General features: G+C 46.9%; 3 protein-coding genes across 7 annotated transcripts; 1 reads left to right on the forward strand and 2 right to left on the reverse strand.

Moving 5' to 3' along the window:
* The first annotated feature begins 10837 nt into the window (after positions 1-10837).
* CLDN18 (claudin 18) lies at positions 10838-23751 on the forward strand. 2 transcript variants are annotated; one of them, XM_042821023.1, is made up of 5 exons: positions 10838-11057; positions 21956-22120; positions 22369-22474; positions 22794-22904; positions 23574-23751. In XM_042821023.1, exons 1-5 carry the CDS (start codon positions 10838-10840, stop codon positions 23749-23751), a joined length of 780 nt encoding a protein of 259 aa, XP_042676957.1. The 2 variants fall into 2 exon arrangements, with proteins under 2 accessions (XP_042676957.1, XP_042676956.1); XM_042821022.1 differs by lacking the exon at positions 10838-11057 and adding an exon at positions 18045-18264.
* A 6263-nt stretch (positions 23752-30014) lies between these two features.
* On the reverse strand, positions 30015-37887 carry DZIP1L (DAZ interacting zinc finger protein 1 like). 4 transcript variants are annotated; one of them, XM_042820760.1, is made up of 10 exons: positions 37781-37887; positions 35504-35989; positions 34455-34637; positions 34086-34247; positions 33784-33876; positions 33210-33240; positions 32400-32450; positions 31895-32031; positions 31072-31264; positions 30015-30890 (listed from the first exon to the last, which is right to left on the reverse strand). In XM_042820760.1, the coding sequence occupies exons 2-10, from the start codon at positions 35975-35977 to the stop codon at positions 30742-30744; spliced, it is 1473 nt and encodes a 490-aa protein (XP_042676694.1). In that variant the 5' UTR covers positions 35978-35989; positions 37781-37887; the 3' UTR covers positions 30015-30741. The 4 variants fall into 4 exon arrangements, with proteins under 4 accessions (XP_042676694.1, XP_042676695.1, XP_042676692.1 ...); XM_042820761.1 differs by lacking the exon at positions 32400-32450; XM_042820758.1 differs by having other exon boundaries at positions 33210-33876.
* A 1788-nt stretch (positions 37888-39675) lies between these two features.
* A4GNT (alpha-1,4-N-acetylglucosaminyltransferase) lies at positions 39676-42733 on the reverse strand. Its single transcript, XM_042821132.1, has 3 exons — positions 42629-42733; positions 41235-41684; positions 39676-40287 (listed from the first exon to the last, which is right to left on the reverse strand). The coding sequence occupies exons 1-3, from the start codon at positions 42731-42733 to the stop codon at positions 39676-39678; spliced, it is 1167 nt and encodes a 388-aa protein (XP_042677066.1).
* Positions 42734-69822: the final 27089 nt, after the last annotated feature.

Here is a 69822-nt window from a genome sequence, read left to right on the forward strand (position 1 = left end):
TGAAGGGGAAAATATATCTTCCCTAAAGCCTGGATAAAATGACTTCTATTTTCCTATGAGCCAGCAATTTAGCACATCTTTTGATGGGATTTCTCAGGGCTGAATCAAAGGGATCACAACAGGACTACTTTTCTCAGTGGCATAGTTAGTTGAATCTCTGCATCCTTTCAGTGCCAGGCCTTACTGTTGATGATAATGTTGGTTGAAGGGAGATATGGACGCTGGTTCAATAGAAACAAGACTTCAACTAGATTTGCATGGGGGTGGACTTATGTGATGATGAGCTGAACAAAATCCCAGTTCACAGTGGTGTAGAAGCAGCTCTGATGGATGATAAGTATTGACTGACGATGGATGTGAGTGTGGGCAGACTTCTCTCCACCAGCTTTGTGCCACTGGGGTGTTGTAGACTCACCAGAGGGGTCTTGAAATGGCGGGGGATGTGGCCACAGTGTCTTATTCTTCCCCCTGGTATCAAATATTGAGGAATTTCTTCTTGCAGAGGGTGAAGGAGAGTTCTACTGCATCCCAGTTACCTTCATCATTGCTCCTTCAGCTCAATGGCTATTCAACACCTTTGGAAAAGGTATGCCTATGGCTATGATACACACCCTCATTCATCCCTATGTGTAGGAAGCAGCCTGATTTGCTGCAGGAGGCTTTCTCAGAGGAGCTTTGCTCACAGATGCGTAATACTAAATGGGAGGAAGGGGGCTATCAGATCCCTTGTGCTAAAGGAATGAAGATGAAGCATGATACACAGATGTGAATTAGCATTGGAAGATGTTAGCTACCTGCCCCTCAGCCTGCACTGAGCTCTGGAGGCCAGCAAGTGATAAACCCACCGTTGAACGATGTTGAAAAGTCCCATGGGCATCTTTTGTAGATAAGCTCTGCAAGGAGCCATTCAAATTCCCATAATCCTTGGGACGTTGAAGTTGTAAGATGGTCCCAGAGCCATGCAAAAGGGGAAGTTTTCTTGGTTTCTTTACATTACCTGCAGTGAACTATTTAAAATGAAAGGTGCTACTTAAGCTGTGGCTTTTGCAGGGACATCTACGAGCTGCTGGGATATCATCTTCTTCAACTTGCTGCACCTTCCTTTGCTCCTTCACACCTCCTTTGGGGACTTTTTTCATGCCACCCCATTCTAATCATGGTTCTCCCAGCTGCTCTCAGGCACTGGATTCACCCAGTGCTGTCTCCAGGTTTGTCTACCTTGCTAAAAAGTGGAAGACAGTGTGACATCTGGGTCCTGCTGCCCATGTAAGTGGAGAGTAGGGTTTGAAAATAAGCCGTGTGGGTTAAAATAGCACTGGCAAGGTGAGACTGGAAGCATTGCCAGCTCTGGATATAACATCTGAATTACCAGGATTTTGTGAGCAAACCCTGAGAACTAGGTGCCAAATGCTGGGGTCATACGTGCCAAAGTTAAGTTTGCTGACAGTTCTGGCTCACCAAACTCATGGGAATTTAACAGAACAAGTCTTACTGCTACTAAACTGTCTACTCACACGGACTTCTTGCATCAACTGTTATCTGCCTTTTAAAGCAGGAAATACAGCCATGTTATTGCAGGTAGAAGGATGTGGGTAGAGGCAGTAGCACTGATTCTCTGAGGTTTGCCAAGTCCCCTTCCCACTGCTCAGACACAGCCCTTTTTGAGATAAGAGCCCACGGAAAGCAGTGAATGTGGATCAGACATCAACAGAATGCTGTAGCCCAAAGATGGTCTGTCTCTTTCAGATGAGAGCTGGGGGAGAAAAACAGGTGAATGGACAGACAGGGGAGCAGGAGGATGCTCTGATGAGCAGGTTTGCAGAGGCCCAGTTGTGTGCTCGGGGCTGTCCTATTGACAGCACAGCCCAACATGTCAATAAAAGGGAGGGAAGATGAAAAGCAACACTGCATCTGAAATGGGCTAGAAAAGCAAGTCTGAGAATGTAAGTGTTGGCTAGTCTGTGTCGGAAGGGACGTAGTGAATAAAAGAGCCTACGTAGGGATGTGTGTATGCTATGGAACACGTGTGTGCCACCACCCTCCTTGAAACCTCAAAGCAGGTCTATGGAGGGAAAGTGCTGAAGATTCATGTAGACTGTGACACGATTCCACTTGCTGTCTATATCAGAGCAAGTCACTGCCGCAGGGTGAGGATCCGGGCCAACACTGTGGCTGGGGACCATCGGTGAGTTTCTGCTGCCATCCTGTGGCTATGATGCGCTCTGCTTTGCCTGAGCCTGGTGCAACCTTACCGATACAGACGTCAAAGCAGGAGGACGGCCCCAAGTTGTGCCGGGGGAGGTTCAGGCTGGGTATCAGGAAGCATTTCTTCCCAGAAAGAGCAGCGAGGCACTGCACAGCTGCACGGGGAGATGGGGAATCGCCATCCCTGGAGGTGTTCAGAGCTGTGGGGATGTGGCACTGAGGGATGTGGGCATGGTGGGGTGGGCTGGGGTTGGACTTGGGGATCTGAGGGGTCTTTTCCAACCCGAATGATTCTCTCAGAACCCAACAAAGCCACTCTGACAAATTATCAATTGCTGTGTATTCAGGTCCCAGCACAGAAGTTTGCTCTGTTGTTCAGTATCAACACGTTTAAAGCCAGTCTCATCCAAGCACTGCTTGCAGGGTGCACATGTTCTCAGGTTGATGCAAGGACAGGGAGGCTCAGAGTCTGCAGGGTTAAAAAAAACAAGCTATAGTTGTGAATGGGAAAAGCTGAGGGGTGGGGAAACCGGAATTTTGCTCTGGTTTGCCAAACGAAGAGGAGGAAGACAGAAGTGTTACCTTGAAGAGAGCATGATCTTTGCCCTGCCAGGACACTTCCAGCCTTCCCAAGGGCTTCACCACCTTTCCAAGCCCTCTGTAAGACTTCAGTCTTTGGCTCTATCACTTTCTTTGAGCTAGGATGCTGCTTTCATAGCAGGCAGCTGATGCAACACTTTAGCATCTGCTCTTAAAGCTTCTCTTGCATTTTAGCATCCTGTACTCATTAGGCACCCTGTAACTCTGAAATGGAGGAGCACTGCATAGGAGAACCTGTACTCTGCATCCCAGAACTATGCACCAGCCCCATTTCTGTTGCTTTTCAGGCAATGTTTACTAAAAATATTGGCTTGGAAAAAGTATTCAGATAGAAAACTGTACCTTTTCTTTATAAGGTGAGATAAGGGGAGAGAAAAGTAATAGACAGCAGCAAAGGGTGCTAGGAAGACAAAAGCAGACAAAGTGTTTTTCTGAGTGAAACTATGTTTCTCTGTGACTTTGTTATCCAGATACATGTAAGGCCAATGGATAGACCTGAATTTTGCTGGTGAGTTTAAAATACTGATGTACCCTGTGAAGGCTCTGCAGGCACATCCCCTAATAAGCTGGAGGATGCTTCTCCTCCCTTGCAAGAATCTCCTTGTGGCACATCCATCTCTCAAACCCCTGGGTGGTGAAGAAATTTGCTGTGAAGGTGGAAAACAATTTGTGAGTCCCAATGGCAGGAGAGTTTGCTTCCAGTGCTGGGTAGACTTTCCTGGAGCCGTGCAGGGACAACAACCCTCATTCCTCACACGTTGTTTTCTTTCTTTCATTCCTCCCAAAATCAGTGAAAACCTCTTTTTTTCTTTTTTCTTTTTCTCCCCTATCCAAGGCAATGCAATACAGGGCTGAAAGGCACCTTGAGAGAGGTCTTCCAATCTGGCTAGTGAAGGCTTTCTTGGAATTAAGAAATAAGTGTTAGAAAAAACAAATTAAAAAGAGGACGATTTAGAAGAGTGTCCTAGATGCTTTCTGCCCACCAATGCAGAGGAACACTGCCAAAGCAAATTCTGCCTATCCAAAGAAAAAGGAGGCAGACACAATTGTTCTCTTCAGTGCCAGGCTTTAGGTCTTGAGAAAGCTGAGGCTGTATCAATTGCAAGCACAATTCCTGCATTTCTGGAGGGAATCTGTTGGTGTCGAAGCAATAAGAAGAAAACAAAGGTTTGGAGAAGAAAGCCTTGAAATGGTGTTTGTGAAAGATGCATCTGAGCCTTTAGTTTCTGGCCACAAAAACTGAAGCAGAAATTTACCATCTGTTTGGGCTTTAGATGTTAGAAATCAGCCTCTTCCTGCTGGTGGAGTAGGTGTCCTTGTCTGTAAGGATGATGGGGTTGGCAAATGCACAGATTGTATCCCAGTAATTCATCCACTTGCACCAGGGGACCTCCTCACGTGCTGGTGAGAACTGATGTCTCAAAATGGGAAGAAACTATAGAACCATATATAGAACCAGGGCTGCAGAATCGCTGAGGTTGGAAAGTCTTTTAGCAATAAATCATCATGGATTTGCCAGGGATTATTTTTGGTGCAGAAATAAAAGCAGGCAGCGGGCTTTAGTATGCTGTATTGCCTTGGATTGTTTGGGCAGGGGCATGCATCATCACTTCTGAAGTCCTTATGCACATCAAACACAGTGACCTCCTAAAGGAGCACTCTTCAGTTGAAGATTGTAGGGTCTGAGTGGGTGCCACAGTGTGCATATGTGATATCACAGCTTTCTCCTACTTTTAACCTCAGTTTCTTCATTTCCTTGCTTTTAAGTAGAAGAATATGCAACCTGATCGTGTCAGCGCAAGGTCAAGGCTTCATGTTGAGTTACAAAGATAAATGCATTGGAGGAGGTTGGAGTTGTGCAACAAATATGATATGAGATTAGAGAGTGTGATTCATGCAGTGAGAGGAAAGGCTAATTCCTGTGCCGTGGAGAAGATAACAAAAGTGGTATGTGTTGTATTTGTATACAAATCTGTTCAACAAATTATTTAAGGTGGGAAAAGGTGTATTGACCCAAACATGGGAAAGAAAGGAAATGCAGGCTGGCTGTCAGCTGGAGCATCGATTTATGGCCAAGTGCAGTATGAAAAGGCACTATGTGCTTGTAGAAGCTCATCTCTGGGGATGCTCCCACCTGTATTCCAGAATACCTGCACAGCTTGGCTCACATCACTTCACAGTGACAAGTTTCTGTTGTAACTCAAAGATATGAAAGGTAACCAGGTCTGTTTCTGGCAGCACCCAGATCCTCCCTGCAATGCTCTGTGCTCAAGAGAATCTCACTGTTTAAGAATGTACTTATCTGCACACTTGGTTGCATCTGTGCTTAGCATTTGTTGGTGTCAGTGAGACAAGATGCTGTACCTCTAGCCTGTTTCTTGTCTTTTCTTGCCTGCAGAGGCCTCTGTCTGGGGTCCCAAACAGATCTCATCTTCCTCCAGGGGACTGAGTTAAGTCTAACTCCAAACGCATAGAGAAGAAGCATCAGCAGTGGACTGGACAGCTTTGTTCCTAAGGGTCTGTCATGCCTCTCCTCCTCCTCTTGTGGGCAGGCTGAAGCATTATTTCTCTGTTGTGGGAATAGGGAATGGGATATGGCATGATGTTCACTCTTCTTGAGAGCTGATCTTGGCTGGCCCTGCACCAGAAGACGTGATGGTGGAGCTGGTGAGCCTGCAAGGGATTTGTTCCCTGTTGTTCTCGGCCTGGAGACCTTGAGAGTGTGAAGCAGTTGCTGCTGCTCTGACTGTTGGGAAAAGCAAAAATCATAGACTCACAGAATCACTGGAGTTGAAAAAGACCCCTGAGGTCGCTAAGTCTAACCCTGACTCATCTCACCGCATCCCTCAGTGCCACAACTCCACGGTTCTTGAACATCACCAGGGAAGGTGACTGCCCCACCTTTCTGGGCAGCCTGTGCTGGTGCCTCACTGCTCTTTATAAGAACAAATGCTTTCTGATACCCAACCTTAACCTCCTCATGTGAGACCATCACCTCTTATCCCATTGCTGTCACGTGGCAGAAGAGTCCAACCCCCACCTTGCCACAGTCTCCTTCCTGAGAGTTGCAGTGAGCAATGAGGTCTTGCCTGAGATGTACCTCTGTCCTCCTGGGCTACAAACTCTTTCTTATCCTGTTTCTCTGAGTCACGACCCCTCCACCCATCCCTCCCTGTCTTCTTGCAAAATGCAGTCCAAATCAAATTTCCTTGTGTGCCTGGTGCTTTGGGGTGAAGGTTGCTGTGGTGTTCCCAGTTGGAGGTGGCACAAGGAGTGATGTTTTGGTGTGGCATGGCTCTTCTGCTGGGGGCTGCCTTTCTCTCCTGCTAACACTTAGCCATAGAAGTCATGGGTAAGTAACACCAGTAGAGTGTTTATATAGGTAACGAAATGGAAAAGTCAAGTTTTGGAGGTGTGTAACTAAAAAATAATAGAGAGATATGTTTGGCTGGACCAATGCATTTCACCTCAACTTCTTTCTTCCATCCTTTCCTTTGTCTTTTCTTTTCTCCTTTAAATCTATTTAAGTTCCTGTAAGTAAAGTTAGAAAGATTAATGCCATCTTGAAAAGAAAAGCAGAAATCTTTTACTTAGCAAAATGCAAATGTGAAAGTTTGCCTTCCATCTCCCCAGATTACTTTTTAAAACCAGGCTTTCAAGAAACCCATCCCAAGCTCACCTTCAGTGGCAGCTCCAATTCTGCTTTTCTAAGCTCATTTCTTGCAAAAATATGGACGGATGGAGTCCCCCCTTAGTCCCCAAACTCAAACCCAAGCCCTTTCCGAATAATAGTTATACTATTGTGTGCAAAGCCCTGAAAATGGTTCGCTTAAGTTCTATTTGGCCATACCTTGTTTCATAGAAGCATCTGAGGCCCATACCTCTTTGCCAGCTCATTTGTTGACTTCTTGCAGGTACTGCAAGTGGTGTCTCTGGTAGTTAATCTCATTTGCCATGTAGTTCAGCAGGGCCAGAAAGGAGGGATGCACACAAAAGCATTATTAGCATCTTATTTGGCTCTTAGTGGATAGAAACGATGCAAGGTTCTTTTGGCACAGTGGTACTTTTTTTCTCCAAAAAAAAAAAAAAAAAGAGGAAAAAGGACTTTAATTGAAGCCTGCAATGTTGTATAAATGGAAGATCTAAGTTTTAATTGAAAAATAATTATAACCACTTAATCATTTTAAATGAGGGCTGTAATTGCAGTCAGTTCATAATAGCCAAATACAGACACTTAGATTCCTGCAATAAAGCAGGGATGGTACAGCTTGATTTGCTAATAGCTCTTCCACTTCTCTCCTCTTTTGTCTCAAAGATTAATTCAGGCAAGGGCTATTAGTGCCGTTAATTGGTTCTGCAATTTAGACCTTGTGCTTGTGAATGAGTGACTGATGCAGACCTATCAGCCAATAATGTGAACACTTTGTCAATGTGTTTCTCATTGTCCGGCTGAACATCGCTCCCCAGCAGCTCCTCTGCCACCCAGCCTCAGCTCCCCAGGGGGATCAAGAAGAGTGAGTCTCCTCCGGGGTGAGGGATTCACTTAGCTTTAGATAGGTCACCGAGATGTCTTTGAAGCTATGGCTGACTTATGAATAAAATAATTAAGCAGACAAGGCATCCTCCTTGGCGGGGACGAATCCTGTATTCAGGAGAAATCTTGACTGCCGTGCTGGAGGAAGGAGATTCAATGGGACTGTGAAGTTGAAAGATGGAGAGCAGATGCTGGTGGTGAGAGAGGGCCATTAGCTCTGGGCAGGATCCAGGATCCTCCTTCTTCAGGGCAATAGTGATGGCTGTAGCCAGACTAACTTACCGTGGGCACAGTCAGAAGAACAAATACTGCTCTATAATGGGTGTTATTTTTCACCTGGACATTGAGGGTGGTGAGGACACTTGGGCTAACTGGAGAGGCAGTGCCAGCATAAGCTCTTGGAAGAACACCTTCTTTGAGCTCAGCATATCCGTTCTATGGGAGACAACAGACTGAGAAGGGAATGTGCCACTTAGTCTGCACCAGAATTAGATGCAGCTTTAGGCCCAGAACAATTTTAATCATGGGTAACCTTCTGGTCCCACCAGTTCTCCAGTGTGCAGGAAGATTGCGTCTATTTGGAGATGTAAGGTGAGGGGAAAATCAAACAGCCACTTAATTTTGGTGGTGCAAACAAATGGTGCAACAAGCACATGAATATTCCCAGGCATATCTTTGTGCTTTCGTATCTTTTGTAGCATCAAAAGACGTTTACAAGTGGTGTGCTTCTGCAGAGTTCAGCTCTAGAGCTGAACTTTTTATCTGGAGAGGAGATGCTGGGAGATCTTTGACCTTATGGAGGTGTTTTTATCTCTTGCAATTTTTCTTACTGGAGGTGACAACTATTGTGAAGTGGTTTAGACTGTCATCCTTCTATTTTTCAGAAATAAACTTGGTGATTTTATAGCTGAAATCTGAACAGACCCAGGGAAAAGACTGGGGCAAGCTTGGTTTTTCTGTTTCTTCTGTTAAGAGAAGTACAAAAAGTGGAGAAAATCCACCCTTCATCCTTCCTTTTGTTTTTCTTTTTCTTCTGGTATTTTGATTCTGCTCCCTTAAAGTGATGGAAAGTGCCTGCCTTTCATACCAAGCCTCCTCCTCCCTCTGTTTGCTGGAAAATGGCTCAGCCCTCACTAGGGGAAAAAAATGCCTTCTAGAAATAGGATTTTATGGGAAACCCAAGTAAGGCAGGATGTACTGGGAATTCAAGGAGGAAGGGCTCGGATGAGAGGTGCAGGGAAAGGTGGGCAGGGGTGGGGAAGCGGCAGCAGCAAGAGCCCAGAATGGTGGTGGATTCTGCTGCTGATCTGGGAGAGAGTTGTGGATGGCACTTCAGAGCAAGAAACAGCTGTTAAAGGTGCTGGTGAGCTTCGAGCAGGAGAAGAAGTGGTACTCTCACATCAAGTCAGTAGGCTTAAGTTGGTTGAAGGAGTTCAGTCCTTCACTATTCTCACGGTGAAATAGATTTAATCACGGTCAGAAGATAAAACTGTCCTTCTCCTTGCAGTGTTGCTCATTCTATTTGTGAATGGTGCTACCCACACACCTGCAGCTGCCTAAAGTGGCAGAGGCATTGAAACAGATGGAAGGAGGCTCAGCTGACATCTACCCCTTTGCCTACATACAGGTTTTCTGTTAGTACACATTCTCCAGCCTCACAGGTAGGTCAGATGCAAGGCGAATCTAGCTTTTATCCAATTTATTCAAAGCAATCTCCATCTGCCATGGGCCTTTCCTGTCGCCAGGCAATGTGGTTGTGACAAACACACTGAGTGTATTTGCGCTCCAGTTTTAGGCTCTATATTTGGATATGTGATACCAGAAAAAGCTTTCTATGATTAACTCTGTTGACTGATACCAAGAGTAACTACAGCCGTGACACGCAGCAGTTGAGGTGTGTCACCAGGGCTGGGTATTGCTATGTCCAAAAAGGGTCTGGGAGAGGCAATTTTGAAAATGAATGTGAAAACAAGGAAAGTAGAGCAATAAAACGTTAAAACCAGTGGACTGTTGATGAGACAGACATCTTCTGTCTCTGTCTAGTTTGCAGTACTGCTTTTCATGCACAATGTGGAACAAAATCCAGGACTTAGGATAAAAGTGATGTTTGAAACTCTGGGATAAATTATCCTAGATGACATCTACTGTGTGGATGCTCTCCAAAGGCAGGACAGATCTTCATGGGAAGTAATGTTGTGTGGGGTGTGGGAATGGATTGGATGGCATTTCAAGGTCCCTTTTAGCTCCACTTCTTCTACCAGAGCCTGCAGGTGCCCTGTGTGAGCCTAGCACTGCCAAGGCAGGGCTTGTCCATCCACTCCTTTGCTGAGAGCAGCTCTCCTGGAAGATCCCCAGCTTGCAAGTCAGTGCCCATGGTAAGGTTTGGAAGGGAGTAGTGAAGGATATAGCAAAAGGTTCAAAAAAGACGCTGCCCAAAAAAGCATGTCTCTAGGACAGATCTTCAAGATGCTTTTGCCTTAAAGCAACACCTAGTGCCGTAGCTGCTTTATCCTGATTCTTCTTCCATCTAGACAGGTCCAAATTCAGGTTTGTATGAGAGGGAGAAAGCACTGAAGAACCAAAGGTGTGCCCTAATTCTATCTTTTTGTTCCTTTAGACTGGTTGTCAGGCATGGTCAAGCAGTAGAGTGAACCCTTTCTGTTCCTCTTACAGCAGCATGCAAGTTCATGCCATTCACTCTTTGCTAGCTACTGCCCTTCCCTGGGACCCAGCCTGGCCTCACGACTCACTGAGCTCCGTGTGAACATCTGCCTTTTGTGATACACTACCCTCTTTTACAAACTACCATTTGCTTAAAGCTTTCGGTGGAGCAGGAGGTCGTAGTCAGGCCCATGGCCATGCTGGGCAATGCTACAGGGGGTACAGGTACCTGGGAGCAGGTCTGATTTGTGTAGTGAGGTGTCACATCTCCAGCCATGCTGAGCATGGTCCTGGCCACGGTGCTCCTCAGCTCCTCACCAGTTGAGAGCTTTGTCTGACATGTATTTGCAAACATCCCCCAGATAAAGGCATGCTAATAAATGCTTCCCTACTTGATTTGGAAGCATCATCCCTGCCAGAAGAGGATTAGGGTTTTGTATCTATAGCATCTAACTGAAGTGTCTTTGCCCCTGGCCTTCTGGGGCATGCAGGTGTTTCTGCAGAAGGTCCTCTCTGCCTGTTTCAAAGGGACCTGCTGGTCCTCATCTGCCCATGCTGTCTGCACCTCTGTTTCGATGTAGAAGGTAAACAGAGAGCGAGGCATTCACACCGTGTGCAACCAGCAGCCCTTGGTACCGGGTGAGGGAAGTTATCTCACCGAAACAGATAAAGGGAAAGGGTAGGTTTGTATGGTGCAGGCCAGGCCTCTACTGACTCCCATCCGTGACGTAGGCTGTGCCTCCAGCTAAAAGTCCCTTCTGCCCTGGCTGCCTGCCCCAGAGCCAGCTTGTGGAGGCTTGCGCGCACTGAGGACCTGCCTAGCGAGCAACCAGCACCATGTCTGTCACCATATGCCAGTCCATGGGCTTCGTGGTATCAGCCTTAGGAGTAGGAGGAATCATTGCATCGACATGCATGGATCAGTGGAGCACCCAGGACCTGTACAACAACCCGGTGACGGCGGTGTTCAACTACCAGGGCCTGTGGCGCACGTGTGTCCGCGAGAGCTCCGGCTTCACTGAGTGCCGCGGTTACTTCACCATCCTGGGGCTGCCAGGTAGGACTTGTTTGTGCAGAGAACATCTGCCTCGCATCGTGGTTGCCTGTTGCTGTGGTTGAGTGGTGGGTGATATTCAGAGCAGAGAGGGGATCCCAGGTTTCAGCCTAAAGGGACTTGGGTTGATGGCTCTGTTTGGAAGACAGGTCCTTTGGAGGCACCTCAATTCCCGTGGCCAGGCTGGGTTTTAGGAAGGCTTTTTACAGCTCACTGCAGTTTAGGTGTTGGGGCAATGCACTGGGGCTGACTTGGATAGCACTCACATCCAGATGAACAGTGCACAAGGCTTCCCACCAGAAACACTAATGTCCTTGGGACTGGAGAATGCCCTTCTGAAAGAGCTGTATCACAATTTAACTCACTGTCTTCCTGTGTGGGCTAACACCACCAGGTTGGATTTCTCACTAATTCTTCTTCAGTTACAGTTAACTGTATTCCTTCCGTGGGTATCATTCTCATCCCATTTGTGCCCAGAGAATCCAGGACCATGAGCAGTTAGGTTATGACAGGACTGTCAGGATTTCCTTCTCACCCCAATATACCAAAGAAAGGGGCACTTGGGCTGTTCTATCCACCTGCTCTGTGCTTTGACATGTTAAGAATGAAGGAAAGAAGCCAGTGATGTCAGCAGATACTGCAGAAGATCTACAAAATTGTATTTCCAAAGTAGGAACAAGCACTGTGCACAAAAATAGCTTTGTTCATATGATGTCTAACCAGACATCACCACATAATCCATCTCTGGATCCTTCTTCCCAACCAATTCCTGCCTGGAATCACCTGCATGGATGCTCAGGACCTTCAGGTGCCAAGGGCTCTGCCCCTCCCAAATATTTTCCTAAATGTTGGGATTTCCATTGAACTGTTTGCTTGTAGAGTCCACAGAGCTACTGGGTAAATCGCTGCATGGAATTTGCTGGGTTTGTTGTAGTCACTGACGGGAAGGAATTTTAAAAGCTCAGTGAATAAAGAACAAATTTCAAATACAATGGTGGGTGAGATCCTGAAGTTGCAGTAAAAACCTTCAGTGCTGTTGGGGAATTATTCTTGCTTTCCTCACCAGTGTGTAGTATGTAAATATTTATGGGCTTTTGTCCCAATGAACTGGTTTCTGCAACCACTGCTAGCTGCACTGCCCTACAAAATGAGGTGGTTTTTTCCTTTCTTTTTAATAAGCAGGGCTAGCTCTTTTTTCTGAAGTCCATGCTCTCCCCCCTTTCCCCTCCTGTTATATATCACCTGACACCGCCAGTCTCTGGAGAAGCTGGTGCAAAAATAAGCTCTATGCTGCTGGGCTCCATCCCCTGCATTCATCTGCTCTTATGGGCACCTCGTCCCTCTCTCCACCAGCAAAGGACAGCTGTATCCCAGCCAGACGGGGACAAAAAATGATGCTAAAGATCAAATTTGCTAAGAAATTATTTAAGAGGATTGTCAAGTTGTTTATTTTAACCATGCTGTACCTTGATCTCCATTAAACGCCCCTTGCTAACCTCACCGTAGTTAATGGTTTGTCAGCATTTCCATTATAAACCCCTATTTATTATTCTGACAATGGCAATTTATATTGGGAACAATAGTGCTGGAGTGAATAAAAATAATAGGACTCCAGCAGAGCAACGAGGTGACCTGAGTACATCGATGAAGTTTTGGTTTCTGAAGAATTCTTTTTTTCAATCCCTCCCTCCCATAGCAAAGATTAAACTTGCCTTGCCCGTCATCCATCTTCAATTTAGTTGGGGAATTTTAATTTCAAATAGATTGAGGAAAAATCAAGATAATAGATGAAAATGAGAAATAACACGGGTACATGATGGCTCTTTGCCTTTGCTGCTTGGCTATAAAGAGTCAGTCTCTGGTGAAATATGTCGCTTGAGATCTAAGCCTGTTTGTTCTGATTTTGCTTTATTTATTTATTTATTCATTTTTGCTGCCTGCTTTGGTGTGTGGGCAGTCCTTACTGTGGTTGTCTGGAGGACATGATGTGAATTAGAACATGAAGTCGTAGAGAAATAGTAGTAGCAGAGCGCTGGTGAAGCTGATTATTTCACCTATTGCAGAAGTCACATTTTCTGCAAAAAGAAGAGTTTTTTTTCAGTTACAGGTCTATTAAGACTGTATATAATAGACAATAATAGACTTACAGGTCTATTAAGCAACAGTAATCCGGTCAGTAATATCCCTCTCGTCTGCCCCGCTCTCTTTTTTCCAGACCTGTTCAGCTAGAGCTGTTTGGCCATTTCTGAAAGGGCGTTTTGTTCTTGAGGCAAAGCCCCTTCTGACATCCCAGGATATCTCTTGACTCTGGAACAAATGGCCGTTGACTTAAAAAATAAGACTATTTTAGTTTTTCCAAAAGCAAACTTTGAGTTCGAGAGCACCCCATTAAACTTCTGTAGCTGGTAACTCTCTGTGACCACGTATGCTTTCATGTTGGGATTTCTGCATCCTTTCAAAGTTCATTTGGACTTGTTATAAACTCTATGCTATCAAGGGGCTTTTTGTGTCTTGGATTTGTTTCCAATTAATGACGTTTTGATAAGGTTTTCTTTTAGGATGTACGCAATCAACACACATTTTTTGACATAGCCCTTGCAAAAACCTTGCTCTATGTCTTTTTTAATTCTTTGGAGATTGCTTTCTGCTGGACAGTCGTTTGGATGGGGACTGCTAAGTGCTGTGTCACAGTTCTCCACTGTCAACGGCCATGGCAAAGTCCCTCCAAAGCTCTACTTGCTGCTTTAAATTCTTCAGCCCAATTGGCTTATCTCCACTTTTTGAAATATCTGCCAGCAACCATCCTAACCAGCTTCACACACAGAGAAGTTTAGGTGTCCCCTTTCCTCGTTGATTTTCAGGAAGGCCAGTCAGCCCTTCTGCCATAGACAGGTGGGTCACGTACTTTTGGAGGCTGTGGTCACCAGAAAAGTGGCAGGACAGAAAGAAAAGGGTGGGTTTTCTTTGTTTCATTCTGAACAAGCTGGAACTGACCGGCAGGGTGTGAGCTATATTTGCAAATTTTAAAGTAAATATGAGCTGTAGGTGATTTTTAGGGGAGAGGCAGTGATAACATTCAGGAGTTGCAATGGGCCCAGTGGACGCTTTTGAGATAATCCAGGGCTGACGCCTGGGTAGATAAAGCAAGAATGAGCTGAAGAGGGGAGTGGTCAAAAAGTAGCCTTCCTTTTCCTAGTTTGGTATCCTTCTGTGAGCGCCCCCACATTCCGAGTGGGGGGAAAAAACACGTTTCTAATTTCTTGATGGGAAGCTTGGTCTTTGCAAGAGAAGTTCTCTCCATTGTGTCCCTTCCTCAGACACTGCTCATCATCACTACACAGCCAGCCCTCTGACCCAAGCATTAAGCCAACTTGCTGGAAACTGAAAAATAGCTCATACTCTCAGAAATATGGCCTGGATTTTGGGTGGTGCTGTGTGGAGCCAGGAGTTGGATTCCATGATCCTTGTGAGTCCCTTCCAAATTAGGATATTCTGTGCTTCTATGACCTTAAGGAGGTCCATGCTCTGAGTCTTTCACCTTTCAACCACTGGCTATAGACATCTATTGAGAGTGGCTGGAGGTGTATATCAGGTTGTGGTAAAGACACTGAGACATGCTCTACAGCTTCCTGTCACCTAACCATTCCTCAGGCTGTGCACTGAGCCAACAGTTCAGATAAAACCACCAGCTTATAGAATTACAGAACGGCTTAGGTTTGAAGGAAAACTTAAAGCCCCTTGAATTCCAACCCCTGCTGTGGGCTGGCTGCCCTCCACCAGGTCAGGCTGTCCAGAGCCCCATCCAACCTGGCCTTGAGCACTTTCAGGGAGGGGACAACCATAACTTTTCTGAGCACCTTGTTCCAGTTCTCACCTGTCATTGGGCTGGGTGCTGGAAAATGGAAAATGGCACTATGAGTTTCTTGCAAAGGGAATTTTTCTCCTGTCACGAACGGCTCAGAAACAAGCACATTGCATTTGGGGAAAATAAGCCAGGAAAACAGGTTTATGGCTTTTTTGTCCATAATTTTGCTACAAATAACCACTAAGGAAAGTACTTGTGAGAGCATTGTGTCCCTGGTCTTTAGGAGCACAGTGTTAATCAGAGCATGAGAAATGGCAAGCAGCTAACATTGGGCTGGCTGGATAGCAACTTAGGCAATACACTTAGCAATGAGCAAATAGAAACCTCTCCAAAAAGCAAAAATCCTTCAAACACAGCAGTGTCTGGAGTGTTGAGCATGGCTGGGCATTCATTTGTTACTCAGATCAAGGCTGCAGCACAACCTTTGTTTCTGAAGATGCTTGTTCAGCTCCGTTTTCTGAAGGAGAACATGCAAGAATCTGAGAGAAAATGCATAATCCTGTTCTGGTTAGAACTCTTCAGAGCCACGATTCAATTTGGGCCCTCAAAATCGGAGGCACATGGGGTTCATCCGGGCATTTTTGCACAACTAGAGGCTATTGGGGATAGTCCTGTGGTGCTCCTCTGTTCCAAGTAATTTTGAAGGCCCTGAGTGGTGGTGATGATGATGATGATGAGAAATAGCATTCCCCCATCTGCTGGAGAAAACTGCATCCCCAAGGGAAGGTTAGTGAGCCAGCACTGTCTGGTGGCAGACCCCGAGGAGAGGACACAAATAGGGACAATCTGATGGACTGTGTGGAGTGGGAGATGGGGCCTGGGGATGTGTAACGGTGGGGAGAAGGAGAGAATTTTCTTGTTGGCTCAAAATGCCACTCCAGCTGCACGCAACTGAAACCAGCAGAAAGGGTCAGAGGAAGGAGTGGTTGCTCCCCTCCCGGCAAAGCAAACACAGGGACGTGGTGTGCAGGAAGGCCATTCCACCAAGGAACTGGAGCTTTCCTTGGGAAAAATGTCTTGGAAATATTACTGGTACCTTTGCATTTCCTCCACTTTTTTTCACCCCATCCAAAGGTTATCTTTAGCTGTGACCAGCCCTTCAGGCCTTTTTTTTTTTTTTTTCCTGAAGCCCTAAAAGCTGTTGTATACAAATGCTGCAGGTTGACAACAACCTTGAGGGCAGGAGTTATGCCCAAGAGGAATGTTAGTCCCTGGGACATGGTTTGAAGCATGGAAAAAGAGCAATGTGGGCTCGAGGTGGAAAGATGAAGGCATGTCCTGGGACACGAAGGAGAAGAGAAATCCTTCAGACCTGCTGGGGAGCAGAGGGAATGGGTTCACAGTCCCTTTAGATTGATGCTCAGGAATGGGGACAGCAGGATGAAAAGGCATCTCCTTCCCATCCCCACCTGCCACAAGCTGGGGTGGTGAGTTGGCTACGCTGCTTGTTTTAGCCCTCATCGTCCTTCTGGCTTCCAGCTGCTCCCAGCCTGATTTTTTGTAATGAGTTAATCCATACAAGGTGTGTCTTTGAATGTGCCCTCTCCTTTGATGAGAAAGAGCATCTCCTACCATCCCTGGTTCTTGAGTGCTCATTTCTACGTTTTTTCATTCCTGCTATCATTTTTGCTGGTAACTTCTGACCTTTAGGCATGATGGATAAAGCTCTTCCCCTGTTATAAATTTGCTGAATTCAGTAGAAATTACTAAATTCAAATAAGATTTCTGGGAGAAATGACATCTTTTTCCTGACCCAAGAGAGCTTTAGTGGCTGTGATTTAGAGCTCTGTGTGGGATGTGAATTGAGTTTTGGCTGCTACAGGAGGAGCTTCCAGAGAGAGCATCCCTGTCTGCTGTCCAGCCCTCTGCATGTTCCCGAAATCAAAAGAAGTCTTTTGGTCATCATTCTCCAGAAGGCAGAAGCAATAGCCAATGTGTAATTACTTTAGCATAGCTCAGCTATCCACAGAAATCAGCTTCTTCTCCCTTCCTTGAGGCTTTCATTCAGCTCCATACTCAAGCAGTTGTATTGATGGTGTCTATGGCATGGAGTGCTGTAGACCCGGATAAAGGAGAAATGTGTTTCTAGGCTGGGGCTGAAGTAAATCTCTCAGAGCAAAGTTTTGGATCAGAAGGGATGAATGTGAAGTTTGAAGGGTCTTTGTACCTCACTGCGCTCCGCTGATACCTCGGAGTCTGATGTCTCACTATTAGTATGGAGACGTTCTAGAGCCCTGAGCCCAGCACTTCTCCACTGTGTGAAAAGAGAGTCATTTTCTAATTCTTCCATCCCCTGCCCCATTTTCCAGGACTATTGCTCTAGGTTATGTAGACAAGCACCTTCCCTGTATTCTTCCTTCATCTTTTCCCCATATGGATTTCAATGGGGTTGAGTGATGAATGCTGAGGACATGGATGAGAGGAGATGAATGCAGGAGCTTTGCTGGGTCGCTCGGGGTTCTTGACTGGGTGTCGTGGGCAGCACTTGAGGTGACCCCAGTGATGCTCATAGAGGCTGCAAGGAGCAACGACATCTCTGTTCCCTGGGTTAAGCCAGTAGCCTCATGTCCTCCCACTGAGCTCACTGCCAATGTCCCTGTCTACCACTGTGCATGGATAATAAGCCATAGAGCAGTCCCTATCTCATCCCAATGGCAAATTTACCACTCTACTGCCAAAGCAAAGAGCCAAGAAGGAGGCAGCCAGGGCTATGGGCGCTGAGCTCTCCCAGCAGTGCTCTCCTTTCCTCTTCCCCTCTCAGTGTGCTCACACCATTCCAAGCACTCAGCAAGAGCCCAAGAGGCATTGGAGGGTTTTGGTGGGGCACAGCTCATGCTCCAAGTGCATTTCCCAACACTTGACCGAGTGTGGCTGCTTAGCCAGGGAAGGACAAGCACTTCTAAAGGACAAAGTCTCCTATCTCAGGCCCTGCCAGCACAAACCGACTCTGTGAGAGTGAAACTGGACTATCTTGCAAAAACACTTTAAGCAAACACACCGCTCAATGGAAAGCATCTGATAAGGGCTGCTGCACTTCTGGCGGTGCGGGCAGGAGGACCTCGGTGCTCCCATTAGGTCTTCGGCTTCGCTGGGGCTGTCTCACTCCTCTCAGCGGGGGAGACGCCATGTCCACGACCCTCTGCCAAGTGATGGGGTTCCTTGTCTCGTCGCTGGGTGTTGTAGGGTGCATCATGTCCACTGCCATGGATATGTGGAGCACGCAGGACTTGTACGACAACCCGGTGACGGCCGTCTTCCAATATCAGGGACTGTGGAGGAGCTGCGTGCGGCAGAGCTCTGGCTTTACAGAATGCCGGCCGTATTTCACCATTCTTGGGCTGCCAGGTAGGGCAAAAATGCACCAGGTTGAACCCAGGAGCTGTTCTGCACCCACAAATATAACAGCTACCTTAAAGCACTTTGCGAGGAATAAAATTTCTGGGCTACTCAGTGTAGAAGCATAAAAATATGGGAGTATTTGCTACTGAAATAATAGCTTTGCTCGGTGCAGGTTACAACTCGGAGTGTGTGTAGGCGATCTCTGGATGAGTGCCATGGGGTTTGGCTGTTACTGATGTAAAGATACTTAGACCTGTGGATATTCTGTCCCCTTGAATTGAAGCGGAAGGAAAGCGGCTGTGTGCAGTTCTTGTGTTGTTGTCAGAATAATGTGTTCTACTAAAACCAACTGAAGTATTTTTTTTAATAACAAAATCACAGAAGAAATCTGCCTCTGGGTAGAGCAGGAAGGGCAAGGAGTGGAGAGGTGTGTTCAGATTTTACATTGACTTTTATAGTGGTTGCAGTAGTAGGTTGTAGAAGGGTACTACTTTCTGTGTTGCTTCCTATTTCCTCAATGTCATGTAAAAAAAGGAGCTGTTTTCCTATCCCACTGCCCTTCAGGGTATCCTGTGCTCCTGAGCTGGTCTTCTGCCATGGCAGCAGCCAGCTTGGTTTGCCATGCCTTCCCATGACCTACTGCACCTGTACCCTGCCAGTGAGCAATGAATGCAGATCTGAGAGTGGTTTTCACTCATGCTGCAAGTAAGCACCATTTTATGTAGGCCTTTTGCATCTACTGAGTGGTTTAAAAGAAAACACAGTGCAGGCTCTCAGCCCCATACCCTCATGGCAGCCCTGCTCAAATGTTTTGTTGAAGACCAGGGCATTGAAGGAGGTTGTCCATATTCTAGTTTTCTTTTTTCTTTTCTTTTTTTTTTTAAGTTCTACACCAATAAGGAAATATGTATGATGGTCACAGGCATTTCCTATTGTGCAATAGAGCTATTTCTTTTATTATCTTTCTGCGTCTATTTAGTTGATGAGAACCTTAAAACACAAATAAGGAATGGCTCAGGTTGAACTTGGTTAACTTAAAAATCTCATTTTTGCCCTGTGTTTCAATATTCCATTGAACCAGTCATAAACTTACTTTTCTGTCTTTGTGTTCTGCATTAGTGATCGTTGATGTTAGTTCTGTTGATCTTAAAGTGCTTTTCACCTCTCCTGCTCACAACAACACTGGGAGAAGAGACAGCTCTCCATTCCCACTTGGGACTGAAAAACATATATTCCAAATTGCACATTTACTTCAGTCAGCAGGCTTGGGTTGATACTATTTTCTATGCGTGCTTTCTCTTTGTGTGGAAATTGAGTGTGCAAAAATAAGCAATCATATTTGTCCAGCCATTGTGCACAGTTGTTCCATCTCATGCAAAATACATATGTAAAGAGGGGCAGGTCATTTGCTTGGTTCTAACTATAGGGCAGTATGTTAACTCGTGCTCCTGGTGCAAATTTTTTCCTTAGACTCTTATTTTGTTTGTCTGAGCCCTTCCACTCCTTCCTTCTATCGCAGGTCACTGCCCTTTGAAAGCAGCTCTGCTTGGAGGACTTCTGATGGCTGCCAGAATCCACTTGAAATTACTGTGCTCTCATTACGAAAGGCCCTCACTTTTGGTCCCATGATTCAGGTGAAGGGGTTTTAATGCCACAGCAGAGTTGAGAGCACCCTCTTTTCCTTCCCATCCCTTCAGCAGAGATGATGTACACATCAGCCTTGTGGAACCGTCGTCTTACATTGAGGAGACACTACCAATTGCTTTGCACTAACTTGTGCCCCTGCTGTGTCCCTCTCTCCTTCCTTTTTACATCTTCAGATTGCCCATTTTCAATTGCAATCCATCACGCTTGGTCTCTGGTGCTCCAGAAGTCCTGTCTCTGCAGGATGTGCTTGACCTGCCCATTCTGACCTTCCAGGCTCACTCAAAGCACTGGGAACATCTCTATTGGGAGCCCATGATATCTGTGAGGTCTTGGCTTAAGATCACCTCCTCTTTAAGGATTCAGACTGCCGTAGTGATGGTAGGTAGAGACCGTAAGGTCTGTTGGAAACACCCCAGGAGCATAAGACTGTCTTAGGGACAGATCCTGAGAGCTACAATGACCTTCCATCAGGATCCATTGTGTCTACTCTGCTTTATCAGCTTCTACCGGCTGTCCTGAAACCAAAGCAATTGGAGACAACTTTAAGAGACTGTAAAGACAAACGAGTATTGTGATTTTCTTCTCTTTACAGCTTTCTGTTCTGCATCAGGTGCTGCACGAATACCTTTTGAGGGCTGATAAGGCATATCCGCCAGCTTCTTGTTCTCCAATGAATAATAACTAGTGAGCTCACACCTGGGGGCTGATGAATGGGAGATTGAAAACCCCAGGCTCGTTAGCACTCGTTATCAGCAGATAAGGGCAAATTGAGTCATAAGAGCAGCAGCCCCAGTGGGACTGCTGGATGGGAAAAAGGTAATGTAGTTCCAGTTAATGGTTGGTTCTCCATTCGTTTTGGCACCAGCATGGTTTTGCTCAGGCTCCTCCATAAGCAGGGAGGCACTGCAGCGCCCACCTTGGCATCCTAGATAGAGTTTATAAACGTTTCCCTTCTCCATCCTTTTATGAGGCCAATAGTCTGCTCCCTGCTCTCCTGCTCCAGCTGGGGAATGTGATATGGTACACCTGGGTGCTGCTGTCCTCTTGTCCAGCCCAGTAAAAGGGGTGATAGCCAAAGCATTGTAGCTATCCCTTGATCTACATGCAGTGTTTCTCAGGGTGATTTTTTTCTTCTCTCGTGCCATCTGTTTTATTGTGAAGGAGGAAAACCTGGATCTCTACTTTACAGGGTGGTTGAAAATACCACAGAGAGCTGGGTGAAGCTCTTCACTGCTTGGGGAAAATGTGCTTTCTCAGTCAGTTCAGTTATGAAACAGTTCCTGCTTTTTTAAAAGGGTCAACTAAGCAACAATACAGCAATAGTGTGACATACGTTACAGGTGCAGCAGAGATGCACTTCAATACAGCGACAGGCAAAACAAACAAATCCTTACATATTAAAACAATAAGGTTTCTATTCCACTTTGAAATGCAGGGAGAAACTTGTGACTTTTCCAACAATACGGTTTGAGGCTCCTTCAGTGTTTAAACAAAGGGTCTGATACAATTCTGCAATGTTAAATATCTATTCTCACACCGAGAATTAATAGGAATGTCAGCATCACTTTAGCAGGGCTCTGTTATGATAGGACAAGGGAAAAATGGTTTCCAACTAAAAGAGGGGAGATTTAGATTGGATATAAAGAAGAAGACTTTTACAATAAGGGTGGTGAGGCACTGACAAAGGTTGCTCAGAGGGGAGGTGGATGCCCCAACCCTGGAGACACCCAAGGTCAGGCTGTTGGGGCTCTGAGCACCTGATGCAGGTGTCCCTGTTCATTGTAGGGGAGCTGGACTAGATGGCTTTTAAGTCATCCAACTCTAATGATCTTATGATCTTAAGATAACTTAGGCTTTCTTTTTTTAAAAAAAATAAAAGGCCTCTTTTCCATGGGATAAACTCAGCTTTCAGGAAGTTGGAGTATGTTAATGTTATTTTTATTCCTTTAACATTTTTATTTCTATTTTAAAATAGTCTTCAAAAGCCTCCCAGTCTCCAACGAGTCTCACTTCACTTGTTCATCATGGCTCTCGTTGATTTGTTTTGCAGCAATGTTTCAGGCTGTGAGGGCCCTTATGATCGTGGGAATTGTCCTGGGCATCCTTGGCCTCTTTGTGTGCATTTTTGCTATGAAGTGCATCCGAATTGGCACCATGGAGGATTCTGCAAAAGCCAATATGACTCTGACCTCTGGCATCATGTTTATTATTGCTGGTGAGTGAGTTGTGTCTTCCATATACAAAACATAGTGCCTGAAATTGAGGACTGAGCAAGGCTTCACGCCTCTCTGGTTACGTGCCTTTCTGCTGGTATGAGTTGGAATTTTGTAGTGTAAAGTTTTATTCTTACTTCTGGAATGTGAAAGTGCAGAAATTGTTGCAGAAATGCAAACATGCTGTGCGTCTCAAAGAACCAAGTTGTGTGCTATGTGAGTCTCAGACCACCTTTCTGCTCAACCCCAGGTCTGTGTGCCATCACTGGAGTGTCTGTGTTTGCAAACATGCTGGTCACAAACTTCTGGATGTCCACAACCAACATGTACCAGGGAATGCAGAATGTCCAGAATAGGTAGGTGCTCATCTAGCTCAGGATTGAGCCAAAGGAAAAACAAACACTGGATGCTGCTTAGTCTGGTCCCAGGACATGGAAGGTTCAATGAGCCTCTGCATTCAAGATAAGGGTAACTTGTCCAAGAAAAGTGACTGGGATGTCTGCAATTATGCAGCTCAAGAAGGGATTGGGGATCCCATGAAGGATCGCTCTGCAGGTGGGATTGTGTTCATGGGAACTTCTGCAGGGCCAGAAGAGAGAGAATTTTCAGTGTATTTCAGAAGAAATAGCCTGGAGCACTGTCACAGCACTAATCAGATACATTGCTGTTTTGTAGGTACACCTTTGGCTCAGCCCTCTTTGTTGGCTGGGTGGCGGGCGGCTTGGCCCTCGTAGGAGGAATCATGATGTGCCTTGCTTGCAAAGGAATGATTCCAGAAGAATCCCGGTAAGTCTGGCTGTGGTGGATACAGGGAGGTGCTATGTGAAGCCTTGGATGTCAGGATAGGAGGCGGCCATCACATCATAAGACAGGTCTAGGCATAATGCCCTCATTGCAAATGTTATTGTGATGATACATCTGCTTGTCTTGTGTAATGGGACACAAGTGGCCATTTCTCTTCCTTAACTGCATGACTTGAAAACAAAAAGAGAGTAGGAGAGATTGCCCTTAACATCCAATAAACCATTCTAACACTTGTAATGTGCTGGCCACGTTGGCCCTACTAACTGCAGCTTTGATTGCAGATGGTGTAACAGATCACCATAAAGTAAAGACTGCATCAGCTGAGCTATGATTTACTTCATGCAGGGCTTTGGACACCTGCACAGTTGGCAGTAAGTCATTCACTCAGATGAGGATTTACTCAAGAAAATATAAGTTTATGAGAACATATGAAAGAGAGCCTTACAGCACGTCGTAGAATCATAGAATCACAAGGTTGGAAAGGACCTACAAGATCATCCAGTCCAACCATCCATGGACGGTTGGCTCTGGGCACCGAGTGATGACACACTATGAAGTTGCCTGAAATCCATCAGCAAATGGGAACAGAAGGTGCAATACTGGGTAGTCAGAGGGCCTCCAGTGGCTAATGCCATCTTTCCTGTCTTTCAGTTACAAGGCGGTGTCCTACAACGCGTCAGGACGGAACATCTCCTACAGAACAGGACCGTACAAAGCTGGCTCAGGGTACGAGCCTGACACGAAGACTAGGAAGGGTCCAGGGTATGAAGAAGCTCCTCGGAGCGAGGATGCAGGACGCTCCTACCCTTCAAAATACGACTACGTCTAGCAGACTTCCTAAGCTTGAGATGTGCTGTGTTTTATAGAACGTTTTTCACTTTAGACACAAAAAGTATACGCAAATAAGGCAGACTGTAAATAGGATTTTGTTTTCTATTGTTTTTCCCCTCCTCAAAAATGGTACCCTTTTATTCTTCTGCCTGTTGGCATAGCCATCATGAGGAGACCTGTAACAAAAGTAATGTCTTTTTCTGTTCTTGAAATACAACCGTTTCCTCATGTTTTACATATAAACTCTGGCAGTCAGGACCAGGATTCTGCCTTGTGTCATCTACTATTTCTGCTAATAGGTTTAAATTCTTATTATTGATGACCAGTTTGTAGTCCAAACACAGTCACTTGGATGCCTGTGGCTAAAAAGTACATAATGATGTTGCATACAAAAAAGCCTTAAGAAATCAGGAAGTTGAATCACACGCATTATGAAAAGCAGAAATTAAGTTATGGAAGTCTTATGTATTATTTTGTTGTGTATTGTAAGAAAACTCAGCTGTGTCCCTTTGGCTACAGCCAGTGCATGCAGAACCAGCAGCCATGGCATTTTCCTCTCTGGCAGTGTTTCTAGTCAGACTCACCTTTATTTCGCTGGTGGTACTACAGTGCTGATCTGCTGTGATATTTAATCTGATTTATGTTACTTAGACATTTGCTGTTTCCCATGATACCAAAGTGTATTTATTTCTTCTGATCTCATTGGGGAATATATATAATCCATTGTTATTCCTATGCTAGATATTTGATACAATAGCTGAAAACCTCTGTGTGCGACCAGAGTTCCTGCAGATGTCATCATTAATGAAACCAGGAGAATTTCTCATTTAGAATTAATTAGAGTTACAATTGAGCAGGAATCCCAGGGAGCATTAGATGTGAAACTCTGCACTAACATCTTTCTTGTGTTAATTCTTCTCCAAATGATGTGAAGATTAAGTCCTTAGTGAGATGCTGCCTCTTCTAGCCAACCTGCAAGAGGGGATGTTTATTGGAAGGGGTCAGAGGAAGGGAGACCAGAGCTCTAGGAAAATGTCTTGGAGCAAAGGGCACTGAGAGATAAGTTAGGGAAAAGCAGGTGTCTGAATCCTCAAAAGTAGCCTTTTTGATAGACTTCTGCAACTTCTGCTCTTGTCCCACTTGTAACAACAGTAAGTTGCCAGAATTTGCTGGCAGATTTGATTTGGGTTGCTCACATTCTGAATGCATCACAGGTAGAGCTGACCATTCCCCCATAGTATAACCTCTGCTAGGTCTCCCTCTCCAGCAAGCATCTCCTGTGGCTTGTGGGACAGCAGAGTGGGCTGTCCTGCTCAACACCATTACTCCTGGTGAGCACAGTCCATACCCATCAGCTCTCCATCACTGCATGGAGTCATCTTCAGCATAGATCCAGGAGGAGGGGAATCTGAATCTCAAGCAGCTCAGCAAGAGGGGGAGGGAGTGACAAGGGCAGCATGACCAGTGTGTGGAGAGATGGGAAGAGCTTCTACCCAACAAGGAGGTCCTGGCCACAACAGAACCCCAGCAGGACTCTGGTCCCTGCTGCTACCTGGGTAAATAACTGCCTCTGCTGGTGTTGGTGTTGAATCCTATTCAGAGCAGAGCATTTGTTTTGTGGGTATGTTTTGAAAGGAGACTGATTCAGTTGTGCAGACGTAAATCCTGTCCTCGTTAAAAATACTTACTCTTTTAAGTGGATTTTTCCTTTTTCACATTATAGACTTAGCTTTTTTTTTTTTGCCTTTTATTTGCATGCTGGATTTTTTGTCTTGTTTCGTTGGTTGCTTTTTTTTTTTACTTGAATATTAAAAATAGAAAATGCCTTTATGACCTCAAACTGCTGTTTTCATTTTGTCATGAACAAATTGCTGTTTTCATTTTGTCATGAACAAAAGCTGGCAGCTTTGCTGCTCAGCTAAACTTGTACTACGTAGGATAGTTGGTCAACATCTGCCCAACTTCAAGGGAGTAATTAAACACTTCTAAATACCTCATTGTTCATAGGAGGCCAAAAAAATGGTTGGTATGCTCTCACTCATGCCAGCTTCTACTGGAAAGGGGCTGAAAAGCACAAGAATGTTTAATTTAGATAGGAGATGCTTAAGTGGTGGTTAGGTGGAGGTACACAAGGTAATGAAAAATGCAGAATAACCAGGGGAAGAAAAAAAATACTTTTTTCACTAAAGGAAAGAAAGGCACGCGTGCAAAATTACAAGGATGCAACTTTGAAAGTTAGATTTTATTTTTATGCAATGCAGATACTCTGGCAAAGGCGCCGAGCTGACTATCTCTCAGCCTCACTTAGATGTGAGCAAGCACACAGATGACAAGATTGCAGGTAGGTGCACTGCGTGGAGTGACAGAGAGCTGAGACACAGCTGGTTCCTCTGATTCCCGCCCTCAGTAGATGTCTAATCTTTCAGCACCAGTTTTCATTTCCTTACCCTGGCTGAAAACAGTATCAAAAATGTTAATACAGTGAACTCCGCTGGATAAATCAAATCCTGAAGATGAGACTCGTGTGTCCGTGTGCCTGTTTGTTATGGAGCAGCACCCAATATGATGGAAGCTCCCTCTCACTCCTGAGCTGGCCAGGAGGGACCTGGTTTCTTGGTGGGTACCACCATGAGTGGTGATCTTTGTGCATTGAGGGAGAACCAGCACCCATAGCCACGGAGCTGCCTCTGCTCAGCAGAAATCCCTCAGGGTTTTGCTGCCTTGGGAGGTGGACCCAAATATCTCCTTCCGAGCTGATCTGTCTCCTGGAAGCACTGTGGCTGAAGCTACCTGCTAAGGGAAAGCTCTCGGTGTTTGGTGAGAACAAAGTTCCAGTTTCCCACCTTTCCTGTTCAAACTGACTGGCTAAATCCATATATATTTGTATATGTACTGAACATTTTCTATTCTTGGGCTTTGAGAATAAAGAGACATCAAAAAACCCTTGAGAATGACCCCCCTCCAATGTCATCCATGTGTAAAAGGATGCAAAATCCTCCTCCAAGTGCTCAGCTCTATGGGAACTGTTGAGTCATGGCCTGACCCACTGATTGAGCATCCAGGGAAAGGAGCCGGTCATCCCTGGGAGCACAGGTGAAGGCAATTCAGCTGTGTGACTGGAAGGGGTGGAGCCCGGCTGCACCTCTCTTAGACCTCATTTAAGGGCTGATTGCCATTGGGAAGGGTCTCTCTCTGGAGATTCCTCCTTGGTGAAGCTCTCCCCTGTGAGCTGAGATCTTCAGAGATGGGTGAGTGATCTTTTTTTTCCCTTCGCTTGTAGCAACTTTCTGTAACTGTTATATCTCTTGTATTATCTGTCCATTGTGTTGATCTAATTGTTGCACCAACTCGTGGTGCTGAGAACACACCACGTGGGGGGGATGAATGGCCAGTCCAGAGACAGCCTGTGGCCACCCACCCAAAGCTCATCTGTAGAGCAGGAGGACGCTTTCCCCTCAAGGATGTGAATTTAGGTTGTGACACAGCAGCAGGTGCAAAACTGAGCAGCACTCTGCTCTTGTCCTCCCAGAAACAACGGAGAGGTTTGCTCTGCAAGAGCCTTTGGTTGAGTAAAGCCTAGTGATAACTGGAACCCAACTCCTCTATATCTTTCTCTCTGACAAATTATCACAGGGTTGTAGAATCACTAAGATTAGAAAAGGCCTCTCAGATCCCCAAGTACAACCCCAGCCCATCCCACCGTGTTGCTGCCCACATCCCTCAGCGCCACATCTCCACGGCTCTGAACATCTCCAGGCATGGTGATTCCCCACCTCCCTGTGCAGCTGTGCAGTGCTTCATTGCTCTTTCTGAGGAGGGATGTTTCCTAATACCCAACCTGATAATAATTCAGAGGAAGAAGGTCTGCCAATTATTATGCCTTTACTGAGAGTAAGACATGGGACAAAGGATGCATCTTGCTAGAGGTGCAGAGGTGGTTGCTGATGTGAGTGTGCACATACTCGGAAATGGTTTTGTTTCCATAAACTTCATCATCTTGTGAAAGTGCATGTTCTCTCCCAGAGCAGCTAATTAAATATAGGCTTGTCTAATAAAGCAGATGCTGAAAGACTGTGTGTATTATCTGCCAGCAGAGCTCTGTATAGGTTCGTTCTGAGCTTCAGCAACACTTATAAGTATATGAGAGCATGGCAGATTTGCATGGACTTTGACCACGGGAAGCAAAGACCCATATCTGAAGCTACAAATTGGACTATGAGATAAGAACTCTCCTGAAACCAATATGCAATTAAAAGCCCAATCTTCCTTCCTATAGTGACAAGGTTATTGCTTTTATATAGCTGAACAGAGATGAATGAGTCTACGGATTAATAACACTAAGATTTATGACACTGTGCTTGCCCCGCATATTATGGGAGAATAGCTTTCTGGGTGAGATATTACTACTGAATAAATTTGATAGAATTTTTCCTTCCCTTTATTTTTTTTTCAGCTTTGTGTTATTTAGGATAGCTGTGTTGCATTCACACCGTGAGTGCCGTGGTTTGGTTCTCAGCTAATTGTTCCACGTGCACTCATGCTTTACAAGAGGGTTATTAATAAATGGAGTCCCACAAAGACAAATGCCATTGATGAAAAACAAAACACAAAGTGTATGATTTGAAGAGCATTAGCACTCCAGAGCCACCAAGCTCCTAGCAAAGGTTGGTCACTTCTGTGTATTTGTGCTGCATTTCCCTTTAGAAGGGGTTGTGCCTGCTCCCTAAAGTACCTGCTGTCTGGAAGCAGCTTGTGTAAGCATGACTTGCTTTTCTAAACCCAAACCCAGGTTCCTCTTAGACACTTCAGTATGCTATGGCAATGTGAAAATCATGTTTTTGGAAGGGAACCCTGTGAGAATTGAAGGGGTGGGAGGTATGGAGGTGGAGTAGGGTGGTGGGTCAGGGCAGGGGGCTGCTTGACCTGGATAAAAACACAACTGCAGCGCACAGCTGGGCAGGATTTGACCTGAGGAGGAGATGCAAAGGATGGAGAGGGAGGGGGTATGTGTGGGTGCCCTGCAAGGTGCTGCTGGAGGGCGGGATGCTGTGGTTTGCACAGCTGCAGGCAGCAGCCTCCCCATTGTTTCCACTGTTAACAAAGTCACATTGGTTCATGGCATTGTAGCATCTCATCCTTACAGGGCAGGGGAAATGAATTTTGGAGTCAGCCTTTGTCTTGCCGTCGCTTTTCCCATAGGAGAAGCTGAATTTGTTTCCTTAATGCAATCACAAAGATCTTTGTGCAGAGGAATTGTCAGAACACCTGTCTGCCTATTGAAACCACTTGTGTATGTGGCATTCCTCGATGCTGTTGCATGCTCTGCTGCCTTTGTTTCTGTTGGCTTTCTTTTACATCTGCCTGCTTGGGAGCATCCCTTCTGCTCTATGGGTTTGGCAGTGTGCAGTATGGAGTGAGTGCATGGCAGTACCAATGGGCACAGGGAACACGCTGGGTCCCCACCAGTGCAGCCCAGTTTGGCACCAGCAAGAAAAGGTAGGGAAGGACAGTGCTCTAAAGGGGCTGCAAAGATGGTTTTTTGGTTTTTTTTGTTACTGTTTTTATTTTTTTCTGGGGGAGGGAGGTGCTGGGGAGGACCTTGGCTTTTCCTTCTGCTTGCACTCTGGGGCAGAAAATAACTTTCGACATCAGCACAGCCCATGGGTACGCGGGCCAGTTTTCCTACCAACCCTTGCATGGGAGCAAAGGTTCACCTGACCTGCAGCTATTTCACAGCAAAAAAGGCTCATTCCTTCCTCTGAGACACTAATCCCATTTCTCTGAATGAGGTGAAAACATCCCATTTGATTTAATTCATTAAAAGCAGTGCTCAGTACAATCAATGCTCACCCAAAAGAAACCCAGTTGTGAAATAACACATCTGACAGTAGCATTGTAACAAATAATACAGACCAGGTACTGCTGCTCTTTCAACTTGAAAGACTAAAATGGGAACATTTCCCTCTAAAGGTCTGCAGCCACACACTGACTGTATGGGAGTGCACAGGCACGCAGCTGATCATACATCCCTGGGGACACGTGGACTCACAAAATGTGTGGAGTGTTTTTGTGTGTTGGAGCAGACCGTTAATGTGGCAGGCACTTCTGCCATTTGATGAACTTAAAGGAATTCACCCTGTTCTGCTCAGCCCCGCTGGGCTTCCTTATCCCTGCCATTTAAATGCTCTTGCAAACATTTGCAGCTAGTAATGGGAATTTATACATGTTTGAGTTGAAGGTGGAATGTGCTGGAAAACAGGAGCAGCTGAGAAAGTGTATTTTTCGAACAGTGAAAAAACAAGAATGCTAGAAGAGTACAAAATCTGGGGAACTCTCTTCATTTCTCCAGTCTTGCTCAGTGTTATCTATGTGCAAATTGTCATCCATTGGTTCATGGTTCCCACTGATTCAAGAAGGGGAGGAGGGACTGCAGGTGGGGCTCTGAAGGCTCCTGGAACCGTAGGATGCTGTTTGCAGTTCGTTTGTGGTCTTGTGGCACCATCCAGTGGCTGCTGGCAGAGGACTCCCATTTCCTCGTTAGCACCAAGTGTTCCTTTGCACGGTGCTTGGCTGAATGGTAACCAAGTGTTGGTCCCTTGTGTGTCACCAGCCACTGGCACTGGTAGTCAGGTCCTCCAGGAAGGCCTCTGGGTCACTGCAGGGACCTGTATGATGGGCACAGGGAGGGTGAAGGAGAGCAGCAGGGCTGGATGCTCAACTCATGCTTGATGGCAAAACCAGGATGCCCCACAGAAGATCTTTTCTCTATTTCCATGGCTTGTAAATCTCGTGCTGCTTTTTTTTCCCACTTTGTCTGGTGAAGGCCCAGAACTTCATCCTCATTGTAATAAGAACTGGGAGAGGAGCCAATGGCCAAATTTCCATTGCTGTAATTCTGAACTCCTTGCACATGGACTACTTTGTGGTACTGCTAATGGGTATGAAGAAGCTGTATGGAAATTATGTCCAAGAACAACCCTATGGCCATTCACGTGAGATACCTGGAGTTTATTGGTGGGTTGGCTGGCTGGCTCTGGGGGATGTTGAGCTCAGGGATGGGATTTCCACTGGCTGGTCTCTGTGTTTTCACATCCAGACGTCTCTCCAAGGGCTTCCCTTTTATGGACACAGCTGTCCCTGCACAGAACACAACAGGTTAGATGATGACTTGGAGGTGGCACAGCTTAATTAGAAGGGATGCAATGGCCTGCTGCCTAGGGGTGGCTCCACTGGATAAGGGAACAGCATCCCATGGCCATCAGTAGGTGGCCAAGAAGGGTACCCACAGCTGGCATTGAGAGAGAACAGGTCATCTCACCTGGGATTATGGAGAGTTGTCGAGGCAACGGAATGCTGGGCTTCTTGAGTTGCCTGACTCTCTTCATCACCATTTGGATCAGCTCATCCCTTAGGTGGAGGAGACCAGGACTGTTCTTAGCCTTCTGCAGCTGCTGAAGCCTGAGCACAGCCTGGAGGTGTTGGTAGGTCTGGCTGGAGATCCCCTTTGCAGCCTAAAATACAGGGTGGTTGGGAGGCCCAACATTGTGAGTCCTCGCTTGCACTGTCTGCATCTCACAAGCAACCCCACACAAGCCCCTACCCACACCCCACTGTTTCATCAATGTAACACTCCTATCCCACCCATAATCCATCCATGAGTCTTTAGCTATCGTTTGCCCTTGCAGCAGCTCTGCTAGGTGCTAGGTGGTGGTATTGCATTGCAGCACAGCAAGGTGTAGGAGGTACTGTTTAATATGCTCAGCATGAAAAGGACTCGGCCAGTGAAAGTCCCCTTGAAGTCCCTGTGACAGAGGCTGCTGTACCCTCACGCACCCATCTTCCCTGAAGAGAGGAAGCCCTGGATGGTTTAGCATATGAAAGGCTCCTTGTAGGAAAGGCTTGCTGGGTATTTATTAATGAACTGTCTCAGAGGTGTGAGCACAGCAGTTTATTCCACATGCTACCAGCTGGTTCTGCCTCCACCCTCTCATTTGCCTCTCAGAGTGTGAGTGTTCCAGGCAGGGGTTGCTTTGCTGCTAGTTTTGGTTGCTCCAAAAAAATTATATCTGTTCAGAGCAGTCTTTGATCTGCCCTGTACTGCACTGGCACTGCAAATGCTGGCAGTGAATGCACAGGCTTACCCTGCTGATCCCCATGCTCTCCAGCCTTTCTTCCAAAGTTTCCTCCAGGATGCGCCGAAACTTCTTCAGGAGGTTTGGTTTTCTCCACAGAGCTTCCAGCAGCCATTTCTTCCCTCTCTGAGCATCATCTGCTGTGTCTGGGTGTAGCAGAGCATGGGTTGTGCCCCAGTGAGGTGGCTGGGCCCTTATCCCCTCTGAGAACATGGATTCCACCAGTCCCATAGCTCAAGCCACCCAAGAGCAGGTTTCTGAGTTCTCTCAGCAGACCACATCCCTCTATCAGGGACACCCATCTTCCTCCTCTAGCTTCCATTTCTCAGAAACAACTCTTCCAAAATCCCCCCACAGCAATAAGCTGCCAGAGTCAACTTTCTGGGGTGAAGCATCCAACCCAGGGCTAGTCATGGTGCTGTCATACTTGGCATGGAGGTCACCAGCAACATTATCCCCTCTATCCCCATCCCAGCATTCCCTATATGAAAATAGTTACACCTCCAATACCCACCTCCTTCTGAGGATTCTTCAGAAACCACTGCTCTGGTCACCTGCTGGGTCACTGCAGGAATGAAAACAGCCTGTGAGGGGTAGGGGAGATGAAGCTCCAGTGCAGATGTGAGCTCCAACACCACCTTGCTTTGCTAAATGGAAAGCACAGAAATATCTGTTCCTATAGGGATCCAGGGATGGCCCAAATCCAGAGCCTTGGAGAGCATCCTTGAGGGAAACCCTGCGGTGCTCAGAAGCAGCACTGTCACCCTCTGAAGCCACCACCTGGAGCATGTCAGAGCCATCCCCTGGGAGGGTGGGTGATGTGCTCCATGGATATCTGCTGACAGCCATCTGTGTTTAAAGGCCTTTCTTTTTGTTTTTCTGAGGAGCGCTGGGAGCTGCGAAGTCTCAAGTCTTTCTCCCTAGGACCTGATTATAGAAAATCAAGGCTGCAAAGAAGAAACCACGGCATGTCTCAGCTCCTTATTTTCATGCAAATAACCGCTGGTATCATTTTTGAGGAGGCAAGGTCATTGCTGTGCGCTCTTGATTGAAATCTCATTCCTTCGGGGCATGGCTACAATGCAAAACCAGCTCAAGAAGCAGATGGTTTTCTGCTGTGCCCAGTGCTGCTGCTGGCAATCAGGGGGCTGTGAGGTGCCCACCCATGGCTTCATGAGAGAGGACACAGAGCCAGCTCCCCGAGGACGTCCCCACAGCACAATCTTGTAATGGGAGACTGAGGTAGGCAGTTGCTAAACCAACTGCTAGCTATAAAACATTTATTCAGACTCAGATTGATTCACTTTTAAAAAGCAGTCATTACCTTTGGGCTTATTTGCAGACAGCAGCTTGGTCTGTAAAGAAGAAGAGAGATCACAAGAGAAATGCCCAGGCCTTTTCTGAGCGAGGTGCCAAGGTGTTGGCACAGCTGCCCAAGGAGATGGGGAGTCACCATCCCTGCAGGTGTTCCAGAACCATGGAGATGTGGCACTGAAGAATACAGTCAGTGGGCAGTTCTTACAGGCATGGGCACCTGATTGCCCTTGTGCTTGGAGAAATTCAGCTTTTCCTTGGTCCTGAAGGACATCTGCCATTTTAAAGGCAGTGCCTTTCCCAACCCACTCAACACTCAGAGATGTTGCCATGTCAAAGCCTTTTTTTACGGGGCAAGAAGGCAGCTGATGCATGGCAAAATGTTTATTTGGTGCTTTAAATGCTTTTCCATGCAGTGAACTGCCACTGAGCTCCAGTGAGGATGCATGATTTGGGACCATGGCATGCCCTGGCACCTTCCTGGTCCCATTTCTGGGCTTACTTCTACCCAAGCTGACACGAGACGTGCTCAAAGCAGATGCACATAGAGGTGATGGATGGGAGGGGCAAGGATGCATGCTCACCTGCACTGCTGTCATTTCCAGGTCAGAGTCATCATCCTGCAGGGTCCCCAGGTTAGACACCACTGCTGCTTTGGCCTGTAGCTCCTGCAGCTTCTGCAGTGTGGAGGGAAGGAACTGTTTGTCCCAGTGGGTCTCAGGAAATTCTGCATTCCTCCCAGGCCCACCTTGACCAGCTGCTGCCTCTGACTCCAAAATGCATGCATGCCCCAGGACAACAGGGGGCCCTTTGGGCTGTGAACCTGTACAGCCACCTGGACCTGGTGAGGCAGCAATCCACATCCCCTTGCTGTCCCCCAGCTCACCCCTTCCATAGCACTGCTCCTGCTGGCAGCATCCTGCAGCTCAGTGAGGAAGTGCTGCCTCAGGCCATCCATCTCCATGTGCAGCTTCATCCTCTCTTCCTCTTTCCATCTTTCAAAATCTCTCCTTTCCTCCGCTTCCCGCTGATGAGCTCTCTTCTCTTCCTAAAGGGAGTGGAAAACGGGAGCAGGAGATGTATAGAGCAGCAGTGCCCAGGTTGGGTGAGGGTTAGGACACTGCCCATAGGCAGTGATAGGAAGTTTGGGGGGCAAATATTCTTAAGTGAGCACAGATCTCATGATGAAATATTCTTCTGTACCTTTTTTCACCTGTGCTGTCTCATCACATCTCTTCCTTCCTTCCTGCCATACCTGCTCCCTGCGCAGCTTCTCTGCCTCCCTCCCTGCTGCCAGCTGCTGTTGCATCTCACGCAGTTTCGCCTTCAGCTCCTCAACCTCCTCCTCCATACGCTCCACCTTCTTGGTCTCTGCAAAGCCTGGGGAGCAGAGCCACTGTGAGCAGCGAGGGTGAGATCTGCCCACTCCAGCAGCACCCTGCAAAAGCACCAAGCAAAGTCACTGTGGGGTGTAGGGCTGTAGGAGAAGCTGGCTCCTACATGAGCCATGTGCATGCACAAACACTCTGCCCAAAGGGAAGGCAGTGAGCAGCAATCATCCATAAATGTTCACAGAAACACAGAAGAAATATTAAATTGTAGGGAATCACCCCCAGTGCTCTCCCTCCTCCGGTTGCTGGCACTGCATGTGGGCTTGCAGGAGGGCAATGCTCATGGAAGCTTTGTCACAGAGGTGGCACTGGGGGGTGAGAAGGGTCAAAAAAAGCACTTGGGTCACAGAAAGGGGCTTCCCCATGTTCCTGGCATGGCAAAGCTCTGCTGCTATATAAGGAGAGGGGGAGACCTCAAGAGAGGCAGCTATTATGCTGGAGGTACACAGGTGTCAGGAGTGTCTTCTGGCAGAAGCCTAACGGGAAGGCCTTAGGGTTCTAGGGTTAGGGCTAGAATATGGGATGAGGCACAAGCCATGGCTTTCCCCAGAGACTAGAAAACAGAGTAGCAGTACAGTGCTGCCTGTAGCAGGCTCTGCTCCAGCCTCAAGTTCTTGCAGGCTGTGTGAACCTGAGCCACCTAGTTTGGGTGGATTTTACAGTCTGGGAGCAAATGAGAATGCTCACTCATCAGTGATGTGGACAAGGAGGCATGACCAGCAGCTTTACTGCTGAAAAGGTGCAAAAACCTCAGTGGGAGGATAAAAACCTAAATGGGCACCAAAACCAAAGGCCTCCAAAAGTCTGTCACTGGGCCATAGGATATCCCAAGTCACCGTGGCACAGGTATTCCCAGGACACTTGAATCTTTGGGATGTCCCAAGCCAGCCCTCTTAACCCCTCCTCCACACACCTTGCAGTAGCCACTGGGTCTGGCTTGCAGGAGGAGCTGGGTGGCCACCAGCTTCTTCCACCTCCTGCTCTCTTCCTTCTCACCCCGGAGCCTCGTTGCCTGCTCCGATGCCAGGCCCTGGGCATGAGCCAGCTGTGCACGGGCATCCTGCAGGTGCTGGGCATGCACAGCCAAGCTGTCAGCCAGGTGCTGCTGGCAGTGCAGCAGGTACTCAATGCTCAGCTGGGCCAACCTCAGCACCGTCAGCAGCACAGGGTCGGCCGGCTGCCTGCAGTGGGGACACCGCTCTGCATCCATGTTACAGAAGGTGATGTTGGAGATGTGCTCCTGCAGCACGGCCACATCCCCCTCCCGTGCCACTCGCTCCACATCCACAGCGCTGAGGCGATGCCGATCCATGGCAAGGCAGCGGGGCTGGAAGCAGAAGGTTTTGGGTGGGATGGTGAGTGCTGGGGGTGCTGTCAGCATTGCCATGGCTGGAAATGGCTGGAAGGAAGAAGGGGTGCATTAAGACTGGGTGCGCTGATCCTCCAGCTCCAGTGCTGTGGTGAAAGGCAGTGTTTTTCTCCCCATTCTCCCCATTCTCCCCAATCTCCCCATTTGCAGCTGCTATCTACTGTTTTTGCCAAATTCTGATAAAAGGGAAGGGAAGGGAAGGGGAAGAGGAAAGGGGAAGAGGAAAGGGAAGGGGAAAAGGAAGAAAGGGGAAAAGGGCAAAAAGGGAAGGAAGGGGAGGAGGGGGAGGTGGGGAAAGGAGGGGAAAGGAGGGAAAGGAGGAGAAGAAGGATTCCAGTTTATTTACCGCCTGCTTTTGGTAAGGGAAAGTTTTCAGACAACTGCCACTCTTTAAAATAAAGCGTTGTGAATGAATCTGCAAATCCTTTTACCCAAACACTGGAATTCACGTGTTTTAGGGTAGTCCCATGCTTATACCATTAGCAGCACTGCAGTGTCAAACAACCTGATTCCTTGCATCAGACAAAGAGGATATGCCTGAGTAGGTATGTATGCATACATATATATATATAGGTCTAAATATAGCCCTGACTCATAGCTGCAAATTGCGTAGATCTGCAGGGGAGCAGCACACAGCTCCTGCAGGTGAGGCTCTGTTGCATGAATTAACCTCTGCTAAACCAGACCAAGTTTCTGCCCCACTGGAAATGTGGAAAGGTGACCAAGCAACAGCAGTGACCACAATGCCCCCACCTCAGCTGTTTCCCTGTTCATGGAACATTTTACAATCCTCCAACGATCCCCTAACCGCAGGCTATGTTACACAACCTTGTTAATATTAACAAGGGTTTCACACACCAAAGGAGCAGTGTTAAACCCGGACCTGCTGCTTAGCAGCGTGCCTGGGATTGCCCCACAGCCTGTTTCAGGCATGCCTGATTAGTTTTCCTTCCTCCTCATACAAAATGCCATATATGAGGTCTTCAATGGTGCAACCACTGCAGCAAGCCAGTAACCCAGCTCTGAAGGTTTATTTTCCTTCAGTTCTTTCTTGCATTTGCCTGGGATGGGTGTCTAGCCGGTGTAAAAGTATTCTGACTTCCACGTTGCAATGCAACGTAGCACCCACTGATGTGATGGACCTGCTGGTCAGAACTGCCCTCACCACCCCCAGTGGAAGTGTTGATGCTCATCCACTGTGACTCAAATTGTGCGTGCTGGGTGAAGAAGACACCAGCCTTGAGGGATGCAAGTCCATCCCCAAGGTAGCAGCTAGGACCACACAGCCAAGCTTACACAGTCAATGCATTTACATGCACCATTTCCACTCCACTGTGCAAAACCCAACTCCATCAAAGTGCTGATGGAGACAGCCTTCAGAGAGACTGCCGTCCCAGCTCATGGCTGCTGGACCAGGCTATTGCTTGATTCTCTTACCTACAATTCTCATCTTTGGCAAGGAATTCTCTCCCCCTTTCCTCCTCCACCCTTCCCAAACTCTTAGGTGCCAGCATCCTTCTGCTGGCACTGGGAGATGCAGGGTCAGGGGACCTAGCCCCTGCTCTTATGCCTTCTGGAGCAGCTCCCCCTACTCCTCCAGACCTTGCCCACAGGCAGCATTCACTTCCCTCCCTTCGTCAGCCTCTCCTCCTGCAGGAAAGCAGCTGAGCAGAGCCTCGGAAATGTTTTTCGCGTGAGCTAACGAGCTGAGAGCTGGAGCAGCACGTCCCCCAGCGCCGCTCCTCCCTTCCCTTAAGTAGGAGTTTGAAGAGTCGGGGCAGAAAAATGCCAAAAAAAAAAAAAAAAAAGGCAAATACTCACTTGTTGCTAGAGACAGGGAGAGAAACTGAGGAGCAGGGACAAGGGTAGGGACAAAAATGGGACCAGAGCAGAGAGAAGAAGCCCGGAGCAACGAGAGACTCCTTGAATCCTTGCAGACAGGGAGGATTTCCGTGCTGTAACCCTACACTCCTCCCCTGCTTCCCCCACCCCCCCCATCTTGTGACATTTAAAACCACGGAGAAAAAGCAGCTCCCGGTGCATAATTGGATAAAACTCTGCGTCTGTGGGCAGCACTGTGAAACCCACTGCCCTGTGCTGAGCTGTGTGAGCTGCACCCCAGGAAGGGGAGCAGCAAAATGTCCCCCCGTGGCCTCTGCTGGCCTTCAGCGTGGACTCAGAGTGCACTGATTGAGTGCTCACTGGAGGATGGGGCTGAGCCCATGGGGCTGGATGGAGACCCAAACCCACCATCCAAATGCATAAACCCCAAGTGTGCGGAGAGCTTGCTTCTCCCTATCAGTCCTGCTGCCACTTCTAGCTGCAGAAAGCAAGCTGCAGATTGCTGCACGCTCATTAGCTGCTGTGTTTACAGAAGATAGCATTGTACAGATGGCAAACATTCTATGACGGGCAAGCCATCCACCCCCGCCTTTCTGCTCCCAACCTAAAAACAGCTGCTCAGACAGACGCAGAAGAGATTTGCAAGCTGTGCCTTTTCAGGGAGTTGGGTGGATTTGCATTGCTCTTACAGGAGGAAAATAAAAGTCAGTGCAAGAGAATGCATTGCTTTCCTGAAGCATATGAGGTCACTGGGTGCTCTGATGGGATTAAATGGGGTCTCCCTTATTCTATTTCCCTCTGGATGGCCCCAAGAATGGAGGAGCATAGAGGGAGCTCAGAGAGGCTGGTGGGGAGATGTGGCCCATGGGAATCCTGGCTTTTGGCAGTAGTTCCATGTGAGAACCATCACCTTCAGGGTGAACGGGGTGCCAGTGAGAGGGAAGGAGACAAAAATGCAAAGTGGGAACCCAAAAGAGATATGAGGAAGAAATAGGTGACAGCTGGACAAAGGTGACCTTCCTAGCACCTCCTGAAATGTCTTTCTAGGGCAGTTATTCCCCATTTTACTGGTAGCAGAAACCCATTGATTTCAATGGGACTGGGGAGTGCCAGCAGGCAGGTCCCATCAGTTCTTGGTGCCCCAGCACCTCCTCTTCAAGAGATGCAACACTTTGCAGCCAGAGCTGACTCCAGAGCCTGAGGAAGGGCAGCCTCATTCTGAAGGAGCCAAAGAAGATGTGTGAGAGTGCAAATATGTCAAAAAAAGAGAATCTTTTTCCAGGGGAAAGCAAGCTCAGAGGTTGTGGTGGTTTACTATCCATTTTATTTTAACTTGCACTGATATGTCCCTCTCAAAAATGGAGGGTATAAAGTTCATGTGAGAAAAGCTCAGATTAACGAGAAGACAATAGTTTGGGCTACTCTTCATTAGCAGTCATCCATCCCCTGCCATTACACATGCATTACACCTGCTCAGAGGCCTCAGCCCATCCCAAGGCCCCTTGTGTTGGCAACTTGTCTGATGTGTAGCTGACATTTCTGTCAAGAGGAGCATCTGAAATCCATCCTAGGAAGGCAGCAGGTCTTTTTATGAACACCTCCTTTCACAAAGCTCAGTAGAAAGGTCCACAAGTCCCTTTGATTTGTTAAGATTTGGTTCACGAGCACCTCTAAAGAAATAAAACCAAATTTACTCAACCTCTCACGCAAAAGTGTTGTTATAATGTCTCTGCAGGCTGCATCCAATGCATATGTTCCTTAGCAGCCTAAAGGAGCATGGGCAGTGGCAATGCAAAGGTTTTTCGACTGCAAAGCCAGCTGCTGACTCCAACGGGGACAGTCTGGAAGAATCACTCCTTCCTTCTTCCTACACATCACACAGAGTCCTCGTAGCTTGTGAAGACCCTCAGCTCTGCGTTTTGGATCAGGTCCTCATAAGTGCTGGGGCAGTAGGTTTTGTACAGTTTTTCAGCCAGCGAGTTGCTCCCAGCAACCACAGCTTTCCGGTTGCGGTTCATGAAGTTCCACAAGTGCAGAGCATAGGAGTGGTTGAAGTCAGGGACTTTGTCCCATACATCGTAGTAGCGGCTCCAGGCTGGGTATGGGATGGGGTAGAAACGCTGTGGGTTTAGGAAGGAGATGTTCTGACAGCTGTGATCCTCAACGCCTTTGAAATCTGTGAGATTGCAGATGGCTTTAAGCATCCTCGTCATTAAAAAGGGCCCCTGGTTCCCCCAGATGTTCCCATTGTACTTGAGAACAAAATTCTCCATGCAGTCCCAAATAAATTTGTGACGGGCAGGGAAACCAAAGATCCCGTTGCTGGAAAACCTTGACTTCTGTGCTGCCAGGAAGCTACCCTCAGGGATGGGCCTGATGGAGATGACATCTGTGTCCATGTAGATGCCCCCATACTTCCAAATGAGCGCCAGTCTGCTGGCGTCAGAGCTGACATGGACCCAGTTCTTCTCCTCTTCGGGGTCTACCTGCAATCAGAAAAGCAAGGCAATAATGCACCCATCCACCCATCAGGATGTGAGCTGCACCATAAAACACCCCTACACTAACAGTCCACGTGCCTTCAAATGCCACTGATTGCCTTTCCTTCCTAAAGCTATTGAATTTTATTGGAAAAAAAGGATAATAGTGCGGAGCAGAGCAATGCTTTGTTAATGTAAGGAACATCGGAACATTTCACTTGGTGTTCTTTGAAACTCACGGTGTTAAACCAATGATGCCATGAATCATTGCTTGCTATATTACTGAAGCTGAAACTACTTTAAATGTTCCCTTCCTTATCGCTCTCAGATCTTCCAAACAGGCCTGCAGGTTTCCATAGACTTTATTAGTTTGGAGAGCTATTTCTTCCTCAGGAAAAGGAAGAGTTTGAAGGAAATCCAGTTTCACCACTTGTCCTGCAGGGAGATGGAGCCAAACAAACCTGACAAAATCTTATTGCAAGTAGTTTGCCAGGAGCTTGTTTTCAAGGTGGAGCTTGCGAGATCTCACCTTGGGTTTGGACATTGCGGGTACAAAAACTGAAATCTCTCTCACATCTAATCTCCTGTGGGCTGTATCAGTGTGTGGCAGCCTTAATATGTGCTCAGAGGACTCGGGCAGACTAGCTTCTGTTGAGCAAGATTATTAAGTGCTGTTTTATCAAAACACATGTGCAATCTATTTTTACCAACGCTCTGTTTGCCAAAAATCTGATTCTCCAGATAGTGGGAAATTGCTGATATTATGTTCAGTAAACAGATAGATGAATACATTGCAAAACATGGCAAAAATAAACACGTTCTGAACCAGAACAATGAAAGTGACTGGTTTCTCATTGCCAAGCCTGCGCTCCTCCCTTCATTTCAAGCCTTCTTTGGAGTTTTCCCACCATCATTTCAACTTTTCCCTACTTCCCCCTCATCACGACCCTCACCTCGTTGTACCACTGCAGAAGAGGGGTCTCCTGGAAGACGTTTTCCATCTGGAGAGGAAAAAGGAAGACATTCTTCATAGAAGATAAAAGCGAGAAGGCCGTGTAGCTGGAGTTTGAGTCCAACACGGTGTCATTTGTCAGCCCCTTCATGAAGAGGATGATGGGCCGGTCCTGGTAGATCCTGGCAGCAGACTCCACGGAGCAGGACACCAGTGGTGGTGGTTCCAGGCGCTCTGTCGTCTCCAGGAAGATGATGCTTCTGCCCAGGTTGAGGACTTGCTCAGGTGTCAGGAATTGCTTGGGCATAGGCATACAGGAGAAGAAGCAGCCAGATAGCAAGGAGATCTCGTACAAAATGCCGGAGACGAAGAAGAAGCAGAGGCATATGTGGATTTTCTTCAACATTCTTGTTTTCCCTTGGGCTTTGAAGTGATGCCTCAGGCATATATGCTAAGGAGAAACAAGGAGAAGCAAAAATATGTATCTGTGTTATGGCTTAGCAGGACTGGGAGTTGTTGGACTAGCTTTGGAAAGTGTGGCATGAAGGTAGCATAATCATGCCTTTACTCTTAGCAGGAAGGCAGCATAGTGACACTCATGCCTTTCCCCCATAGCACTGTTCCTGGAGGTGTTCAGGAGCTGTGGAGATGTGGCACTGAGGGATGGACCTTGTCAGTGGGCATGGTGGGGATGGGTTGTCATTTGCTCCTGATGATCTCAGTGGTCTTTTCCAACCTTAATGATTCTATGATTGTATGAAGGCAGCAAGGTGATGCTCATGCCTTCCCCCATAGCATGAAGGCAGCAGTGTGATACTCTTGCCTTTCCCCAGGACAAACCTGACATGAAACCTTGCAGTGCAGTGGGCTCTGCCTGAGGGATGAAGTGCTGTGTAGCCTCAATTCCTCACCCCCAACCAGAAACTGGGGACTTGGAGAAGTCCTGAAGAAGGGACACATGCCTACATCTCGTGGCACAGCTACGCAGTTGCTGAGTTGGAAAAGACCCAGCGTGAGATGGGATGAGATTTTGGTACCTCACCCCTGGAGTAGGCTAATGTAGTGTATGGTTCTAAAGCTTTGGAATATCATGCCAACATGTGCTTGTCCATCAGTAGATGTCCTTGGGATGTGAGAACCATAACCCCAAGGTGTGGTGGAGTTAAGGGGACTGTGAGTGCCAGCAATGGGAAGACCATAGTTATAGCTTTGGATGTCTCAGCCAAAGGGAACATGAGCACATAGGAACCAAAGTCTCTCCCAACCTGCTCACACCTCAGCTTTTATCCCAAAGTCTGTGAGGGACTCAGGTCCCACAGGGATGGAGGAACCAGCAGAAGGCAGATAGAGGACAGAAAGCACGTGGCTTTGTGCAAGCAAAGAGCTAGAAAATACCTGTATTATAGTTCTGATGAATCCACATTTCCAGCTTGTTCGTTGGCCATCAGGCCTCCTGGAAGCCCAGCTCCTGGAGGAAGACACCCAAACTGTCTGGATCATGCAAGGAGACTTCTGAAGGCAGCAGATGGATGCTCAGAGAAAAAGTGGCTTTACTTTCTCAGCCCAAGAGATGGTGTGAGGCCAATGGGGTCCTCCTAAAAGGACAAAGAATGGACAGGTTTGGACATCTCCAGCCTGCATCAGCATTGCCCAGCTCTTCAATCCTAGTCTCACTGCAGCACGAGCCCATACAGCACCAAGGAGCTCTGGCTGGTGAGACGCAGGATTGAACCTTCGCTGAACTGCATCTACAGGCTCACAGTGTAGGGAAATCCCTCCTGAGATGACACCAGGTTGCGTGGGAGCAGCCACATCTGCTCTGCAGGGACTAGCTATCACCCTGGAGCCAGGGTCTGATGGAAGAAAGCTGCATTGAATGACAACTCAGACCAAGTGATCTCCTGAATGTGTTTGAAGACTGATTAATTAAAAGGAATGGGAGGAAATGAGAGTGTGTGCTTGGTTAGTTAATAAGATGCATTACCATGTCACCTAGCTGGAATGTAGATAAGTCTGCAGTGTAGAGAACCCCATGGAAATTCCCCTGGAAGCACTGAGCTCGAAGCTGTGGCAGCTCTTGCTCCATTTTTCAGAGCTCCATCTCATCAAATTAAATATTAAAGCAATGGCTGCTCCCATAAGTATGGCTTTTCATGCTGCATAGCAAATTTTGCTGTTTCCCATTGCCAATGCATAGAAAATAGAAGGTTGTTGGGGTTGGTTTTTGTTTTTTTTTTTTTTTTGCTATACTCCAGGTTCCTGCAACAGCACAGGAAAAAACACTGGGGGTGAAGCCGTGAGGTGCTGCAATCACCAGCATGGTTGTGGGGATAATCTTCTGAACAAGGCCAGCAAGTTTGCAGCCTGCAGGGGAGGAGATGCTGTTTTTTCTTTAATTACTGTTTTTCCCTTCTTTTTCTAACTTTTTCTCCTTGCACAGAGGCTCTGCAGAGGAGACCAGCCCCCACCTCCAGGGCCTCTCTGCAGATAGGGAATGTGGACGGAAGACAGGGAGCGGAGAGCAAACACGAAGGTTCGGAAACAACGTGTTCCTGAGCCTGCTGATAAAGCCAGCGGTGCTGCAATGCTGGGTTTCCTTCCACATTCCCCTCCTGCCTCTCTCCGACAGACTTTGACATATTCCTAGTCACTTGAATATAAAACAGGAGAAGTTTAGCAGCTCTCTCACCAACCTCGGCTTGGCCAGAATTTCAAACTCTTCTTTCTGTTATTTTCCCCTCCAAATCCCAGTTTAGACCCAAACCATGCACGCAGCTTGTCTGCTGTTTCCATGCAGTCTGGAGGCTGGTGCTCCCTCTCATCCTTTGCAATGTTAAAAATCTCAATGCCAGTCTGCTGGCTTTGGTTTTGATGAGAAATGGGACCACCTGGACTTTCCCATTACTTGTTGAGCATTTCCTCTCTGATGGCCTCTAGATCCAACATCTCCTGCCTGAACGAGGAGCCCAGCAGAGCGGCGGTAGCAATAGTCGTTCAAATTTAAAACAGTCCAGAAGGCATTTTATTTGCAAATTGTGGAGGGAGAATAAGTAGACCCTCCAACAGCTATCAGCTCCATGTACAGCATTGTACGAAGCGACGCCAATCTTCATCGTCTCATTCTGGGAAATTGTTTTGCTTGGTTGGTTTTCCAAAACCCACTCTGTGGCGAGTTAGAATTCTCATCACATTTGACCTGGAGGCTGCTGTTATCAAAATGTTCACTTCTCAGCTCAAGTTAAAAGGACTGCAGAGCAGCGCGTTAAAAATAAATCCCAGCCATTGAATAGATTACCCTGCTGAGTGGGCTGCTTTTCGGCTGCAGCAGACGGCACGCTGGCTTGATGGCCCTTCTTGTAAAGATATTTCTTTTCTCCAGGCAATTGCAGCATTTCAAGTGCGGGATGAAAACGGCTGGGAGACTACAAGTGAGATTAGGAGAAGTGCCGCGTGCTACAGCACGGCTCCAGCTGTGTGATAACTCCTCTGCCATGCCCACAGGACACGTGCAGCAGGAGGGTGCAGTGGGATTTTGGGGCTTCCTCTGAGAGTCAGTGGGTTTTGCACCCAACTGACAAGGTGGTCGTCCTTATTCCTCCAGGTGGGGAATAACTGTGTGCCATTCAGTGCTGATGCACTCATGGCATTGCTTGGGTTTGCACTCCCTTGTCTTTGCAGAAGCTGCTAGAGCAAATGGCAGCTGCAATCAAGTCAGTGCCTGTGCACGCACTTCAAAGGCAGTTCCCCTCTTGATTTAACACCAGGCACATGTGGAAACCTGTATCAAATGGATGTCCTATAGAAGAATATACCATATTCATTGCAAACTAATTAATGCTACTTCTAGCAATGCACACAAGTAAAGGCGCTTCCTCCCACACCACTTTTCCCTCATTCTGATTCCCCAACCCGGCATGTTTATAGGTAAATCAAAACTCACCTTTTGGCTGGAATAATCCAGCAAAGCCTTCAGTCCTCTGGGAAGCAAATCCAAGCTGGAGCAGGCAGGAAGGCACTGGAGGAGCTGCACGGCCTCTCCTCTATCTTTTTCTGTGCCAGGGCTTGGAGCAGCCTCATAGCTTGCTCGTTACCTGCTCTGGTGTTTGCATTCTTGGTGCTCTGAGATAACACTGAGGAAGGAGCTGGGGCTGATCTCAGAGGCACAGGCACACAGCAGCAGGCAGCGCCCTGCTGGGGTCCCCAGAGATGGGGGATAGAGCCAAGCAGCCTCCAAAACCCTGACTGCCTGCACCCTGTGGAGCACTGCTTCATTCCCAATTGCCTGGAAGGGAGGTGGCTTACATTATATTTAGCTTTTTTTCCTCTTTGTATCCCAAACTGCCCTTATGGAAGACACTTTGCATTGCAGCTTAGGTGTTTGCCCTAAAATAAAGGAGTGCCCCAGAGTAGCATGCAATGCTATTGCCTTGCTTGGAAGTGCTCACAACAGTGCCCTTAACAAATACATCCCAAATAGCACCCTGTGTCCTGAGCAGTGTCCCAACACAGGTTGAGTCTATTTAATCCAGGCCAGGCTGGATGGGGCCCTGGGCAGCCTGATCTGGTGGGGGACAACCAGGCCACAACAGGGTTTGAACTGAAAGGGCTGTAGAGTCCCTTCCCACCCAAACTGTCCTGTGATCCTATGAATCCAAGGAGCACTTCACCAGCAGCCCTGCACCCATAGGGCTGGACTTGCTGCATGTTAACTTGTAGTGGAAATGTGGTCACCCAGCCAAACCGTGGTCACCTCAAACCCCGAACAAAAAGGCTGCAGGGTTTGATGTTGCTTAATGCATTGCTTTTAAATTTCATTGCAATGCATTGCTTTTAGGAGCAGGGCTTGATCTTTACAGGTCCTTTCCAATTTGTGATAGTCTATGATTCTAAATGCACATGGCTAGTTTGCACCGAGCATGGCTGTGTTTACCAAATTTAATCAGAGACCTCAGAAAACCCTCTGGAAGGAGTGCAGCAATGACTTGGCTCTTAATAGCCATCTTGTGCTGGGTCAGCAGGATTTATAACAGAGATGGAGCCACAAAGTCTAATAGAACTCCCAGGCAGATCCCTCCTGCACCAACCCACTGTGGTCAGCGCAAGGAAGCCAGAGCACTCTGCTGGGATGCAGACTCCCAGAAGTGGTTCTTTGCAGCATCCCTCCTGCTCCCTCCTTTTTGCTCTTCTCCTTTGATTTTTGGTGAGGCCACCCAGAAAAGCGCTTTTCTCCACCATCAGCAACCCCCTAGTGCTAAGAAACCACTGAGAAGTGCTCAGCTAAGCACCTCTGCCATTTGTGGGGGCACAAGACAGCAAGAAGCCAGTTTGCCTTCTGCAACCCTTCACTGAGGAGGCTAGGGCGTGGATGCAAAGGGCCCAGCCTCCCCTGGCTGTGTTTGCACTCCCGCGTGCAAACAGCCTGCTGCAGGCAGCTACCAGGGATGTGGAAGCATTAATGCTGCCGCGGCCGTGCAGAACAAACAGTTCCATGGAAAGCTGGCGAGATATCCCAGGCTTAATCAGCAGATAGCACCCAAGAGAGCATGCGGGAGGGCTCGGCTCATAAAGAAGTCCCTGGGAATGACGTAGGATGAGCCCCTGTGCCCGACACACCTCAGCTCTCCCCAGGAACCCTCTCCTTTGGCAAACACTTCACTCAGATCCATCTCTTGCAGTGAGGGAATAGGATGTATAACACCCAGGATGACCATCCATCCCTTCCTGATGCATAGTGCTGTGCCTACAGTACGAGCTGATGCATAAATACAGGGGCAGAGATGCCATCTTGTACAAAAAGCTTCAGCCCAGCTTTTACCATGAAAGCATCCCTGTGCCGCACCATCACCCATCACTCCCATGTGCCACCAGCCCCCTGGCCTGAGAATTTGCTACAGACTGTAGGCTGTTGGAGCACATGCCTCCAGACTATGAGAATGGACAGGGTTGGAAGGGAGCTGATGTCTCCCTGACAGCCACTTGGTCCAACCCCCTGCAAGTGCTGCCAACATAGAGCACGTTGCCCACGGTGCCAAATACATGGGTGCATCCCGAAGCATGGAAAGGAAGATGTGAAGAAAAATCACTTGGCTGCTTGTTGGGAAAAACTGAAAGAACACTTCAAGACAGAAATGGGGTTGTTTGTTCTAGAGGGTTCTTTTGCTTGCCCCCTGCACCTCTGTGAATGGTGCTGGGGTGAGCCCTAATCTCATGAAGGAGCATTTTTACCCCAGAAAACTGCTTTTTTTTTTAGTGGCTGGATTCATCCTGACCCCTAGCAATATGCTGGATGAATACAGGCAAAGATGCTCTCACATGGATGGCAGCATCTCACTGAGACTCTGTTCTCCTTGTCTGGGTTGCCGTGGATCAGACACAACTATGCTGATCTCACCTGTGTCCCATCAACCTGGCATGTGAGTTGGGGCCCTGATAGCCACGCACAGATGAAATACTAAACATAGGCAGGGGTCAAATCCTGTTGCTGTTCTGCATTGCCCTCTAGAGGAGCGTGGTTTTTGCTTTCCTTGTGTGGAGGGCACTGAAAAATGAGGATCTGCAGGCAGAAGTCGGTCCAGGTCCCATGCATCCCCAAAGGCTCGGTGGCATATGCTTTGCAGCAGGGATGGTGCCCAACCAAAGCAGCCCAAATTTTTGCTCTGGAACCTTCCAAGTCTCCATCTTCTCTATAGCAGAGATCTTGTGGGGATTGCTCTCCTGAACAACCTCGCAGACAGCAATCCTACAAAACTCACCCACGCTCCAGCCTAAGGGCTTCAGTGTTCCTCTAGAGCCCTTAAAGCACTACAGCATTTCCATACACTCTGCATTGCCCACAGCATGTTATTAAATAAAGTAATAGCTCGCTTACTAAGCCTCACCAAAGGGCTGTTCAGCTCCATGCCTATGATCACTGCCAAGCATGGAGCTTAGTTAAGCTCCCTGGGGCTTATCAGCTGTTCATGCTTCCCATATCTCCTTAGATGCTGCAAAATGAACCAGCATATGCCACTGTTTACCAAATTGTCTCCAAAGACCTTTCTAGAAAATTCCAGCCCAGGTGATGACTGTCTCAGGAGGTTACAAAGGATAGAAGTCAGGTGGTCCTCATTCTGTGGATAGACAGCAACTAGACCCCCCTCATCTCATGTATTCATGTATTCTGTGTTGAGCCCAAATTTTTTCTCCTTGCCCATTCTCCTTGGCCATCTAGGTAGCCCTCCACTACACCCATTCTGGTTTTCCAATGTGTTTCTTAACTTAGGTGTCCACAACTGGATGCAGTGTCCAGCTGTGGCCTTGAAAGGGGACCAAACCCTTCCTTCCCCCCCCAGTGCTTAATCTGGAGCAGGACCTTTTGAGAAACATAAGCTACAAAATAATGTTTTCTTAGTTATCCTACAATATATACATATTAATTGCTGTTTCTTGGTGAAGAGCAAACTCAGTTGGTCCAGAGGAAGGTAATGCCATGCTGGGATTAATACTGGGAGGCAACAAATGGAGAAGGAATGCAAGGAGCTGCACTGTGCCAAACTACATGCTATTGTAAAGCAATACTTCTGTGCTTAAGAGTTCCCATGTTTATATTTCTAATCCCTGTAATGTCCATACAGCTTTAAGAAGAAAACAAGAGTAACAACTGAAAAGACAGCCACCATATCTGCAATAGGAGATGCCTGATTTTACTTTAAGCATTTTGCAGCTGCACAGCTCGCTATAGCATCACTCCCTGCAAATACCTGTACATTATTACAGCCTTCCTCTGCTTTGATTTAGTCAACCTTTGCAATATTAATTTATACATTATCATTTGGTTTCCCAAAGTGCTGATAGGGTTTGGAGTGTTTGCTGTATTGGACAGCCTTTTTAAAATCAAACTCAAAACCACAAAAAACCCAAGGTTTGTCACTTGCAGGCTTAATGCTGTTAGTGCCCTATAGAGGGGAACAGTCTGGTTAGTGAGGGGTTCCTACGTCTACTTCTACATCACAGAGGCTTTTTGTGCTTGTGTTTGGAAAGCAAACACCATTAGAGTTCATGGGAAAATTATCTGCTATGGATTGTATTTCAGCTACCAAGATCCAGACTGTGCCAGCCTCCCAGCCCCTACAGGGCAAGGTCCCACAAAGCAGAGCCCTCCAGCTCCTCTCCTGCACCCAAGTGAGGAGGTACAGAGCAAACCCACAGGTCCCTGTGCTGCAAGCATGGCTCTGCTGGACCCCACAGCACTCCCAGCCCCCAGAAATGCTGGGAAACAGGGAAGCTCCAGACACTGCTCCTCTAAGAAGCCAACCTCTGCATTACTAAGCCATCCTTCCAGGGCTTGTTTGAGTGCAAAGCATTCATGAGATGAGTGCTCTCCTAGCTCCGTGGCTTGAGCAGGAAGGTCTTGTGTTGCCTCCTCCCTGTATAACACCAGAAGGCAACACCACCTGCACTCAGCATGAGCAGGCATGGTCCTTGCATCACCACTGCCTGAGGTCAGATCCCACCAGCTGCAAGGCAGCAGTGACAGAATGCACATCTGGAACAGGAGTGCTGGCAGCCTGCAGCAGGAGCCTCTCGGCTTGATTTTATTACCATTTTATGGACAGCCAGCACCAAGAGCTTTCTATATTCATGAATTCATCAGATCTGTATTTCAAAAATAATAGATGTTGTTATTATTATTATTGGAATGAATTTCTCTATTATGTTCTGAGTGATTGTAACTACTTACTGCCTCCAGCGCAGGAACCATCTAAAGAATAACACTTCTGTAGTCGTTGCTACAGGGTTGGGTGTTGGTTTTTTTGTGGTTGTTTTAAGTGAGAAAGGTAATAACCAGAACAGCAGCAGCAATCATAACAGAAATAGAGCCATTATGAGGTTGTGGATAAATACCAGCGTTTTTTTTTTCAGGTAAAGCATGACTCATGCTTCTCCCTGAGATTTTTCTTGATTGCATGGAGTGCTGCCTCTAACAACAGCCTCACACTTTCTGCCTGCTTTATCCTATGTACGGAGGAAAGAAAGCAAAACAAATCCCAGCAGAATGACTTTCTGATCCATTGATTGCAAAGGAGGATGGTGAGGCTCTTTGCTCCCAGCCCCAGAGCTCCTCCACAAAGCCCTTATCAATGCCTGTTTGCCCAAGTGTGCCTCCTTCACTTGTGCCTATGATATGTACTTTGGAGGTGGGGCTCGCACTGCCCTGAGCAACTTCAGAACTGCAGGTTTTTCTCCTCAAAAGCTAGTCCATCATATGCTGTGCATTGGCAAAGAGCAAAGATGAACCAACTGACCATAAATTATGCACTCGCAAGCTAAATCTAGATAGCTAGTGGATAGAGCATAACAGCCGTGATAGATGGCTTTCCTCCAGCTAGCAGGCAGCCTGGGGACTGGAAAATAAAGCAGAAGGGGCTGCAGAGCTGCCCGGGAGGCTCTCCAGGAAAAGTCCTAGCATGGACTGCTCTCCGTTGCCATCATAGCAGGGTTTATGGACAAAGTTACAAATCCCTCTTCACCCAAGATTTTTGGTTCCCCACTACGATTAGCAAGTGCCAGGCTCCATCCTGACCTCCCTTTTCATGTGACCCATATGGTGCTGCCATCCAAAGAGCTTCCACAGCATTCTGTGCAATATGCGCTGTCAGCGTATTTTGACACGAGTCCAATAGCATGGATTCAAAAAAGATGGGATCCCACCATGCCAAAATACAACATTTGGTTGAGCATCTGCCAGAGCCTAACTAGCAGACTGTTGGGGATGTTGCATTTTCCTTTTTCTCTCTTTCTTTCTCTCGTTTTCCGTCCTTCTTTCTTCTGTTCCTTCTTTCTTTCCTTCTTTCTCTCCTTCTTTCATTCTTTCTGTTTTACTATTATTATACTTAAAGTGCAGGAAGGCAAAGAGGATGGATCATGGAAGATTCTCACACTAATATTGCGTGACTGAGTACCCATTCATAGCAGGGTCAGCTAGGGGGGGCATTCATCACAAGCACCAGGCAAAAATTAAACTTTTGATCACAGTGTGATTGTAAGTTGCTTTACCAATGCACTACAACACCCTTAACATATCCCTATCCAGATCTTAGGTATTTTCCCCCACGGTGTGCTGGAATGATTCTGCAAGACATAGACCCTGGGTCTGTCACAACAGGAACCAGTCCCTACCTTCAGCTCAGAGATGCTGCATTATTTGAATGCAAAATATTCAAATATACATTATTTGATAATGAAAGTTACAAATTCATTTTGGTGGCTGAAATCCACATGAAACTTTGCCCTATGCTTTAGGTTCAGAAACCCTTGATTTCACTGAATCACAGAATAATCAAGGTTGGAAAAGACCTCTAAGATCCCCAAGTCCAATTCAACCCAGCCCACCATGCCCACTGGCCGTGTCCCTAAGGGCCACATCTCCACAGTTCTTGAATCCCTCCAGGGACAGTGATTCTCCCACCCCGCTGGGCAGCTGTGCCATTTTGGTGAAGGTGAAGGCTCACTGATCCGCTTTGGGATGTTGTATGGGAACTGTTGGGTCCTGGCCTGAAGCACTGATTGAGCACCTGAGGAAAGGACCTGGTCAGCCCTGGGAGCACAGGTGAAGGAAATTGGGTTGGAGCCTGGCTGCACCTCTCTTAGACCCCATTTAAGGGCTGACTGCCACCAGGGAAGCAGTCATTTCTGGAGATTCCTCCTCTGTGGAGTTTCCCCTGAGAGCCTTGATACTTGGAGATGGGTGAGCAATCTTTTTCTCTTCCCTTATAACACCTTTCCATCACGTTGATCGTTCCAGTTGTTGCAGATGTCCTTCATGGAAGTAGGTTTCCTCTTGAGATAATCCATCCTGCTGCCTAGGGGAGGGTTAACACAACGTCAACATAGCAACAGGTGAGGAAATCCTGGAGAAAGTCTGGGGGAAATTCATGCCACCTCCTTTCTTTGTGTTGCACACATGGATATTAGTAACTGGAGAAACTGCAGCCCTATCTGAGATCATGAAAGTGATGTCCCAGCTCTCTTTGAGTTTGGCACTTTCTCCTTAAATGCTCCTGCTTGTCCCAGAGCATTTTCTGACCAATAATCCCAATCTCAACCTACTTTTATAGGCTTTCCATAATAGTCATTCAGTATCACTTACCCATACAACTAGCCATAGCACAGTTTCACAAGGACTGTGACACGAGGAGAGGACTTGGCTTTCATCTCGGTTTTAATAGGAAGTTTGTCCACTAAAAAGTGACTTTGTCTTGATGAACTGGGAGCTGCTCAATTTACACTTTTCTTCTTTTTTTTTTTTAAGCTCTGAGAAAGCTTGTGCTGATATGAGGTGTTGAGATAAGCTCCAAATCTCCTTGGTGGGGAGAGTGGGTGGAGGGATGAGAGGGGCAGACAAAACCAGGAGGTCAGCAAAATGAGATGTAGCCTTTCACTCACTTTGTAGATGACTGGGTATGGCCATGTACGTGTAATGGGGGGAAGGATGTAAGAAAACATTATACACAAAAGTATGGAATTTATGCTATGAAAGCAAGGCTAGGGTGAAGAGTAATCAGAGCACTTTCCCCACAGTTGCACAATTTTAAAGTGATGTTGACTGAGGAGTGGGGGCAGGCATTCTCTAGAATAAGAAGAAGGGAGTGAAAGCATTCATATGGACAGTGGCAGCTGGACTCTGGGATGCACTGAGATGAAGCCTGAAGGGTCAGGGATTTCTCCCTCCTGCATGGAGACGAGTGGGACAAGACTGTGCAGAGGAGAAAGCAGTGATTTCTAATGAGCCTTGCAGGTCAGGAAGCACTGATTGAACCCCCGAAAGGATTATGAGAAAAGTAAAGGAAGATAAGGAAAATGAATAGCATGAGCTTGCCAGCTGTGGATGTGTTAACCCATTTTTAGTTATACACGGGATCGTAGGACAAATTCTGAAGGAAACATTAATTAAAGGCACTGAGAAAAATGAGATAAAGTGCAACACAGGTTTACCAAAGGCAGTTTGTGCCAGACCATGCTGACATCTTCCTTTGATAAGATAATTGGTTTTCCAGACGAGGGAAATTTGGTAGATCTAATCTATCTAGAGTTCAATAAAGCATTAGATATGGTGCCACATGGGAAATTATTAGTGAAGCTTGAGAAAATGAGAATTAACAGGACTTGAAGCAGAGAGTGCAGGGGCTGGCATGTGGACAGCTGTGGGGTTAGTGTGGGACTGCTGGTGGGCATCTGGAAATGCCATCGAGACACCAATCCTGATAGAAACCCCCCAGGCCCAAGGCTGGGTGCAGGAGTGGGGCTTGCTGACTTACTTGGATGTCTTTGCATCTCGACTCACGAGCATTTGGGGCTCACGACCTTGAGCTCTGGGGTGGGAGCGTCCCTGCAGACTTTGTAGGGATGCTCTGCCACCATGAGATGGCAATGTTGCTCCACCAAAAAGCATCTCTCTTCTCTTCCAGCACCAGTTAGTGGCGTCTGGACACATTTCAGTACGTACTCCAAGAAATATCAGTGAATGCGACTGTGAAGTGATGATGATGGCAGGAGCTATATCAGTCCCTGCATGGCTCAGGCACTGTGGCTCCGGACCGCAGCCTCCATGTCTTGGGATGGGAACACGTGTGTGACATGGGAAGGAAGCATGCTGTGTCAAGTCAGCTAAGAAAGAAGGCATCACTTCAGATCTGGTCTAAATCACCATTCCCAGAATAATAATAATAATAAAAAAAATTAAAATGGAATTACAGAAAGTTGCTCAGGGTAAGTGTGAATGGGTGCGTATGCATGTGTGGCAGAGAGATGAGAAGAGAATTTTATACAGAAATAAAATCTGCTTATCCCTTCCCTGTATTTTTAGTTTAAATTACACCCAAATGCCATCTGATCAATTCGGCTGAAATGAGCCCTTAATCCTAATAAATCTTGATCATCTTTTGAGACCTTGGGAAGCAGCAGAGAATGTGTTTGCATGCAGCATTAACGCCTTGATTCCAGCCACCTTGTCGTGTATCCTACTCACAGGTGTGTGGAAATGCAGCTGTTAATGTCAAATGAGATACTGGAGAGAGACAAAGGAATGCTTTTGCCTGCTTTGCCCCCACACAGCATCTCTGGTGGGATTCACATTCTCAAATGGGAAGACACGTGCTTCCACCTGTGCTGCAATAGAGATTTTAGCTCAGGATAAAACTCTCAGTTTTTAAATCTTTGGAGGAAAAAAAAGAGCCTCAATCTGCTCATTATTCCTCAAACTTAGAACAATCCTGTCAATTTAAATACATTTTCAGGGGGATTTATAAATACTGAGCTTGGCAAAGGGTGTTGTTTCAGAGAAATGCTGCTCCAAATTAGCCTAGTGGTGTAAATCAAGTTGCATTCATTTGAATACAGGCATGATTATTTCTCGCAGCTGAGCATTTGATGGGGGGGGCTTTCTCTCATGACCTGCCTGTTGCCCTTTGGGTTCATCGTGATGCTGAGAGCTGCCTGTGATGTGTGAGCTTTTCTCTCCCTGATGGGAGAGAAAAGGTGCAGAGGGATCCTGAAGGTGGTAGCATTGCCATTGCTAACTGAGAGCAGCAGTGAGAGCATCTGAAAGAAAGGATGGTGCTGAAGATGCCCTGCAGAGATTGGCTCAGGGAGAGCATTCTTTCAGCTGGGTTTGAAAATAGGAATGAAATGAGCAGTGCTAAACTTCCTATACTGGGAAATAAAGCAGTGAAAAGAGAATGGAAGTTATCTTTGCAGCGTGCTCTGCAGCCCAGTGCTTAACAGTGCAGGTCAGCTGGGTGGGAGGCTGTGTTCAGGTCTTTCTACTCTTGAAAATCTGCACTAGGCTGTGGGGAGTGTGCTCTTGTGGGTTCTTTAATGCCCACAGATGCATGGGAGTAGGGTTTCTCTCCTTTCACTTGCATGAATGCGCTGATCCCACAGTCTTGAGCAGTCTGGCCAGCTTCTGCATGTTTTTCTGTAGGACAAGCCTTTGGAGCTCCACCCTACAGCACTTGTTATTCCTGAAGCACTGCATAGATCCTGAACGTGGCTGTGCAGACATCTCTCCAGTTGCCAGCATTTTCCATGTGAGGGCCTTGCTATGACTAAACACAGTTTTATAACTCCCGTGACGTCCAGCTATAAATAAGAAGATCAAAGCCTTGACCCTTGGAAACTAACTGTGACCCCATCATTGAGCAACCGTGCCCAAAAGACTGTATTAAGCTGGAAGGGAACATAAATCTAGGAGGAACTAATGAAGACCCCCAGGGCCGCCCTTCTCTATAGCTGTCTTGTTAACATGATCTAGGAAAGACAGGGGGCCCTTAAATAAAAACAAAACAAAACAGAGGTAATAAGTGACTCATCAAAGTCAGGTACAGACAGAATATTGTCAAAGAGGTGCTGCAGCATGGGATGAAGTATTGCACAGCACAACTTTACAACCGAGCCTCGCTGCCAAAGGGGGCTGGGGAGCAGTTAGCCCTCTAAAGCTTGGGCAACTTTCATGGCCCGTGGAAATATGTGCCATTCTTACAGGCAATGGAAGGTCCCATCCTGTCACCCATCCCTCTTCTTACAGATGAGCATGCAGACGCCTGCAGGAGGGACTCAAAGCCTTTTGCTGAGGAAGGTGGTGGTGACAACCAAGATGGAAGATGGGGTGGCTGTGTCAGGACAGTGGTCCTGGTGGGGATGCTCCTTGCAGGAAGACCAGGCAATCAGGGCCATCTGCCTGAGGGAACAGCAGGGCAGGACTGGATGCAGCACTGAGCTTCAGGTCCCTAGGCTTGCATGTCCTTGCTCTTGACCTTACAAAATGACTGGCAGATGGATGGGAAAATTGCACACGACGACGGAGTCGGGTAATGATTTTAAAACCATTTCCAAGCCTGATGCTTCATCACAGTTCTCAGATGCTACAGAAGAGAATTGCACCGGCTTTCCAGATAATGCAGATGCTGATTTTCCCCTAAAATTGTATTTTGGCTGCTCACAATGACTTGGTGTCCCAGCTGCCACTGGGGATCCCAATGGCACCAGGAGCCAGGTGGGCTCCCATTGTGCCCATCCGTCAATGAGGACAATGTGCCAGGAACAGATTAAATCTCACATCAGAGACCTCGGGAGCCCTGGTAACAACCTGTGTCCCTCACTAATCCTATTCTCTATTAATTTGTTATCCCATTAACAACTTGCACATTTCTTTCTCTCACCACTGTGCTATCCTTAGAGACTGCCGGGGATCCTGTAATATGCTATTTTGTTGTTACGAGTGTAAGCCAGCAAACTCTCCTCATCTTAGCCTAGAAATCCCTTGATAGAAAGAAAGAAAACTGCTGCTTTGTTTCTTTCAATCAATACTATCCATTAAGATCTGTGTCTAACAGCTCCGAGTCCAAGTGAATAACAGAATGAGCTACCTCCTGCTCTCTTAAACCTTTGGAAACAGTAAATGCTCTTCTGAAAAGAACAATTTGATATTGCAGCCCTGTCTGGACCAGGTGGGGGGCAGCTTTCTTCTCTGAGGTTTGAAAACAAAATTGCTCACGATTTTCGTAGAGAACCAGAGGGCAGAGAGAAAAGTGGAGGGAGCTGGAATGTGGGGGGTGAGATGTCAGCTGGGGTCAGCCTGCCCCCCAATGTCTGTATACCAGTGTGTCAGAATGCACAGGGAGCATGAGGCGTAAAATCCCCAGATCGAGCTGTTGGTGGTGGAAATCTGTGCAATTTCAGGTATTTGCAAGCAGTTCTGTGCATCCACAGCCCTGGTGCTGCTGGGGCACAGCGAGAGCAAAAGAGCTCAGCCAAAGCCCTGGAGCCCCATTTACAGAGCATCGTGGTCAGATATCTTCTCCTCCTTCCCTTCTTCTGGATGTCTGAACCTAGCAGACACGCAGTTGTCCTTGTGCCTTTTAATACTGGTGCAATCAATATGGAGCAATCAAAAGCAGCGCTGATGCTGGTGCTTCTTTTGGGGGCCCAGAAGCAAAATTTCAGCTGCAAGCAGGGACCTTGGCTTTGAAAGACCGAGTCTGTAGGTTGTGGTGGCAAAACCTTTGGAGAATCCCATAAGGAAACCATATATGCAGCCCCCAAGTGCATTGGCAGAGAAACTCCTGGCAGATGTAGGCAAATACTCACACACAGTGCAGGCATTTGCAACAAAGCATGTCTCTCTGTTGACATTTAAGAGAGAAAATCCAGCTAGATATGGGCTAAAAGAGTGATGACAAATGGAGAGAGCTTGGTCCTTAGGAAAACACTCATGAAGCAGAATCTGCTGCAGCATTTTGCAAAGGATGGAGCAATGAAATGGTTCTCCTTCCCAACCTGACACCCAGGGTGCATGCCACTGAGTTAGCAGTAACTGAAAGTGCTCTGGGAATGTGATCTGTGTTCATCATTGATTTGAAGGTTCATCGGTTCGCCTCAGCGTGATCAATACTTTATTATTCCACCGATCGATCCCTGCTTTGTTTGTGAACTTTACCCAATTGATATACATTAGGAAGTTTAGCAGCATTGATAAGGTTTAAATCAGGAGCTGTAGGTGGAGGAGAGGAGGCTGAGTGTGGCACTGTGGGTCCAAGCACAGCAGGTGGATGTATCTCTATGGGTATATCAACAGCAGGGTGGTCACAGAATGCCTAGTAAGAGCCAGATCTTGTGCTGGAGTGGGCTCAGGGTTGGGGTGATCCTGACCAGGAGTCTGACAAACGAGCAAAATGTCTCTGGGTGAGTCAGAATTGCTGCACTCGGAACCCAAACCTATGCAATGGCCATGGGAAGGGGTCATGGAGCTCTCATTGCTTTGCCCCTGTGAGCAGGAGCATACTGCTCTGCTTGGTGTTCCCCTGGATATCCTGGGATGCGGAAAGCACTTGGAAAAGCTGTAGCTGGGAAGTGAAATCTGGTAATTTGCTTCATGGCAAGGCATAAATGACCCAACATGAGGAATTTTGCTGCTGCGAGGCAAGCAGTCCCCAGGCCATGCCCAATGGGTTTGGGTTTCACAGGGTGTATGTTCATCTTTCTCACTATCCCCTCTGCAAACCCAGCATTGTCTTTGTTCCCAGGGTTCGTAGAATGATAGAGTACTGAGGTTGGAAGAGACCTTCAAGATCATTCTTTCCAACCATTGGCATTCCACATGGGGAGCACTCTGTGGCTCCCAGCCTTACAACAAGCACACGGTTTTCCCTTGACTCCAATGAAGAGCCCCATCCCCTTCTGCACAGTCCATTTCTGACTTGGAATGGGTCATAGCATGCTGATACACAAAACGTGGCCAGGACTGCTTAAATCCCAGCCTGTGCCATCCTCCTGCATAGTCCTGGGGAGGACATCATCTCCTGGAACATCCTCTTCCCTTTTCCTCTGATGATTATTGAAGCAGGAATAAAAAACATCAAGTGGCTTTAGGAAAATAAAACATCTATATTATATGTATCACTGAAAGCATCCTGATTAAAAGCGATTTTATAGCAGGATGCAAACTGCAGCCGGAGTCAGCATTCGAGTTGCTGGCCCCTGCTCTCGCCAAACTGCTTGTATATTATTCACAGTTGTAAATTGCTTTGAGATTTCTGGAAGTGGATAAAACCCCATTTCTCTGCAGTCCTTTTAAACATCCCCGTGTAAAATCTATTAACATTCAAAGGGATGCATGGGGATGAAAGGCTGGGGAAAAAAACATTGCTAAGAGTATGCGATGCCCCAAGCCTCATGCAATTTTACCTGAAAATGAAGCTTTTGTCAGTGTCTTTTCTCCATGGGGCTTTTCCATTCCCCGATGTAATCTGAACATTTTACTATTTGTGTCATTACTGAACAAAAGGGTGAAAATGTGATTTTTTTATTTTTTTTTTTTTTAAATTAAAGGGTTGTTCCCCCCCCAATAGAAATGGTAAAAGAATATCAAATTATGACCTGACAAGGCACACTTCTGAAAGAGAATCACCAGAGTACAGCAGATCTATATCTTATCTCTCTATGAAATTGCATTTCTATGCAGCAGCATTGTAACAGGTTTCAGCTGGGCATAAATTCGTAGCATTGCAGGGTCTAAATAGGAAGCTTGTTGGAGCCTAAATTGTGAGTGAACTCTGTGCAAAGGTATTTCAGTGCTAGTGAGCCAGGAGCCACATAGTCACAGAATATCAGCAAGGGGATGGGTGGTGGGCAGATGTTCTTCCCTTGGCACAGCCCCCAGAGCTGAGCCCTGATTTGGAACTGGGGCAGGGACGGAAAGAAGATGTGGTTCTGCTTGTCATCATGGCTAGAGCCTCTTCAGCTCATGTTGGTGCAGGAGATGGGCCCAGTGTTCCTTCTTCACCCCATAAAGAAGGAACAGATCATGCTTTTTCACACTTTAAAAGAAAGAAGAAGCATCAAATCCAAGAGAAGCAAAGGTGTTTCTTGTTCTAGTTAGGACCCCAATCTTATCATCAACACTACTTTGGACAGAGTGCTTTATTTTTTTTTTTTGCCCAGACTACATGGAACATCTTCAAAGAGCCCAGCATCCACTGGAAGAGCACGGTGCTGATTTACCACACGTGAAATCAATGCTGCCTGCTCCCAGCGCCGTCTCAAGTCCCAGCACATTTCTAATTGGTGGGTTTTGTTTTCATTCGCCTTTCCTGATGTATCCTTCGAGTAATTCATTCAGAGAGGAGATATTTTAAGCAAATATTTTTTCGAATGATGGTTGGATTACTTGCTGTAGTGTTCATAAATAGCTGTTCTCGATAACAAGGTTGCATATAGGGTTTAATGGAGAGAGCTGTTGATTTATGGTAGCATTAAGCATGTACGTGAACTTACATTTGAGACTGATAAATACGAGTCCTTAATATGCACATGCATCATTTTTATGTTCCTTTTACAAAGAGGTTTTGAGTTGTGTGCGCATTATAAAATTACACAGAAAAGAATGCCTGTAGTCTGCACGGGAGCCGAGGCCGCTGAGTGGTAATGAAATATACATTTTCTGGTATGCTGTGTGCAGGTTTGCTGTGGGAGCAGTATAAAATTTATGACATCCTGAGCTATTCGTTTTCACGGCTTTCGAGAGCTCGGGCCTTGTAAACGCTGTTACCAATGGCAGTCGGAGCAGTTGTTCGTTTGCTGCTTTAATTGCTTTCTTAATGACCACGTTTTATTGTTATTGTAATTAGTAAATTAGACTGCTTTCTGATGCTGGGCTCTTTTTCTCCCCAATTCCAGCCTGTTTTCTGTTGGTGAGCTCTCTTCTTGCCCTCTGTGCTGTGACCTACTTCAGTAGGTGAATTCTGGGGGTGCAGATGATGTCTCTGAGATAAATGAACTCCTGCCATCTATTGGAAGCTGCAGGAGGAGGGGAGAGGTTCCAGCCACTGCTGCAAGATCCAGCCACGGAGCTGGGGAACCGACCTGCCTAACACTCCCTGCAACAGCTTTCCTGCTGCAGGCACTGAGGTGAGAGTAAAAATGAAGTTTGCTCTCTTTGACTCACAGCAGGGCTGCAAATGATGTTAACTGGGAGGAGTGCGTGTTGCTATATGGGAAGGCGGCTGTTAGAGTCACTCCCTGCCCATCCATCTGCTCCTTTCTGAAACACTGCTATAGCATTTTGGTTCCACTCCTTCTCTCGCTATTTCTTTATTTCTTCCTTGTTTATCTCTCTCTTTTTCTCCCCATTTGGTTCGGTGCAGTGATGTGTGTTCTCTCTTCCTATCCCGCTTCTCCCCGTGTCACCACATCTGGCCTGGCATCATCCTGCTCCAGACATAACACTCCCAGGTGAAGATCTCACCTGAATAAGGAACCAACATTGCTCTCCCTTCCAGGGTGCTCGGCTCACCCCCATTCCCACAACACTTCACATGGACACAAAGAGATGCTTTCTTGCTCCAGCAAAGGCTCTGCTGGATTGGCAGGAGGTGAGTAAGGCATTTGTTGCTGCACCATATGAAAGTGGATAAATGCTGAGAGGTGAAAATACTATTGCCCGAGTCACACCTTTTTTTCTGGATTTTCTAAGCTTTCTTTCTGCTGCCATTCTTAAAAACAAAACAAAACAAAACTCTATGAGAATCTACATGATTTTCCTCAGGATTTTCAGGTTAAAATCAATGTGCTCTCTTTAATGCCACAGAGTGTTTTGTTGTGCTTTCTGACCATCAGACCTACAACACGTGGACCACATCACTGCTGCCCCTTTAGGGACAATAACAGGGGCTTAGGAATGTGTGTCTCCCCATAAGTCCCATTTCCTGAGGTGCATGGGGAGCCCAGAGTGGCTTCCAGAGGCAGGACAGAATGGAAAGTGAATCTGCACCTTTCTCCTTGTTCAAGGTAAGAAGGTTTCCCTGGCTAGCTTGGAGGAAGGATGCCTGGGCAGTGTAACCCTGAGCTCTCCCACTTTCCTGTCTTGTGCTTCTGTGTTTGCCAGGTTGTGGAATCACAGAATGGCTTGGGTTGGAAGGGATCTCAAAGATCGTGGTCATCAGGTCTTATCATAGAATCAAGAGTCATTTGAGTTGCAAGATATCTTTAAACATCATCAAGTCCAACAGCTCCTCAATGAGCATGGACACCTACAGCTCCATCAGGTGTTCAGAGCCCCCCAGGCCTGAATTTGAATGTCCCAGGGATGGGGCATCAGCCACTTCTTTGGGTGACTTGTGCCAGTGCCTCACCACCTTTGTTGTCAAAAACTTCTTTATATCCAATCTGAATCTCCCCTGTTTTTGTTTGAAAACATCTCCCCTTGGTTTCAAACTTTTTCCCTCTAACCCTGCCTTTCGTTTTTTGAATTATTCCCAAGCTCTGTGATTGGGGAATTACCTCCGTGTGCCTCAGCCTTGACTTGGTTTTCATATCTTGCTCCAGGCAGTACAGAAGTACCTGTGAAATGCAATGGGTAAGTACATTTTTTAGATCTTTTTCAGAAGTACATTATCCCAAAAATATATCATATTTTTTTAAAACCAAGGACTGGGTTCTAGCTCCCAAAATATACCACAACTTGTCGTTTGAAGGACTTTGGAAATGAATGGAGCACTGATCACAATTAGTACAAAGTAATTTAAAATTATTTGAAGGGCTTTCATAACATGAAGTGTTCCAATAATTTGTAATTACTTAATGTTTCACCTGCTCTGAATCCCATTTACTTCCCAAATCAAGCCCTTGAAGGGATTTGAAGTGGCACATTTCAAAATGAACAGGGCAACCTGGAGGAGCTGCTAATTCTAGAAGCACTTGTGGCACTCCTGCATAACAACGAGTTTTTGTTGTTTCAGATGCAATCCCCAAACGGTCACTTGAAGCTTTTCTCCCCAGGGAGGTGAGAAAGGCTTGGGCTAAGGTGGGCTGTCTGAGGGCAAGCAGGAGGGCATTGTATGGCAACCCATGGGAGCAGAGGTCAGTGTGGGCAACATGCACTGGAGACAGCCTCCAAAGGGGGAGGAGCAGATTAAACCATAAAAAACAATGGAAAAGCATCAAAAAGGGATAGGAATATCCAGGCAGTGCCTTCTCAGAGCAGTGTGAGCCCAGATGTTGCCCCAGAGCTCCCACACACCATCACCACCATGGGCAGGATGGGATTGCATCTGGTCATCCCCTCGGGCACGGCAGCTCCAGGAGGCCGTGGTGACACTGAACTCCCAAGGCTGCCCTCACAAACCCATCCTGCACATTTGGAGAACCTCTTCACTGATTTCTTCTCCCCTTTCCTCCCATCCCTGGGGAGCAGGAGAGTGGGACTTGTGCAGAGAGATTATCTTGAAGAGTTTTCACTCTGATTTTGAGCATAATCAAAGGGTGAAGCTCACTTGAGGCTGTCAGTTGTTACTCAGCGATGCTGTGCAGACTGAGCTCATCTTCATTCAGCACAGCACACATCCCCCAGCTGCCCCTACTGCATAAAGCAGACCTCAGTTTTAACCTCTTGCTATACAAGGGGCCCAAAATCAGCAGAAAAACCTAGCTGGAGCCAGCAGCAACTTCCAAACTCAGGACATGGTGGGCATCCAGTCGACCATCAACCAAGGAGAAGAGTAATGGTAATACTTGTTACATTGGCCAGCTGTGAAACACCTCTGGCGAATGGAGGATATTGCATTGGATTGGACACAGCCTTCATGGAAGATGCTGTCTCCAAAGAGTCTCTGCAGAGTTGTTTTAGCAATAGGTGTGACAAGAGTGTGGTTTTACTGCTGAATCAGTTACTGTAAAAGAGAAGAATCAAGGTGATGCCTGGGCATGGTGATGCCAAAGCACACCTGGAAAGCTCCATCCATAGAGCTACAGCTGATATGCATGCAAGAAAGGTCTGGGCACTACCTGCTTTCATAACCAGAAGTAGATCTGGCAACCCATAACCCTGAGGTATTGCCTTCTGCCTTAAAGGCAACCTCTGAACAAGGAGGCAGCAGAAACCTACAAAGAAGGAGCTGGAGCTCAAGGATAATGTAAGGCTCATTGGCTCCCCAGCTGCAGCTAATTGGGAAAAGCTGCTATAAGAGAGGGGGGCAGTTCTGGGAGGTGTGAGCAGGGCTAGGAGCAGGTGGGGATGGGATGGGATGGGATGGGATGGGATGGGACGGGACGGGACGGGACGGGACGGGACGGGACGGGACGGGACTTATGAGGATTTAATGATGAGGATTTAATGATGAGGATTTAATGATGAGGGTGTTGAAAGTGAGAGAGAAAAGGGGAAGAGGGACAGCAGGCCTATGTAGATCCAACCTGCAGCCCTCCGCTGAGGTGTCCTAACCCTGTCCTGGAGTGAGGACGTGGGTGTTGGATGGGGACACTGGTGTTGTGAGGCTGGGAAGGCTGCAGGGCAAGCTGAACAGCAAACATGTGATATGATCGGCGTGCTGATGGAGGAGCTGCTTAGTGCTGGTGGGGACAGGGGAGGCGTCCCTCTGTGTGTCAGAAATGCTGCAGGGGCTGTTCCCATGGGGATGGGGCACCCACCAACAGCTGGGGGCTGCTGTGCAGCCATTTCCTTTGGAAAAGGGTTTTACAGACAGGCCTGAGAAGAAAGCTGTAAAGGGAGCAAATGATTCTGCTCTGAAAACTTTATAGGGGGTACGTGAATGCTACAGCTAGTTACAGGGTTTTGTTTTTGCTGAATTTTAGGAAAAAAAAAATGAAGCTGCTTGGCTTCAAAGTATATTCTGAGTAAAACTTCTTGCATCGTAAATTATTCTTAGAGAAACCTTACATCAAAGGAAGGAATCTGTGTTTCTAGTTTGAGCGGGAAGGGGGAAAATCCCTCTAATATATTCTCCAACTAAGTTTCAGAGCTTGAGTGAGAACTGGTGTTTTTTTTGGTGAGTTTTTGCTTAATTGAGCTCATCTGGATGAGAGGTTCTAACGGCTTGGAGGTACCAGGCTATGCATAATATCCTGCATTCCCTTACATCTTCGCAGGGCAACATGGGTTTGCTCCCCTTTAAAGTGCAACAGGTTCCTTTAAAAAAAAAAAGAAAAGAAAAAGAAATGCTATTTGTTGAGAATGCTCTGCTACAGAGCACTTCTCATTGTGTTCTAAATGTGTTAGTTAGGAGGAAATTTGTGCTTGCTACCTTTGGGTGTGAGAATAAACCCGATGCTGCTTGGGGCAGGAACTTTGGGTTTTGATGGCATCGTGCAAGGAGTGAGCTGGGCTGCACGGGGATGCATCCCCACTTTCTGCATGCTGGGGCTCTGCCCTTGGTGCTCCCTCTGCTCGTCTGAGAGCTGTGGCTTCTGCACATGGTTGATGGCTCTTGGCATTGGAAAGGAGGCTGTGGGCTTTGAGCTTTTCAGGGCTGGAAAAGCATAAATTATGGCAATCGAAGGCTGTCTCATTCTCCATCTCCTTTCCTTCAACAAGAATGATGAAATGTAGCTGAGATGTAGAGTGCAAGCAAGCTGGTGAAGTGCTGATGCTTTATGTCGTCCTGAACTGTGTTTGCAGTGCTCTGCCTGTGGGTGGTACGTGGGCTTCCTCCTAGCTCACTGTACATAAGAGCAGAGAAAGGAAGAAGGGAAATGGCTTCAGGCATGTTTGTTTTTTACACTGCTCCTTTCATGGCATGCTCTCTTCTTACGGAGCGCCTTCAAGAGCCCCTGTGTCTGCAGTGTGGTTGGGAAGCCAAGGAACTTGTGCTGAGCCCATGTCTGAGCAGCATTGCTACAGAGAGCTGAGAATTTGTCACCAAACACCAAATCGATGGGATAAACAAAGAAATGGGGTCACTTGAGACACCAGTGTGCAGGGCAGTGCAGCAGCTCAGCAAACATAGCACAGGCAAGGGCTGGGGATTCTCCTCCTGTGCTGATGAACCCAACGGTGGTATGATGCAGGAGAGTAAACTGCTGTCTCTCATTCCCAGCTCAAATGCAAAAGATTTAATGAGTGTGATGAGAGAGGGCAAATATTTACGCTGATGAGCTTGAGTAGGCAAATAAACCAGGCTTTTAACAAATGAGGCAAACATTATGCGCAGGCTCTATCTAATTTCAAGGAAAGTTTGTATTTTGGGCCTGGGACTCTAAAGCTGCTCTGTTCATTCAACAAACTTTGGCAAAATGTGTTGTCAAAGAGCATCAGAGACAAGGGTATTCAATTAAGTCTGTGCAAACACCCGCATTATTAGTAATCCCAAATTGGGATGGAGAAAGAAAAGGCTTCTCGTTAGCTTTGCAGTCACATTAGATTAAATTTGGCCTTGCTGGCAGGTTGAGACCAACTTTCCTTTTCTTGTTCAGGCCAAGGCACAGTGACTGCCCCACCTCCCTGTGCAGCTGAGCCAGTGCCTCACTTTTTCTGAGAAGAAATTATTCCTAATATCCAACCTGATCCTATCCTGGCACAGCTCAAGGCCATCACCTCTTGTGTCTACGGGACCCTGCTGGGGCCAGGCAGGTCAGCCTGCTGCCTCCAGAGCTTCAGATTTGGAGATCCCACCCCAAAGATCCTTCTTGCTCTATCCCAGATGGATGGTAGGTCAAGACACAGCTCTGCAGCATTTTGGCACAGGCAGCTCCTGCTTGCTGGGACTGCCCAAGCCTGCAGCCCAGAGTACAAACTATTGATCAGCAGGCATTACCAGCTCATTTAAACAGATGGGCTTTTAGGAGTGAATTAAAGGAAGTGTGGAACTAGAAAAGCATGAAAAATGTATATGATTCCTCAAGCTAATCACGGCAATAATGCATGTTTACTGACAAGGCTTTCTTCACGTAGTGAGCAACCTCTATTTATCCAATTTATCCATTTATCTGGAAAGCAGATATCACAGTAAACAACAACTTGGAGGCAAGTCCACTGCCATAAATCAGCATTTTTCTGAGTGCCAAGGAGGACGACAAGCCTCGGTGTAAGAGCTCTGCACCACGAATGGAAATTACTCAGTGCTGACGCCTGACAGGACACCAGCAGCCCTTGTGCTTTGTGCTGAATTTTACTTCGATTTCTACTTCATCTACCAGGCTGTGAGTTAAAAATATTGTCTTCACTTTGTGTTAAGGGAGGAGCATCTCCCAGCTGAGCCTCTCCATTGCTGGTAGGAAACGCTGGTATATTCCCATTACTTCTCATGAAATCCTTTACAGTCAAATCACTTCTGATTCTCCTCTCTTGGCTAAGAGACTTCAGTGCTTGTGAAGGCTCTCTGCATTGTGTTGTTCCGGTGAATTATTTTTCCTAGCTGCCAAAATGCGAAGAAATAGAGTGGATGAGGGGGGAAAAAAACAGGAATGAAGAAAAAATAAACAAAGAAAATTTGATGTGGTTGCAAAAATATTTACTTTCTTTGTGTCTGTGTGCTTTAACATTTCTCATTTCAATGGTGAAAAACAATTTCTTCTTGTAATTAAATGCTTAGATAGAGTCTACACCCAAGTTTGCCTTCCATAAACAAGAAGGCAATTAATGTCTTGCGTTAATGCTATTTGTCTCCTTCTTCTTGCAGGTCTGCCTGATGGGAGAGCAGTCTATTACAAAGGGGAGAATCCTGTTTAGGTCAAAAGGATGCATTTTTAGGAATGCAGGTTTCAGGTCCAAGCCTGCTGGTGATCTGTCCTTGCAGTCTCTGTTATGTACTGAAAGATTCATTAAGAAGACATGGGAAAGGGAGAACCATGATGGGAGATGCGATGAAAAGCCTATTCGTTATCCTAGCAACATGAGACACAGTTCACTAGATTGGTTTCCGTTCTAAAGAGCAAAACCAAATCCTTCACTCCTTGCCTTTAATGGCGGTGTTGATGGAGACAGCCAACAATTTCCTCTCCTCATCGATTTTGATTATGAATTCTCATCTGGATACGGAGTCCAATTTTTGTAAGAAACATTTTACCCATGGGACAGCGGATGTCAGACTGAACTGAGCTCTTCCTCACCGCTGTCCTCTGGGTGCTCTTTGCTCCAGTTAGCTGCCTGCAGCAGACTTCAAATTAATTGCAATGCCGTGGATCAACCTTTCCCATTTTTTTTTTCTTTTCTCCCGCATGCTGCCACGTGTCCATGGACAGCCCGTGTTTTCTGGTAAGCTTTCTGGCAGCCTTTGAGCCTCACGCTGAACACATGAGAGCATTTAGCAAGCTACATTTCACTACAAAACGTGTTCCTGGGTAGCGCTTGCACATAAGCATGTCATTGATGTTCCCCAAGCGCCAGCCTTGGCAGATGTGTAACAGGAGAGTGGCTGCTAATGCTCCAGCTTCCCTCCAGGATGCTGCTTGGGCTCAGGGGGGAGCGATGCTGCACATGTGTCAGTCTTGCAAGTGTGTGCTGCTGAACGCTGGGTGGTCTGTCCTGAAATGGGAAGAGCTGGGAGACGGTTCTGACTGGGATCATCTCCTCCCACACTTGCTTGTGTCCAGCAGCCATCACCTGGAGCACTGTGTCCAGATGTGGAGTCCTCAATATGGGAGAGACATGGACCTGTTGGAGTGTATCCAGAGGAGGGCCAAAAAAAGGATCCAAGGGATGGAACGCCTCCCTGTGAGGTCAGGCTGAAGATTTCGGGCTGTTTAGCCTGTTCAGCAGAAGATAAGACTGTGTGTGGAGACTTGAGGGCAGCCTGTCAGTGTCAAAAGGGGGCTGAAAGAATGGACAGGCTCTTTTTTTGGGTCTGTTATGATGCGACAAGGGGAAATAGTTTCAGATTAAAAGAGAGGAGAGTTAGATTGGATATAAGGAAGAAATTTTTCATGATAACTGTGGTGAGGCATTGGCACAGGTTCCCCAGATTAGTGGTGGATGCTCTATCTTTGAACACACTCGAGGTCAGGCTGGACAGGGCTCTGAGCACCTGATGGAGCTGTGGGTGTCTCTGTTCATTGCCGGAGAGTTGGACCAGATGGCCTTTAAGGGTCCTGCCCAACTCAAATGATGACTCCATGATTCTACGTATAAAGACAGCTTCGTAGGGTGGTAGGATGGGTACCCTTGGAGGAGCTTCTTGCATATCACATTGTCTATGGGAGGAGGAGAAATCAGTTGTGTTTTCCTTTACTGTTACCTAGCCTCCTTTCATCACCCCAGCCCATGTTGTTTGGCATTCCAGCCCTTATCCCACCTTGTGCCATCTCCTCTTCTGGACCCTTTTCAGCCTGCACACCACAGATTCTCCCTCCTGCCTTTCCTCCTGGTTCTACATTGCTTTTCTCTCCGGTTACCTCACATCCCCAAGGATCTACCTTCCAGTCACAAACAGATCTCTACAGGAAGGGTGTAAGCTGGCATTTTCAGCAGTTAATGGTTTGGACTAACAGGGGGGGAATTTCCAAGACTCCACCCTCAACCTCAGCTGCTCTGCCAGACTGTGCGGGGTTTTTCCCTGGGGACACGGAAGCTCCTCCAGGTTGTAAAATTGTTTAAATATGATGAGGAGAAAGCAAGTTTTTGCTTACTTCACTTTTCAAGGAAAGCTGAAGCCTACCAGGCTCTCGGCCAAGGGAGCCACAGCCCGAAGAATTAAAATCCAGCAAAATCATAAGCAGGTTTTTGTACGGCAGATTGTCAGGAAACTGGAAATAGCAATGTTGGTTCCTGTCCCACGTAATAACAAACAGTAATAATTGTATCCCCTATACGTGTTCACATTTGCTCTTTCTCTCTCAGAAACCAGCATTTAAAAAGATAGATTATGAAGATATGCTCAGAAAGTAAGAATTCTGAATGTATTATTATTATATATTATTCATGTAATGGCAAAACCCTAAGTTGTCTCAGCACTGTGCAGAAAGAGAGGAAGATAAAGCCTGCGGCCCAGAGAAACTTCTAAATGAATGGAAATAAGGTTTGGATCTGTGTGACAGTTTGTGTGTGTGCGTATAATTTTTAAGCATTACTGAAGAAACTGTAGGGGGAAAATTGAATTATACATCATCTTATTCACCAACAGGAAAAAAAAATGGGCAAGCCTGCATGTTCTTGATAACATTTTAATAATTTACAAACTCAAATTTCACCCTGGGAGTGACTTTCATGAGAAGTAAGAAATCCTGTGACTGTAAACACGGCTGGAAGTCGGCGGAAAATCAGGGCAGAAAATCCCCTCTGCATGGGGAAGGGGGATGGCTTGTGCTGGCTGTAGGGATGGGTGCCC

The sequence above is a fragment of the Centrocercus urophasianus genome, unplaced genomic scaffold, assembly GCF_019232065.1.
Source record: "Centrocercus urophasianus isolate 14NV4802_14NV808 unplaced genomic scaffold, USGS_Curo_1.0 seq_19, whole genome shotgun sequence".
NCBI lineage: Eukaryota > Metazoa > Chordata > Aves > Galliformes > Phasianidae > Centrocercus > Centrocercus urophasianus.

Excerpts from the sequence above, each read along its gene's own strand:
- CLDN18 (XM_042821023.1), top strand. The coding sequence starts at position 10,838 with ATGTCTGTCACCATATGCCAGTCCATGGGCTTCGTGGTATCAGCCTTA. Across the intron at positions 22,121-22,368 it reads CATCATGTTTATTATTGCTG|GTCTGTGTGCCATCACTGGA; the intron begins GTGAGTGAGTTG and ends GCTCAACCCCAG. Across the intron at positions 22,475-22,793 it reads ATGCAGAATGTCCAGAATAG|GTACACCTTTGGCTCAGCCC; the intron begins GTAGGTGCTCAT and ends GCTGTTTTGTAG.
- DZIP1L (XM_042820758.1), bottom strand. The coding sequence starts at position 35,977 with ATGGCAATGCTGACAGCACCCCCAGCACTCACCATCCCACCCAAAACC. Across the intron at positions 34,248-34,454 it reads AGAAGCTGCGCAGGGAGCAG|GAAGAGAAGAGAGCTCATCA; the intron begins GTATGGCAGGAA and ends CACTCCCTTTAG. Across the intron at positions 32,032-32,399 it reads TGAAGAATCCTCAGAAGGAG|ACACAGCAGATGATGCTCAG; the intron begins GTGGGTATTGGA and ends TGCTACACCCAG.
- A4GNT (XM_042821132.1), bottom strand. The coding sequence starts at position 42,733 with ATGATCCAGACAGTTTGGGTGTCTTCCTCCAGGAGCTGGGCTTCCAGG. Across the intron at positions 41,685-42,628 it reads TCATCAGAACTATAATACAG|CATATATGCCTGAGGCATCA; the intron begins GTATTTTCTAGC and ends GTTTCTCCTTAG. Across the intron at positions 40,288-41,234 it reads TTCTGCAGTGGTACAACGAG|GTAGACCCCGAAGAGGAGAA; the intron begins GTGAGGGTCGTG and ends TTCTGATTGCAG.